Source organism: Solenopsis invicta, chromosome 5 (genome assembly GCF_016802725.1).
Source record: "Solenopsis invicta isolate M01_SB chromosome 5, UNIL_Sinv_3.0, whole genome shotgun sequence".
Taxonomy (NCBI): Eukaryota; Metazoa; Arthropoda; class Insecta; order Hymenoptera; family Formicidae; genus Solenopsis; species Solenopsis invicta.
This window is the reverse complement of record NC_052668.1, coordinates 631,883-703,971: the sequence shown is the minus strand read 5'-3', so window position 1 is coordinate 703,971 and position 72,089 is coordinate 631,883. Positions and strand designations below refer to the sequence as shown.

At 39.0% G+C, this 72,089-nt stretch overlaps 7 protein-coding genes and 1 pseudogene across 7 annotated transcripts; 1 reads left to right on the top strand and 7 right to left on the bottom strand.

Moving 5' to 3' along the window:
- Positions 1-6,574: 6,574 nt before the first annotated feature.
- On the bottom strand, positions 6,575-9,200 carry LOC120357975 (annotated as a pseudogene).
- A 7,621-nt stretch (positions 9,201-16,821) lies between these two features.
- On the bottom strand, positions 16,822-18,009 carry LOC113005541. The gene is made up of 3 exons (XM_039450132.1): positions 17,814-18,009; positions 17,138-17,386; positions 16,822-17,057 (listed from the first exon to the last, which is right to left on the bottom strand). The coding sequence occupies exons 1-3, from the start codon at positions 18,007-18,009 to the stop codon at positions 16,822-16,824; spliced, it is 681 nt and encodes a 226-aa protein (XP_039306066.1).
- Positions 18,010-30,304: 12,295 nt separating this feature from the next.
- LOC120357974 lies at positions 30,305-31,408 on the bottom strand. The gene has a single exon (XM_039450131.1). The coding sequence runs from the start codon at positions 31,406-31,408 to the stop codon at positions 30,305-30,307; it is 1,104 nt and encodes a 367-aa protein (XP_039306065.1).
- A 187-nt stretch (positions 31,409-31,595) lies between these two features.
- Positions 31,596-35,506, bottom strand: LOC105205107. The gene is made up of 4 exons (XM_039450130.1): positions 34,901-35,506; positions 34,455-34,627; positions 31,824-34,355; positions 31,596-31,746 (listed from the first exon to the last, which is right to left on the bottom strand). Exons 1-4 carry the CDS (start codon positions 35,504-35,506, stop codon positions 31,596-31,598), a joined length of 3,462 nt encoding a protein of 1,153 aa, XP_039306064.1.
- Positions 35,507-39,960: 4,454 nt separating this feature from the next.
- On the bottom strand, positions 39,961-43,823 carry LOC120357969 (uncharacterized protein K02A2.6-like). The gene is made up of 2 exons (XM_039450120.1): positions 40,539-43,823; positions 39,961-40,459 (listed from the first exon to the last, which is right to left on the bottom strand). The coding sequence occupies exons 1-2, from the start codon at positions 43,787-43,789 to the stop codon at positions 39,961-39,963; spliced, it is 3,750 nt and encodes a 1,249-aa protein (XP_039306054.1). The 5' UTR covers positions 43,790-43,823.
- Positions 43,824-45,286: 1,463 nt separating this feature from the next.
- On the top strand, positions 45,287-48,454 carry LOC120357968. Its single transcript, XM_039450119.1, has 5 exons — positions 45,287-45,381; positions 45,946-46,223; positions 46,557-47,243; positions 47,508-47,899; positions 48,074-48,454. The coding sequence occupies exons 1-5, from the start codon at positions 45,287-45,289 to the stop codon at positions 48,452-48,454; spliced, it is 1,833 nt and encodes a 610-aa protein (XP_039306053.1).
- A 3,512-nt stretch (positions 48,455-51,966) lies between these two features.
- Positions 51,967-54,660, bottom strand: LOC105205577. The gene is made up of 6 exons (XM_039449839.1): positions 54,123-54,660; positions 53,777-53,969; positions 53,518-53,689; positions 53,181-53,413; positions 52,821-53,049; positions 51,967-52,668 (listed from the first exon to the last, which is right to left on the bottom strand). The coding sequence occupies exons 3-6, from the start codon at positions 53,555-53,557 to the stop codon at positions 52,550-52,552; spliced, it is 621 nt and encodes a 206-aa protein (XP_039305773.1). The 5' UTR covers positions 53,558-53,689; positions 53,777-53,969; positions 54,123-54,660; the 3' UTR covers positions 51,967-52,549.
- Positions 54,661-67,138: 12,478 nt separating this feature from the next.
- On the bottom strand, positions 67,139-68,190 carry LOC120357967. The gene is made up of 2 exons (XM_039450118.1): positions 67,828-68,190; positions 67,139-67,750 (listed from the first exon to the last, which is right to left on the bottom strand). The coding sequence occupies exons 1-2, from the start codon at positions 68,188-68,190 to the stop codon at positions 67,139-67,141; spliced, it is 975 nt and encodes a 324-aa protein (XP_039306052.1).
- Positions 68,191-72,089: the final 3,899 nt, after the last annotated feature.

Below are 72,089 nucleotides of genomic sequence, written 5' to 3'. Positions count from 1 at the left end.
TTTGTACAGTTAGAAACAGGGATCCACAGATGAAATAAAAATATGAATGTATGAATATTGTTTATCTGGGTATATGTTTTAATCTCGATATGTGAGTAATATAATGTTAAAAATATATATCCACATATATCTTACGTAGAATTAATAAATTTCGGAATTTAATCGACGTAACGGCATCTACTGACAATGAGTACGGTTTGGTATTCTCTCGTTACATCGAAAAAATTGGACCCTATATTTGTGATTACATTGATAAAATTTTGAAATTAATCGCTTGCTTCTGTATTAATGAGGTATTTTGACGTAAATTTTTAGAAACAGTTTGTATCATGACTACGTTCAGGTTGAAACACTTCGAGTTAAATCAACGTTCATATTTTCACATTTTCATTTTATACGTGAATCATAGTTTCCCAGCGAAAACAATCAATAAGACACATGTCTTCGATAATATTTAATTAGCCTTAGAAGAAATGACGATTATTTCAATTCAAATAATAACAATACGTTATCAGAATTTTTATATTTGAAAATAAATATTAAACAATGAAAATAATATCTTCTAAAAATTGTCATCTAAAATTTATAAATATTTGTGACATAGCTTTTTTATTACGTAAATTAGAGTGTTCATTAATTCATAATAGGCTAATTAAATATTACTGAAGATATGGGCATTAACGATTTTATACGCTTGGAAACAAGGATGTACAAATGTAATGAAAAAGTGAACTTACATTGTTCTATCTGGATATGTGTTCCAATTTTAATGTGTGAGTAATACGAATATTACGTTAAAAATATATATTCACATATGTATATCATTAACGCAGAATTAATTAATTTCGGAATTTAATCGACGTAACGGCATCTATTGGGTCCGGTTCTGATTTCTATCGTTACATCGAAGAAATTGGACCCCATATTTAGCGTTACATCGATGGAATTTTGGAATTAATCGCTTGCATCAGTATTAGTGAGATATTTTGACATATATTTTTAGAAACATAGGTCGTATCATGGTTATGTGTCCAAACTGGAAAACATTCGAGATAAACCAGCAAGTTAATGCATACACATTTTCATTTTCATTTACATGTAAATTCTAGTTTCCAAGTAAACGCAATCGATTAAAATGCATGTCTTTGATAATATTTCATTGGTTACGAGGAATTAACATTTATATTAATTCACATAATAAAAACGATGTGCCGAAATTTATAAATTACAAAAGCATTGGACAATAAAACCAATATCTTTAGAATATTTTCATCTAATATTTATAAATATCCTGATATATCCTTTTTATTGACATATCCTTTTTATTACGTAAATCAGAATGTTCATTAATTCATAGTAATGTAATTAAATACTACTGAAGATAAGTGCATTAACGATTTCATACGCTTGGAAACAAGGATTTACAGATGTAATGAAAAAGTGAAAATACATTGTTCTATCTGGATATGTATTCCAATCTCGATGTGTGAGTAATGCGAATATTATGTTTAAAAATATATATCTACATATATCATTAACGCAGAATTATTTTCAAATTTTAATCAACGTAACGGCATCTATTGGGTCCGGTTCTGATTCCTCTTGTTACATCAAAGAAATTGGACCTAATACTTGTCGTTACATCAATGAAATTTTGAAATTATGGCTTAGGTCTGCATCAATGAAGTATTTTGACATATATTTTTATAAACACAGTTATGGCTATATCGAGTTTTAAAAACAATCGTGTGAAACCAATGTTCAAATATTCACATTTTCATTTTATATGTGAATTCTAGTTTGTAAGACAATCAATTAAAACACATGTCTTTCATAATATTAATTGGCTTTCGAGAAATTGACAATTATTTCTAAATTACAAAATCAGCATTGGACAATAAAACCATTATCTTTAGAAAGTTTTCATCTAATATTTATAAATATCGGTGACATCCTTTTTATTACATAAATCAGAGTGTGTTTAATCCTAGTATGCTAATTAAATACTACCGAAGATAAGTACATTAACGATTTTGTACGCTTGTAAACAAGGATTTACAAATATAATGAAAATGTTAACATGCATTTTTCTATCTAGATATCTGTTTCAATCTCGGTACGTGAGTAATATTATGCGTAAGGTTAGATTCCGAAACGTCCTTTTCGAGGAAAACTTTACTTGAAATAAATAGTACACGTAACGTATATACCGTATTATATCGAGTAAAATTTTTCTCCAAGAGAATGTTTTGAAATGCAGTTTGAAATATGTATCAACACACATCGCAGAATCAATTAATTTCGGAATTTTGTCGACGTAACGATATGTATTGGATCCGGTTCTGATTGCTGTCTTTACATCTAAGAATCTGGACCCCATACTTGTCGTTACATTAATAAAATTTTGAATTAATTGCTTGCTTTTTTATTAACAGTGTTTTTTGATACATATTTTTAAACATACCATTCGCATTACGCCTATATCGTGATTGAAACTCATCGAATTAGAATAACGTTTAATAATTTTTTTATAATATACATTTAGCGCTAGAGTGAGGTGACTTATAATTTACATTGGGAGGGTAATATATGTGCTTGTACAATAAGTTGCATACGTATCATAATTTTATTTAATTTTAATGGTTACATCAAGTTTTTCAATATTAATTACAGTTTATATTATATTTCAACCGAAAATGTTTGTTAAGATTTACAACGAATTTAGATTAACATTTACAGAATAAGTGTCAAAATATTTTTCGATCCATATCAGAACAAACGCTCATAAACTAATTTTTTGAAACATAATCTTATTTTCTATTATTTCTTTTTCTTCAATGGATTGTTTACTCATGCTTTAATTGTTGCACAATTTCTATTAAAAATCACGGGGTTTTCATCCTTCAATTTTTGAATTTCTTTAAAAGAAGGTTGAATTCCAGAATCAATGTGATGTTTGAACGATACATATGCAATACTTTTTTCTTCTTCGGTCCATCGTCGACGAACACATTTTCCAAACGGAGATGCTGATATATAATTAAAATATAATACAAATATGGTATAAGTGTAATTTATATTAATTTTCCATAAATTAAACTTACTTGAACGTTTTTTTTTATAATTCTCATGTGAGGGAGAGGATACAGATTTATTTTTACTTGTATCATATATGTTTACTTCTTCAGAATGTAGTGAATTTGTAAAAACAATGTACACAAAGCATTAAAATATGATTTCTTACAATAATAATTATTGTCTACTTATATCTTCACAATATAAATCAAATTCTTTTCATAATTATTTAAAACAATAATACGGATTGATTTTATATGTATAGTCGTGAGCTAAAAGGTAGTAACACATTTTTTTTTATGGTAGATGGTTTGATGCTTAATTGGTTGGATCCACAGGCAAGAACCAATGACGTTCGCCGTTTAATGAGCAAGTCTACATTTCAAAAACAATCGAAGAAAATGTGTTGCAACCTTTTAGCTCACGACTATACATATTAATTTAATTTTAAATTGATATTTATATAAAATTAATCTATATTATTATTTTAAATAGATTTATATTAGATATTTCAAACAAGTAATACAACAAAATTCTAAGGAATAATAAATTTGCATAAATAAAAAGGAATTATAGACAAATCTCGTAAACATTTTCTTTAATACGAATTTGTTCTATAACATAAAGATTTAAATTAAATATTAATATTTTAATACTGGATATAAGGTCGTACTCTAACAAATTACTGTTTGAATTTTTTAATAAAACTGTTATTCTTTATAGAGAAGTAAAGAAAATTGTAAAACTTTAAGACTTATAATAATTTGGAATTCTAAATCAACATTATTTTATTTTAATAAAAGAATTAAGTTATAATGGTAATTTACTAATAAATTAAAAGCTAACAATATTCCGAAATACTAATTAGTCATTATTAAAGCATACAAGAAAAATAAAATAAATTTACGTGATGATATATGGTAAAAATTATTTTCTTCGATATCAATTTCTTCTGTTTCTTCATCGCTGTCTTTTCCATGCACAATTTCTAACAATTTTGAGACTTAGAATATTTCTCTACTTAAAATAGGTTGTCGATAATGCTCTTTGTGTATTTTATCAGCGTGACCCATAAAATTAATTAAGTCGGAAACTTCATGATCTTTGAGGTTTAAATTGACACATGTAGTTGCTAAATGTTTTCTTAACTTAGTTCCTCGCAATCTATCCGGAGGTGATGTTCCACATTCCTTTGAGACATAACATTATTTTATAATATTTGCAATATGAAATAAATATTGCTAGTAGCAATGTGATTTTATACACTCACCTCTTTGTTTCTCTTTGTATATATTTCTATATATGCTTTAATAATAAATAATTAATACTTTATTAATATTATTAGCTTTTAATAATATTAACCGTACTCTGGATGAAAATTTAGTAATAAAAGATTTTCATTTATAATTTTAAAAATGTTTTGACACTTTCTGTAGATATTAATCTAAATAACACAAATTCGTTGTAAACAAAATCTTAACAAACGTTTTCAGTTAAAATATAATATAAACTGTAATTAATATTGGAAAACTTAATGTAACCATTAAAATTAAATAAAATTATGATACATATGCAACTTATTGTACAAGCACATATATTACCTTTCCAATGTAAATTATAAGTCACCTTACTGCAGCGCTAAATAAATATTAAAAGAAAATGATGAAGTTATTTTAATATGATGAATTTCAATCTCGATATAAGTGTATTGTGAATGGTATGTTTAAAAATATGTATCAAAGTACTGTTAATACAAAAGTAAGTAATTAATTCCAAACTTTCATCGATGTAACGACAAGTATTGGGTCCAATTTCTTCGATGTAACGACAGGAGTCAGAACCGGACCAAATAGATATCGTTACGTCGATAAAATTCCGAAATTAATTGATTGTGCATTAACGATGTGTGTTGATACATATTTTAAGCTACATTTCAAAACATCCTCTCGGAGAAAAAGTTTTCTCGATAATACAGTATACGTTAGGCGTACTATCTATTTCAAGTAAAGTTTTCCTCGGAAAGAACATTTCGGAATCTAACCTTAAACATAATATTTGTATTATTCACGTAACGAGATTGAAACACATATCCAGATAAAAAAATGTATGTTAACATTTTCATTATATCTGTAAATCCTAGTTTCCAAGCGTACAAAATCTTTAATTTACTTATCTTCGGTAGTATTTAATTAGCGTATCAGAATTAATAAACACTCTGATTTAAGTAATAAAAAGGATAAGTCATCGATATTTATAAACATTAGATAAAAATTTTTTAAAGACATTGGTTTTATTGTTCAATGCTGATTTTGAATTTATAAATTTCGACGACACATCGTTTTTATTATGTGAATTAATATAAACGTCAATTCCTCGTAGCCAATAAAATATTATCAAAGACATTAGTTTTAATCGATTGCGTTTACTTGGAAACCAGAATTTACATATAAAATGAAAATGTGAATATATTAAAGTGTTGGTTTACCTCGAATGTTTTTCAATTTGGACATAACTATGATACGATCTGCGTTTCTAAAAATATATGTCAAAATACCTCACTAATACAGAAGCAAGTGATTAATTCTAAAATTTCATCAATGTAACGACAAATATGGGGTCCAATTTCTTAGATGTAACGACAGCAATCAGACCGGGCTCAATACATATCGCTACATCGATGAAATTCCGAAATTAATTGATTGTGCGTTAACCATGTTTGCGGATATTTATTTTTAAATATATATAAAGGTCCGTCTACAATGACTTTAGTAATAGTGGATTAAGGAATATTTTCAAAGTAAGCGAAATGGGTGAAAGTCATTTTCTACGATCTATTCTTATTCTCAGTTATTAGAGTTCAGTATTAATATAAAAACTAGTGCGATTAATTCATTATAATCTTTATTACACGCCGTTATGGACACTCGGACATAAGAACGCCTTAATTTTATAACTTACGTCTACTGCTTACTCCTTAATCCTCTACAACTACTGCCATTGAAGAATGATCTTAATATTCGTATTACTCACGTATTAAGATTGAAACACACATCCAGATAAAGCAATGTTCATATGTTCACATTCTCGTTACATTTGTGAATTCTTATTTTCAAATTTAATGTATTGAGAAATGTACACTATTAATAGAAGTTCTCTAATTTGATACAATAAAGCGAATTACATAGGGAGGACTCTTTTTGTTACAATGCGTATATTTAAAATACTAGTACTGGTCCTCTTAATGTGCAATCTATGAACAGAAACTTGGTCCTGGTTTTATACATTACACATCTTTAAATAAGCTAGTACCGGTTCTGGTACATTACTATTCATATAAAAAAATACCGGGTCGGACCCAGTATGTAACAAATGTCCTGATATGTATCACTACATCTCCGAAATGGTACCTATATCTATCAAATCATAAAGATATGTATATATATATATATATATATATATATATAACTATTTTATTGTTTGCTTCAAATATACCATGTCCCTATCTTCTAAACATTGATTTTATGAAAGTTAATGTCAAAAGTATTTTTAACACCTGGAACAAATTATAATCAGATGAGTCTTTGATCACGCCAAAACGATAAGTGTTATCCTGCAGTAGGCCGACCATAGTCGTAAAAGGCATAACGATCGTTTTAACAGCAAGATAACTCATTAAGGCAGCGAAATACGCCGCTACTATCACTGCCAATACATGAATTACCAGCTGCATTATTCTTATAGGATTCAGCGTCGATTGTTTCATACTTGATACCATTTTTTATGAAAGAGATAGCGGTCATACATTAAAAAAGCATTATACAAAATCAAGCCATGTACTCGAGAAAAGAACTGTGCGCAGAAATTAAAATTACCTTGATTACAAAACGTTCCTAAGATAATCAACAAAATTTCTGGAAATCTCAAATGATTATTTCGAATATATGGTAACATGAACGTAAATAGTATTTGAACGAATACGGTCAATCCGCTTAAAAGTACGATGATAAAAACGATAGCACCCCAAATGTTCCCGGAAAATGGTGCCATGTAAGCATTCCATTTTAAATTGGTCTTTGTAGATCTTTTAATATATACACGATAGCTTAAAATAGAAGGAACGTAAATAATGGGTTTTAATTACATTATCCAGATCCTAAACTCGCAAGTATATTAATTTTTCATGAATTCTGACGTGATTAAACAATTAAATTTAGGACCTCTAAAACATTTTAAGAAAAATATATATTTTTCTAGAATTTAATTATTTTGTAAATTTTAATGATTTACACATTTTATTGCTTGCTAGGTATATATAGATTGTTTTTGGTAGATTAAAGATAAAAGATATATCTCAGTTCTGTTGCAAAAATATCATTCGGTTAAACTTTGATACTTCATTGCTTACAATTTTTAAAAAAGAAATATATTACTTGGTTGTAAAGAGAAACTATGTAAGACTGATAACATCTAATCTATCCGAGGTCATCAAGAACTCCACCGCCGCAAAATCAGCATCGTTATTTAGGAGAATATGTCCCGTACCAACAGTGTGGATTCGCTAGTTTATACGATTTTGTAATTAATATTCATGGTGTAGAAATGTACATCGAAAACGGTAAAGTATTCTTTAAAATAAATTGGCACGAAGAGATGCACTGTGATGTTAAAGATTATTTAGAATTTAAGGTATGTAATATGTATTCTTGTAATGTGTATTTTACAACAAACTCTATACGATAATTAGATTAAACAAATCAAGTAATAATTAAGGCTGTTTGACATTCAAAATAAATTGCCAGCTTTAATAATTATTTTGTTATTATTATTTCAGAATAACTTTACGTACGAAGAAGATAATATGTGGAACACAAATAAACATACGGTAAAAATGATAAAATAATAAACCACACATTAGTATACGTACTTGACGATGCATTAAATAAAATTTTCTTAACATTTTATATATTTTATGTTAATATTTTTAGGTTAAACTGTATGGACCAGTTTTACAAGGTCATCAATTGTTAGGAGACGACATTTTGCTTCAAATAATTTTGGAAAACTCACCACTCCCAACAAGGAAACGTAAAGGTACAAAAAAATTTTTTACTAGCTTTTTTACAAAGTTTGTAACAAGTCCTGTTTGTATTAAAATCTATTGATTTCGTTATAATTCTCAATTTTTTACTACTCGTTAGACAAAATAATTCTGTTTCTAATTTAATGTAAATTATTATTGTTTTACCAAAATAACACGCAATAGAAAAAGCTAAAGGTAGAAAATAAATACGTTTTGAATTAAAAATGAACTTTTTGCTTTCTCATTATTACTGTATTATTGTGATTTACAGATGTTATAACATTACGTTGCGGATTATGCGTGTCTGGTTTGATTATCGAAAATTGTCTTTCGTTTGTCAAAGATAAAAATAGACAAATTTTGGAACAAGTAATAATCCTGCTAGGAATGGCGAATATTTATAACGTAAGTTTATTTGACTTTGGTCTTCGATATGTACGAGTTGCCCGCAATTAAACTAGCAAGAAATAAATTAATTATAAATTAATATTAATTTTAACACTATCACTGATGTCTACTCAAATCTCAGAAAATTCAATAAATTAATAAATTAAATTAAAAATTTTAAAGTGTAGAAATTCTTAATTTTAAGCATTATTTATTTACAAATTAGGTACAGAGTAACCAGCTTTTTATTAAATATTTGATTATTTTCGCAGGATGCCACTTTTGAGAAAATGACTGAGGACATGTTAACGTTACTAGATGTTCTACCAATTTTTTTGTTCCTAAACAATGCATAATCTTGTGCCATACCGCTGTTTGGAATAATAACAACAATTAAAAAAAAAAATTATTAATGCAATTTAATAAGTGGATAATAACGTTAGGATACAAAGTAATAGATTTTGATACGTTTTGCGTCCAAGGAACACCAAACAGCATCTGGTATCATGAGTAAGTATACATCAAATAATTTACTGGTTAACTTATTTTCTTTCATGCTTATTTTTTTTCTTAATTGTGATTAAGTTTCGTATTTCTTATTTAATATGTTACCTATACGATTTTTAGAGATTACCTTCCAGTAAGCGGGACGCATCATCTTTATACACGTTTAAACAAAAAGGGAAAAATGGAAATGCTGAATCTTTTAATCAGAAAAACAAATACTTATATTTAAATTTAAATATGAATTTTCAATTTAAAGATAAATTTTTTTAAATTTAAATAAGAGTAATTTTTGACGATGATTTATATTATAATTAAATTTTAGTTTAGGAATTATTATTAAAATTTATTTTCATTATATATATACCCAGTATGTAACAAATGTCCTGATATGTATCACTACATCTCCGAAATGGTACCGATATCTATCAAACCATAAAGATATATATATATATATATATATATATATATATATATATATATATATTGTCACGTATTTTTATCCCACGCCGGAGAGCAGCGGCGGAATACGCGATCAAACACCGGAATTACGCGCGAGACACGCGTGAGCGACGATATAACCAATAGATACCACCAATCGCGAATTTGGGCGCCAGACGCGATTATACCGGTCGCGTCGCCGGGTACACTATTTAACGCTAAACGCGGATGCACACCACGCGATAGCTTCTCAGAACGAAACACGAAATCGTCGCTCGCACGCGGCCAGCTAGCTCCTCTAACCGGCAGAGGGGCGGGGTAGCGGTGACAGAGACGAAGCGGCTCTCTTGCTGGAGGAGACGGGTAGGCGAGAAATCAAGCAAGATCAGGCCGATATAACAGACAGAAATAACATGTATTGTAGCATATGACAGAGACAGAGTAGAGCCAAACGCGAAGGAATTATCAGTCGAAGCAAGCAAAGAACGGAAAAGATCGAGAGAGTTGACGAAAACGAATAAGCGAAACACGAAAATTTTCTTAAATACTACAATGCTTACGCTAGCGGCGCGAACAACGGCGGTTGGTCCCGCGCGGAACGAGACAGCCAATCACGCGCGCTCGGAACAGCGCGGCGAGAACACACTCGTCGAACTTTCGCTAACGGACAGTAATTAACTCAAAAGCAATACAACCAAAGATACCCGGTGATGGCAATGCCGTCGTCGCGGTCACGATGCACAATTCTCTCGAAGACGCGCGACACGACAACGCACCGATAACGCGGGCGGTCGTGTGATCACGGCCGTAACACGACTCGCGCACGTGCGCGAGGGCTTTGCGGCTTCCCGGGAAGCCGGTCGTCCGCGAGCTTCTACGGCGGGACAGCCAACGTACACGCGGCAGCCGACAGCTGGGTGCCTCGACAAGGTCTCACGCTTGAGGTGGAGAGCCGACCAAACACTAAAAAGGTGCGTTCTATCGCCACGCGGCGGACGCACCTGCACACTAACCCAATGGCTCCACCTCAGAGCGCGAGTCAGCCGGCACCGGCAGTTCGTAGCTTTACACCGTCTCTAGAGGGTCACCTCGACGACGATCCTGTCCTCCGTTGGTCCCGTGGACGTCTCCGCAGGGATCGCCAGGCCGGGCACAGTTCCGATAGCCAAAATCCGGTAGCTCGCTCGCCGATAACCCTCGCTCGGATTCGTCCCGCACGCGCTCAGTTCGCCGGGTCGCACGCAAAAGCCGAGAGGATCGCGCTCGATGCGCGATCGATGAGCGCTACCCCTCCTACAGGGTGCGCGATATCCTTGCGCCTAGCGGCGCGGCCTATCAGCGGCCGCCCTTATCTAGCCGTGACGTCACGGCAGCGCAGTGTCGGGTCTCCGCAGGTGTCGTGCGGTCCCCGTCGGCATCCGATATCCTCGCCACTCTCGTCGTCCTCGCGGATGACAGCAGCAGAGATTTCCCGCGACGATTCTTCGCCGCTACCCTTCTCGACGGACAGCCGACATTCGACGGCCCTTGTCCTGGCCGTTCGTCCGCCCTGGCCTGTCCCTCGGCTGCGCCAATTGCGAGCCTCTTTTGCGTGGCGCATATCTGTCACCACGTCGAGTCTCGTCCTTCTCTTCGCCGTCGGTTTTCCGTGCGCCGACCCTGGACGATCGCCTTCTCCTTGTCCTGCTGCTGCCCATCCTCCTCGCTGCTGCTGGTCCTTAGGCGACGTTTGTCGAGGTGCCCGCGGATACATGAAATAAGCCGCGAATAAATAAATGAAATCAATACGCGCCGCAGTCCCGCCGGAGATTTCGCTCTCTCGCTGAGTGCCCGACCCGGTCTTACGCGCCTCCTTGCGCTATGCTCAGGCGGAGGACGAAGTGGCGAGGCAGATAAAACTGCCACGTCACAATATATATATATATATATATATATATATATATATATATAAAGCAGTAGCACTAAAGTTAGGTAGATACAATATATTTTTCTCTGTTGTGGATTTTGTTAAAATTATTATCCTGCATGCAAAAGTTGGCTGGGTTCACGTAGACTCTTTAGCGGTTATCGCTCATGAACATGACGCGTGCCGCTGGCTGTGGGCGACGCATGGCGCGCAGTGAGGAGAAGGTTTGAATTAAACAACGAGGCATCACTTTTTCCTCACCGCGTGCCGTCGTCACCGAGAGAGACGTGGTGGATCGTGTTACGGCGCAAAGTAACCGCGAACACAATTATATATATAAAGTATGTCTGTATATGATCTACATTACACATTAATCATTAATCATTATATATGTATAATATACGTTGTATATTTTAAAAAATTATTACATAAAGTTACATGTAATTATATATAATATTTTATTAAATATCATATAATATAATTATATATAAAAAGAGTTTTTCCTGGATATTATATCAATGTTGCTGACATAACATATTTTTATAGTAAGAATGTGGTTAAAGTAACGAATTTCTTGGTATATTACTTGGTATATGTATAAATAAATCTCGAGTTGTTTCAATAAAAATCGTAAAATTTTCAATCTAAAAAGCTGTACATGACAAAGTGTGTACAATATACAGAAGAAATAGTATTTTTCTGTGTGTAAGCATGCGTGTGTATGTGTGTGTTCTTTTAACACCGTCCATAAATTATCAAATATTATTAAAACAAACAATATGTAATTAAATTGGGAATCTCGAAAGTTTAACAATAATAAATAGAAAATAGTGCTAATAAGAGTACAGCGTGCGTATAGACGTGCAATCATAATTATTAATATTACTATAAATGTTTATTTATTTTAAATGACATTGCATGCAAACGTTTCGACTGACTTTGAAGTCATCCTTAGCATATTCGATAATAAAATCTTGAAAAAAATGTGTAGCAATCATCAGTCCACAAAGCAAAAAATGCGAGTAATAATGCCATTCCAGATTTGGCAAACTGTTGGTGACTCAACCGTTTCTTGCTTTGTGACTTATGATTGTCAAACATTTTTTCAAGATTTTATTATCGCATGCGCTGAGAGGGTGACTTCAAAGTCAGTCGAAACGTTTGCATGTGTCATTTAATGAATAAATATTTATAAAAATATTAATAATTAATAATTAATAATTGTATTAATAATTAATAATTAATAATTGTGATTGCTCATCTATACTCGTGCTGTACTTTTACCAGCCATATTTTCTATTTTTTTATTGTTTAAAATATTGGTTTTTATAAAAATATAGTTAAAAAGTTTTAAATCTTTTTTTGTATAATGCTCAATAAAATAATTATTGAGTAAAAATAATCAAATCAGTATCGTCCTTTAGACAAAAAGTTCAAAACACTTTTAATGCGTTCGTCTAAGAAAAGCACTGATTTGATGTACTCAATAATTACTTTATTCAGCATTCAAAAAATGGTTTAAAATTGTTCAACTTAATTTTTGTTAAAAACGCTGTATGATGTACGGGCGTTACTTCAAAAACATAAACATATACATATTTGTATGTTTTCGATATAAATATAATTACATATATATTGTATTACATTGTACAAAGCAGAAAATGGGCATGCCAAAAAAGATAAGCAAAAGTAGAGAAAGAAGTAGAGAGAGAAGAAGAAGTGGAGAGAGAAGTAGAGAGAGAAGAAGTGGAGAGAGAAGAAGTGGAGAAAGAAAAAACATGGAAAATAGAAATGTAGAGAGGATGAAAGATGGAAGGAAAGATGGAGGAAAGAAAAATAATCAAAGGTTTGAAGAAAAGGAGAAAAAAAATGAAAAAATAAAAAAGAAAGAGGAAGAAACAGGCAAGAGAAAGAAAAGATTTGTACATACCTTTAATACCTTAAAGTATGAAAAATAGCGTTAGATGTTTTAAATCTACTGTAACAAGATATACCATAACATATAGTACGAATAACTTTATAGATCGCTAAATGCAGACAATATGATAATTAGTGAGGTCGATGATACAGAGAAGTAGAAGGAAAAGGAGGAAGAAAAGGAAGAAGAAATGCTAAAAAAAAGAGGAGGAAGAAATTTAAAAGAAAGAAACCAGAGGTAAGTTCAAATTGTGAATGATAATTATAAAAATCCTACATTATTTTTATCTTATAGACTAATGATTTGTTTTTTTTTGCGTTCTTTGTATAGATATTATTCATCAAGAGCAAGGGCGAGAGGAAAGTGGATGAGACAGAGAGGGTGGAGAGGAGGTACAGGCGGATGGAGAGGAGATGTAGGCGGACGAAGAGCCCCACATAACAGACCCGTATTTAATTTCTTTTATAATTAAAGGACAAAATATAAAAAATAAAAGTTATTTTCTAATATATTGTTTTAAAAAGTAATTATTTAAAAAGATTTATGAGTTTTATTAATTAATTAAAATTATGACTCAACATAAAGTAATAGTCCCATAGTGAATTAAAGCTATGTTGCTGTGATGACATAATGTTAATTTATTACTGAGAATCCTAATTCTATGCAATTAAAAATTAAATCAGCGTGCAACCAAATCCCGTAGTATTCCGTATACCGCTCGTAAAGCGCAGAGCAGAGAACACCGCATTTCTCCACAATATCACGCCGTGTTATGTTTCTCTCTCGACCGCGTGTCAAAAGTGAAGAGAATGCACGATCATAGCGTGCCACACATTGAACTATACTCTAACTGGAATGGGCTAGCCGCCAGAAAACGTGACGAGAGAGAGCCATTTCGAAGGGCCACCTCTCTTTGTCAGTACAGTCACGTTAGAAAGTTTTGCAGTACCGGCACATGAGGATAGATAAACGAGCGACTTGAGTGACATACATAAATAAAATTTTTCCTTTACATTTAACACTTTCTGTAAAAGTTAATTTTTTCCTCGTTTCCACGAATTCCGTTACATGCTGTATCAACATGAAAACAAAGAAGAAATTTAACTTTTGAGTAGGAATGTAAAGTGAATGCTGACGCATGCGCAGAGGATGCTTAGAAAAAGAGAAGTGGCCCCTCGCATCATACTAATTCTATCACGTTTTCCGCTTACGGACGCAATATGGCAGTGCCCATTAATTCCAGTTAGAATATAGTTCAATGGTGCCAAATCACTTTCTGTCTGCTTCCCGATGTCCGCACTACCACGAGACACGTACGTGTGCGGCTTTGCGTGTGTGCGGCAGTCGAGTACTAGCGCCGATTATACACATATAGACGTACGAGAATTGCATGTATCCGTGCGAACACGCACATTCGGCTATGTGAATTGTATCAAGCAAAAGAATATCTCCTTTTTTCACTGATCCTTTGACGTGTAGAACGAGAGACAATCCCTTCTCGCTTTAATCATTTAGATATTCAACTCTCATACTACTGAGACTTATACTAATGTTTTCTCGATGGATCTAATAACATATCGATTGTGTCTATCATTGATTTTGATGAAATTTGCAGCAATGTAAGAAAAGGCTATAAAAATCAGTATTTGTAAAACTATTCGTTCCATGAACTTCATAAAGTTAATTATCAGAAATTAATTATAAATTCCTGACATATTTACTATTATTATGCAGAGACAAGCCAGCATGGTTTAGCAATTAAAGCGCTAAATTGCAGCGCAATGGAATTCGGTTCGACTTTGATCGACTTTCTTTTAATTCCCTCGCTCTCTATTCATTGAGAGTTAAATGTAGGACTTTAAAATTTTCATAAAATGTAGTTTTTATTATAACAAAAAATGTTCCGAATTTTAGCTTAAAATATTTATTAATTTTTACAGAAAATTTTGTTCATTAAGATACTGCGAAAAAATTAATTTTTTTAATATTTTAGCAGTAACACAGTAAGCTACAGGTGTGATTTTTATTCTTTAAGAGTTGCACTATCCCATGCATATATACACTTTGTAATTAAATAAATTTTTACTATTACACTATTACAAAACAGTTTAAAAAGTAGATATCTATTTTACTTTATAAATAAACAAATTACAAAATGTACGTAATAGCACAATTCTTGAAGAAAAAAATTCACTTGTAACTTGATGTGAGATTATTGAAAAATATAAAAAAATAAATTTTTTGGAGATAATTTTTTAGTGAAGAACTTTGTACAAAAAACTATAAAACATTTTGGACTAAAATTTGACTAACTTTTTTTGTTAAAACGAAGACTGCATTTTATAATAATTTTAAAGCCTTGCGTTCAAATTTCGATAAATAAAAAACGTATGAAAACAAGGTTTTTCCTCTGATCTTTATTTTTCTAATTAACGGATCTTGACATTCTATATCTCATTTTGTAGGTATTTCAATTTTTTTCACAAAATTAATATCTTTAGTTTTATATAAGAAAATCTGTCTTTCCCACATCAAACATACACAAACCACCGAATTTTTTTTTTTGCATATTTTCTACGTCTCAAACATATATATTTTCTAATGGTTTTCCAAAGTATTTCATAATTAGAAATATCGTAATAATTTTTTTTCTGAAACAGGTGTTTAAATCTAATTCTATTGGATTAGTTGTATGTCGTACGGTAACATGTGTGTCAGATATTGATCTTACCGACATGTGAACGACATACCGGCAGGAATTCTATTGCAGCTCCTTGCCATCCTCGCCACGGAAAAAGGCTGAACTAATAGGCGTGAAAAACGATGTGTTGATGACAAAATTTTGTTCGACGTGCCATTTTGTTATTAAGTGATTAATTGTGAAAATGTGACTTATCTCGTATTCATGAAATTCGTAAATTTTGGTCAAGACTAAAAATATCTTCAAATTTTGTACATAAAAACATATTTCTCCCTCTTTTCAATAGCTGTCAAACTGCATGTTTTTCTGCCTAAATAAACTTCACTTTACGGGCTTTTCTCGACTATTTATTGACTGTTAGGCAGAAAAGGGATAATCTTGACCGATATTTAGAAATGTTTTAAAGCCATCTGTTTAGTTTGTATTAACGAAATTGGCTTTACTTAGAAATGGCACGTCGGACAAAATTACGTGCCGTTTCACGCAATTTCTCGCTTCTGACGTCACGACTTCAATATGGCCGCGGTGACTACTCAGGAGCCTTAAGTGAGAAAAAAGTTCGAGCAAGAAAAAGATGATTATTTAACAAAACCGTATAGAAGAGAACAACGATTATTAATACATCTGCATTTTACCAATACCGCCACACATGTTTTTCTCTCTTCTCTTGTCACGATTTCCTTAATAGCACAGGGACGTCCTAAGGACATCCTGTCGGGACGAGCGGGATGTCCTGGGGACTACCTGTTATAGTCCCGAAACATCATGTGGACGTCCTGTGAACTGCCGAATTAGCGCCTCATTCTTGCCTATGGACATCCTGTGGACGTCCCATCGGGAGTCCTAAAGGCATCCATTCGTATAATTTGGTTATTAGAACATGAAACTGCAGTGTGTGTGCGTGTGTGTGATATGTGTGTGTGTGATGCATGCGTGCGTATAAATTTCTTACCCGTATTAACTTTTTCAATATTTGAATGTCTTGACACATTTATTGCTTGAGTGTTATTATTTTCACAATCCATCTGCTTTAATATGTTTTTGCCTATAAATTGAAAGTAAAATTGTTACATTAAAAATCTTTCTATTGCACATTATTATACATGTATAAATATCTTCACTTACTTTTATATGTTGTTTTATATGTTTTAGTTTTATTTTCAGAATAAGTAAGATTTTTTCTTTGTGGAAGTTTTGGATAAGACGGTAAACGAACACATTTTTCGTCTTCGTTGAAGCTTTCTTCACTACTCATAATAGTCTTCGCTCTATTCTTTCTCTCTTTCTTGGAAATTTCATAATCTTCGCTTTCTGAATTAACATCCGATATAAATTCTACTTTCTTTAACTTTTTCATACCTTTATGATATGTATCTAAAAGAAAGAAAATATTATAGTAAATAGTACTATAGTAAAAGATAGCATTATAACAATTAACATATTTTAAACTTTTTATATAAAAAATACTTCTTACTTACAATTTAGCCAACAAAAGATATTACAAGTTGATAAATGTTTGTACCAAATTTCTAGAAGTTATATAGCTGAGACATCTTTATTAAATTTTATTTTTATTTGGATTATAAAATGAATATATAAAAATAAAACAGAAGCAATTTTTACTTATATAAAATATATTATTATACATCAACGAATGTGGAAAGTAGCTTATAGTCGCTAGTAATAAAAACGGCAATAGTTTAAAGTCGACAAATTGGCAAATTAATGAACACTAATTTGTCAGTTTGTAAATTTTATTAGAACTATTGTTTTTATTCTACATGTTGATTTTTATGTTAACCTGCAGTTGCCCAAAGTTTTTTTATCTCATGCAGTGGCCAATTTTCCATTTTTGAAATACATTTTTGTATCGATTTTCTAAATTTTTTATTGCTGGAGAATGGTGGCCAATATTCATGCTTCTTATCTTCCGTTATCCAACAAGAAGGTATCATTTGTAGTCCATCACTGAATTCCACAATAGCGTATTGCTCCATGATTGGAAACTTATAAAAGTAAACACATTTATTACAAATATTTTAACAAGTTAAATATGCATTACAAATAATTAATATAATAGTCAAAATAGCACATAAGGATATAGATGTTAGATATGTTAGATACATTACAAGTTGTTGACACATTTAAAACTTCATAAATTGTTCACAGATTGTTCTGTTTTTCGCTGTACTTAGTGAGACCATCAGAGTCACTCGTAAACAATTATATATCTTTTAAAAAGTTTATAAGATTTAAAAAATGTGACCAAATTTTAGTACACATTTTTAACATTTAGAAATACAATTGTATAAATTATAAGACCCAAAACAATTTTTACTTTTTTTTGTAGTGTCCAAATTGAGACAGAATTGACGAAATAAGAAGAATTATCCAAATTAAAACTCAAGTTAATTTGTGGAGAGTCAATTCTACCAGTTTCTTTAAACTTTATTTTGCATCAGAGAGTTATTTGTACTAAACTTTTCTAAGTTACATTCCAAAACATCCTCTCCGAGGAAAAGTTTATTCAAAATAATATATTATATATTACATATATGTACTATATATTTTGAGTAGAACTTTCCTTTAAAAGGACGTTTTGGAATCTAGTCCCACACGATATAGCATATAACATCTTAACCTTAAATCAATGCTTCAACAATTTCCTTAATATAAGTAAATAAACATAAATAATACCTAATCTTTTGATTCGTAGCGTATCAGAAGCATTTATATGTTCACATATTTAAATTTAGTATATTACATATAAATTTAATTTTTGAAATACGTAGCTTACCTAATAGAAAATACGCACAACCACCGGTAGGATAGTTGGGATCGATGCTTTCTTCCTTCCTTCTTTTATGTTTTTTGTTTTTAGACATATACAGTGTGTTTCGAATGAAAACTGAATAGAAAAATCTTGAACCATTTTTTTCCTAGAATGCTTAATAAAAGCAGTAATTATTAAATAAAGCTAATTCAATCAGACATACGTCGGTGAACCGCGCGAAGTTGTAGAGGCAACTAGCAAGTTATTAATGTAAGGCGGGGAAACTAGATTGTCAGGAACCGCCTGGGAATATTTAGGAAGCCGTAACTGAAGGGCAGAAAGGATGACACTTGTAGGTTTCAGAAAGTAGTTTTATATATTAAATGATTGAATACACAAAATGTCCGTCAGCGACGGTTGCCGCACAAGAAGTGTCGTTTTTCTTGCTTCTCTTGCCATGCGGCTTCTTTTAGCCACCAGATTGCAGATCCGCTAACTCAAGCGGCCAATCGCAGGCCATCCTAGAGATCACGAGGCCTGAGGGGCCAATGTGGTCTCGCGCTTAGTTTCACGAGTAACTGCAGCCAATCGGCTGTAACGATACGCGAGCGAAAGTAGAAGTAGAGAGTCTGGACATCTCGGGGTTCCATGTGATTGGATGCACGTGATTGTGCACCTAAAATGGCAGCACCAATACGGATCCCTATTTAATCCTCTTTAGCCAATGCGATAACAGCATACAACACGTCGAGTGCACACAATGATAAACATACACACACATAAAGCTCACGTACATACACTGACATATTCATCACCGACATTTTAGGGGCAGATGTCCAGACTCTCTACTTCTAGGGACTCTAAGTGAAAGTAATTCACAGCGCCATCATGCTCATACCCTAACCTAACGTAGGACTCCGCACGAATCCAAAGGGTGTCGCTTACGCTCGGCCATGCTACAGGATATGTTCGTACCATGGTGGAAGTAGACATGGTGTGCGCGAAATTCGCAAACCACGCCCCTTTTTCGCATCGAGAGCCCGTAAGTCCCAAGGTCTGCCAACTACGAAAAACTAAATGTTTGATGATATCAGGTTACTATAACTGTTTTGATTGCATCTTTGTCATACCCTGCAATATATGCGTTGTGTCCTTTTCTCTGGAATAAGTGGAGTACGCGATTTCGAGAGGAGCGCGTGATTCGAGATCTTTTATATGAAATTTAGTGAAGATGGTGCGTCGGTGTATTGTAAAATCTTGTTTAAACAAGGAAAAATGCAGTAAAACCGAAGTAAGTTTCTTCAGTTTACCGAAGAACGAAATTATGCGTGATGGCTGGCTTCGGAAAATTGGAGAGGTTATATTACCTTCTAACATAAAATATGGTAAGTGGTGTTATAAAAATTATAAATGTTATATAAAACTTTAAATTGGAAATGTCATATTAAATTGTACATATTAATTTTTAGAAGTAAAACATTAATTGTAGTAATTAAACAATTAATCCCTAAAGTATTGAAAATATTTTAAATGTAATGAATAAGTGTGATTGTTGCGCTCCTAATTTGAATCAGTGAATACATTAAATACTCATTAATATCTCAATTTTCAATTGCCATTAAAATCATTTTCAGCAAGGATATGTTCAGACCACTTTACCAAGGAATCATTCCACGTAGGAAAGAGGCAGAAGTCGGGAAAGAGCAAAAATTCAAGACGGCACCTTTTGCCACATGCATTTCCCACCATAAAGTTATCTCCGACAAAGAATAAGTAAATATATTAGTAAATAATGTAAAAGATGCATGGTTTATCTTTCCTTTTATTTATTTTGAAGAAAAAAAGAGAAGTTTGTTACAAATTCAGTCCTGAGATATGGAAAAGAGTAGACTATGTTTCTTTAATGTCTTGTTTTTAATGTCACATTTTCTGGATTGTACGATTAATGATACTTCTATTTTTCAGAACTCCTAGTATGGACTTAAAAGTTATTCATCAAGAATTCTTATTTCCTATCAACATCCATAGAAGCACAGATGAAGGATCGAGCAATAATGAGGAAGCTGCCAGCACTTCTCAAATTTTTCAAACAGATGACTTGCCAGTATTGAGTAAGTTATAAATCCAAGTCACAAGCCGAAGTACACAAATGAATATGACTTAGAATAATATGGAGTTATTGCAGATTTATTACATCCTGAAAATGGTACTCCTGATTCACTCAATGTATCGGACACTGGTGTAAATATTGAAACACCCAAAAGTCATCGAAAGTAAGAATCGCAAAATGATGCGAATGTTTTAAAATAATATCAAATAATACAGATGACAGATAGTAATATCTTTTTATGTTTTTGCAGAAAATCATGGCTGGATAAAAGAAATATTTTCGAAACGCCACAACACACATCTGCTGCATTTGAGAATGTATGCGATAACACCTTTCCAAGAAGGTATGTTTATAATTTGTAAAATTTAAATTCTTTGTTATGTTGCACTGAGTCTAGCTATTACAAATGTTAAATAACTTTTTATTTGTTACAGATCACAAAGAGTAAAATATTCACATCATTATCGCAATGTTGTGAGCTCAATTTATACCCAGAAACAACAGATTACAGCTTCTGTATCAAATGATTCGAAAATGTCAGCAAGAAAAATACCGAGAAAATGCCATAGTGAGGAAGACACTCCTTCATGCACTCGTAAACAACGGTACGCATAAAGACCCTTCACATATATTTTACTATAAACATGTTTGATAATTGTTGAAATATTTTTATTTTTTATGACAGAACTGTTAATTCACTATTTTTGTATTTTTTTTGTAATAGTGTAATATTATTAACAAAAACAAATAGAATGCTTATACGTTTAGTATACAAGTACACTTAGAAAAGATACATTGTCAATGCATGGTTTAGTGCTTTAAACAAATTATGTTCTTTCAGATTCATGATGGAGAATTGCAACAGTATTACTGAGACTACCTATACATGCAGAAAAAATGAGGAGATGTACAATCAGCCAGAGTTTGGTAAGTTAATTTATTTTTTTAACTTAATATAATAAAAGTTGATGACACATACAATTAATTTAGTTAAGTTAACAGTTTTAGGAATAAAAAAATAACTTTGTGACAGTTTCGTTTATATTGAAATAACTAAAGTTAAAAATAAAAGTTAATGTAGAAAATTATTATCTATATACAATTACAATATTGTAATGTTTTAAAATTTAATTTTTCTAAATAACGAAAGTCTTATAGTATAAATTTTCAAATAAATTTTTGGTTTTATTTATAAATATAGTTTATATAAAATAAAAAAGAAATATTGTTTTTTATCAAGGGGTTGATAACGTAGGTAATTTCTGTACAAGAGCTACGTAATTCAGCGGCAATTCTAACGAAATTTAGGGTAATTCAATGTAATTTTTGGCAAATCTCAATAATCTGTAGCATTTTTAAGTACATACATAAATTAATGTTTCATTAATTTTCCATTATATTTACATAAAAGTTTCAAGATATTTGTTTCTAATATTAAATTTTTTATGTAAACTTAATTGTATTAGTCGCCCAATTTTTAATTAAACATTAAGTGATATAGTTTTAGAAAGAGTCTGTATTGTTATAGGTGTTTTGTTTTAATTTTTTTTTTTTAAATACCTATTAATATTTATTAAATATTAACTTTACAAAGGTTAAATATTTATATTTCATTGGATATTGCTGTTAGTATGAAAAAACCTTGTATAGAGTTATCTTCAGTAATGTAAGGTAATTTAAAGGTAATCCGTATCAAGGTAATTTGTGGACACCATAACCGCTCGTTATCAACCTCTCGTTCTTTAAATACGTATGTATCTTCTTTTTAAATTTTTACATTTGATGATGACATTATTATAAATATGATTGTACGTATATAATGTAAAATATAACCTGATATATGATATATCAATAAAATAATCCTATTAAAAAAATGTATTATTATTAAAGTAATTATTTAATTTTAATAAGAGCATATTTCCAAACGATTAATTAACTTTCCTCGTAAGTCCTCAAACAATATTTGTACGTACAGTAACGCACCTGTAATAAGCATTCGTACTACATGTGCCGACGATGTTACCGTTGTATTATACTGTCATTTATACAAATACAAAAAATTAACATAGAAAACAGTTCATAAGAAAATGTTTAAAAATAAGTACTTAAAGTTAAAAATTAACGCATTTGAAATTAACTTTATTAAGTTAAAAGTTGTTAACTTTTTAACTCATTGTTTAACTTGTAACTGTTGTACTAGTTACCACCCAAGCCTGCAATCAGTCAATGAAAGCTATGTTGGAATATCATCGATCTGTCAATGAATTTCATCTACAATCTAGATGTAATCATTTGGATGAAATGGACGACATTAAAAAAGAGTGCCAAGCCTTACGATTGCAATTAATTAAAAAAAATGAACATATTCAAAAGGTAGTAGAAGAGAAAAACCAAATGGAGGTTATCATTAACGATCTTCAGGCGAAATTGGTGACAACTGATCTCGAAAAACATAACTTAGAAGAGACATTTGATAACAAAATGAAACAAATATTACAGCGGTATTTCACAGAAGGACAAATTAGATGCATCCTAGAAAATCGAAAATGGGTTCAGTGGTCCATAGATGATTATGCTTCGGCAATTGCATTTCGAAGTGTCAGTCCAAAAGCATACAGATATTTCCAGCTTACACTCAATTACCCATTACCGTCGCTTTCTTCATTGAGAAAATGGGCTTTAAAGACATTTGATGTCCGAGAAGGATTTTTATCTGATGTTCTTGCAGTAATGCGAGAAAAAGGAAAAACATTTTCATCGTTCCAGAAAATAACAGTAATCACTTTTGATGAAATGGCTCTAAGTTCCGAAGGCCAGTTCGATTCAAAACTAGAAAAATTGGTTGGTCCTTGTGGAAAAGTTCAAGTGATTATGGCTCGTGGTTTATTCGAGAACTGGAAGCAGCCTATTTATTACAAATACGATCAACAAATGACGAAAGATATTTTAATGGAAGCTGTATGTCGTTTGTATGATGCTGGATATGAAGTGGTAGCAAGTACCTGTGACATGGCAAATAGACGAGTGTGGACAGAGTTACAAATTACTCCAGACACTCATTTTTTCGAACATCCATTATTGAAAAATGGCAAAATATTTGTCTTTGCTGATGTTCCACATCTGTTGAAACTAATGCGAAATTGGTATATCGACGACGGTTTTTTATTGGAGCATGGCAGTAAACCATTCAAAGCAGAAGTTTTGCAAGCCATTATCAACATCGGCAATTCTGGTGATCTTCGTGTTGCGCCCCGTTTAACACAGCGGATATTGGATGCTCGCCATACATTGAGACAGGCTGTTAAGCCAGCAGCGCAAATTTGGTCTCATACGGTCGCAAAGGCGATTAAATAGGCCGGTGATAATGGACTTATTAATGTACCTAATTACGATAAATTTTCTGATTTTGTTGCTACTGTAAATAAGTGGTTTGATGTGCATAATTCGCACAACAAATATGGTGCACATGCAGGAGTAAACGGCTATGGAGTGAACCTGGATAATCAAGAAATGGTTCTAATATTAATGAATTTATATATAGAAAAACTGAGAGTTGGTTCCAGAAAATCGTTGATGCCTTTCCAAAAAGGCATTCTAATTAGTAATGCTTCGCTTCGAAAGTTGTACGATTACCTCAAGAGTAAATTTCAACAAGATTTCCAATGTATTCTGACAAGACGTCTTCAGCAGGATGTGCTGGAAAACTTTTTTGCCTACATAAGAGCTATGGGCTCTTGCAAAGATCATCCATCAGCATACGAATTCAGGTATCGCCTAAGATGGTATATTCTAGGCAAACACAGTCATGCTGTGTTTTCCGTTAATCGCAATGCTGAGGAAGATGCTAATACAAGCTGTATGTCTTCATCCACTCACGAAACACCTTCAAGTAAAGATATTCCATCAACAGCAGTGACGTCCACCCCATTACCATCATCTCCAGTTGCATCAACGTCATCAGGGAAATCACTTCAAATATCAACATTTCAAAATATTTCAGAAGTTGATTACTCACAGAACGAAATAATTCTAACAAAAGAATTATTTTCTAATATTATAAATATTTCACCAGAAGAGCTACAAGAGGATTCTGCACATAATGTAGAAGAAAACATGGATGACATGAATTATCATGATAATGATCTGTTTATATTTAATGAAACGTCAGATAATACGGATTTATGCAGATTATATTCTGAAAGCACGACAAGTGATATTGTGCAAGAAGCCGGATTGGAATATGTCGCTGGATACGTGGCTCATCGATATAGAACGAAATATCCAAATTTACAAAAATGGACCACAAATGATGACAGCAGAAATTGGATTCAAAGTGTATCCAAAGGCTACCTCAGTCATCCGTCGGATGAATTGCTGACTATAAGTAAAATTGCTGAAAAGTGCTTCAACAATTTTCACGGAGAACATTTTAGCAAAGAAGATTATGTTATTCAAAAAGTTATAAATCTTATTAAAAAAGATAAGGAATATTTCGATTGCATCCCAGAAGAAGTATTGCAGTGTTTAGTGCGAACTCGCACTTACATACGAGTTCGCGAAATAAATAAGAAGCAATACTTAAAAATTGATGAAAGGAGGAAAAATAAAAAAATGAAAAAAATTATTTCTGCAACAACAAAATAAGTTTTGCAACAAGAAAAAACATGGACCAACTTTTGGCGATTTAGTCAACGATTTGCGGAAACTTTTTAAGAAACAGACAGATACCGCTATGCTTCTCTTACAGTGTCATTATCTCAACAAGACTGCATCGACTTCCGTCGAAGATTATCAACTCACACTGTCAAACATCCACAAAAATTAATCAGACTCTGATGTATTAATTGTACACTAACTCGCGGCATTTAGTGCGGTTCGAGTATAAAGTTCGCGGCTTTTTGAGCGGAACGATCTTAAAAATTGTATACATTGACTCGCGGCATTTAATGCGGTTCGGGTATAAAGATCGCGGCTTTTTGAGCGGAACGATCTTAAAAATTGTATACATTGACTCGCGGCATTTAGTGCGGTTCGGGTATAAAGATCGCGGCTTTTTGAGCGGAACGATCTTAAAAATTGTATACATTGACTCGCGGCATTTAGTGCGGTTCGGGTATATAGATCGCGGCTTTTTGAGCGGAACGATCTTAAAAATTGTATACATTGACTCGCGGCATTTAGTGCGGTTCGAGTATAAAGATCGCGGCTTTTTAAGCGGAACGATCTAAGAAAAGCACTATATATAGTGCAGTTCGCGGCCTTATGGCGGATCGAACTAATATGGGAGATAATTAACTTGGAATTCTTTAAAATAAAATTATTTTATTTGTCTTTTCTTTTAATATATTTCGTTAGAGCTTCTTACTAAATTTAATATTTTAATACCATCTTTTTTGTAAAAGAATTCCACGTTATGTGTCAATTGGCCTCCACGTGGCATCTCCTGGAAATGCTCTATATGAGCAGCTAACAATTGACACGCACATTTGATATATCTTCTTATTTATAATAAATAAGTAAAGGCCAAAACGAGTTCAAATTGTTTTTATAAAAATAACAATAATTTATCGTAATATTGAAAAATACTTTTAACGGAACGTTTCGACTTCACTTGGTCTTCTTTAGCCGTCAATTTGAATAACAAAGTTTACATGTCACTTGCAATTTATCAAACGCACACATCACGATCTTGTGAAATTACAAATAAGTTGAATGTTGCTACAGCAATGAAACGGCTACACTCATTCATGGTCACGCGTAAAAATTACAAATTATAAAATATCTGTCAAATTTGTATACAGTTATAAAAAGCTTGTTCGTCATTGGTGTGCGACTGTATATAATTTTGACTTAGATCATCTTTTAATTTGTAATTATTACGCGTGAGCATGAATGATTGTAACTTATCTATAAATTTCTTATTTATAAAATATGGATCTATAATAAAATATGGATATATGAGAAAATATTAAAATTTATTATTTCTTAACAATAATAATAATTGTAATGACAAGTGGTGGGAGCCCTCCCTCTAGAAAGAGGGAACTTTCCATCCTCACTAGGAGGAGGACCTCTCCATCCTCTTTCTCCGCTCCTTCCTCTTCCTCCTCTCCATCCTCTTCCTCCTCTGCGTCCTCTTCCTCCTCTTCCTCCTCTCCATCCTTTTCCTCCTCTCAATCCACCTACTCCTTTTTCCTTTCTTTCTTTTTTTTTTTAAATTATTTTGCGCCTTATGGACCATCTGTATCTGTAACAAATAAAACAAATAATAAACGAACAAATTTGTCTACATTTAGTTCAAATGTACACACACACACACACACACACGCATACAGTTAAAAAAATGTACTGTTAAAAAATATATATTCTTACTTTTCGTCTCGTTCGAGACGTTGCACCCCACCTCTGGTTTTTTGTTTGTCCTCATTTGGATTGCTATTTTCTTTTTCATTTAGTCTAAAAAAGTTATAATGAAGAATTAAAAAATATAGATGAATGTTTTAGAATGTGTGTGAAAAAAGGATTTGAACTTACGAGATTGTAAAGAATTAATAAAGATATAAATAAATAAATATATATATATATATATTTATTTATATCTTTATTATATATATATGTATATATATAAATATTTAAGAAAAAATACAAATATTTATTTATATATAAATATATATTTATTTAGTCTTTACTGTCTTACTTGTATGTTCAAATCATGACTTTTACAAAAAAAATTTATTGCTTGCTTAACACTACACAACGTAAGATATCAGTACAAAATAAGTTAAAAAAAAAATGAGTTGTACATACTTCTACTGCTGCGTGTTCTTTCTGGTTTCAGAAATTTTTAACTGGATTAATTAGTAAGTAAGGTAAGATTACATTTTGAATCCTATTAATTATAGTTAATACAGTTATGTGTAACTTTTACAATGTATATACAGTTCGCTGAACTAGTTATAAAATAATACATGATATTAAAGATGCTCGCTGTGTTAAAAAATGAATTATTAATCTTAAGAGAGAATACCTTTTACATTATTCAATATCAGGCAACGCAGCGAGATGAACACACATTTTATTAAATTACAATTAACATAAATTTTATAACACAGCGAGCATATTTAATACCATGTATTATTTTAACTAGTTCAGCGCACTCTATATATATTGCAAAAGTTACACTTAACAATATTAACTTTAATAAATAAGATTCAAAATGTATTTACCTTACTTATTAATTAATCCAGTTACAAATTTCGAAAACCAAAGAAAACATGCAGCATACAGGTCTCTAAAACCTAACTTGTAAAATGAAACGTACAACAGGCATTACAATCATTTTTATATCTTCATTCAATCATTTGATACTTGTTGCAAACGTCAATTCATCCAACATATACATTACATTAACGTGAGAGTTAAAAAATAATGACTTGGAGGTAGATATGAGAAAGCGAAGCACATTTTGTCTGAGAGAAGTAAAATGCGCAATGGAGGAAGGTAGGAAGATAAAAATAGATTGAATAATGCGCATTCGATCTAATTAACTTTGTCAAATCTACCTCCAAGTCATAATTTTTTAACTCTTGCGTTAATGTAATGTATATGTTGGATGAATTGACGTTTGAAACAAGTATCAAATGATTTAATGAAGATATAAAAATGATTTTAATGCCTGTTATACGTTTAATTTTACAAGTTGAGTCTTAGAATTAAAATGTGATGTGTGTACATGAGCCTACTTATGTTCATTATAATATACAATATATACAATACCTTTCCTCGGCATCATAATATTTTTCAGTGCTTTCCAGTTGGTCTTTACAGGCCTCCTCCTTGCTAGATTTATTCGAGGTCTCCTCCAGCGCATCTAAGGATTTTTGTTCTGAAAAAATATATGCATAAATTATAAAATATAATTTTAACAATTAAGTTATAGTTACACATAAAAATTTAATTATACATGTACATATATGTGTAATATTACTTAACATGATTTTTACAATAATGATTTATGTTAACATTTTGTTGACATAAAACAAAATTGTAATAAATATATATAATTAAATATATAATAATTATACATACCTTTTGATGACTCCGAACCCATTTCTGCACTCGTTGTTGCACTGCTTTTACATTTTAGAGGTTATAAACCATACGAGCATTCACGTATACGATAAAAAGAGACCGATGATGTGCGTGCAACGAAGACAAACACATTCAGTTGTAACAACTTTACGGAGTTAAACAAGGTTGGTACACATGGGGACTTACGGTCAAAAAATAAGTGAGAGGGCAAAGAATTAGAGAGAGACGCTTGCAAACTGCGCACACCATGTCTACTTCCACCATGGTTCGTACCGAACATTAAAGCTAGCGTAAAATAAAAAAAATGAAAACCAACCGAAAATATTGACTTTCTGCAGAATAGCGTTGCTTCTTCTTAACTTTATAAATTATCACAAGAACTTTGGTATTGATTATAAAACAAGGAATGGTATTGGGTGTGAACCCAATGAATAAGATTAAAGTTGATAAACTTAAACTAACGAATGTGCTTAAACTAGCAGGAACAAAAATTATAATACAAGATTTATGTAAAATTATATAATAACTTAAATGTACTTAAAATTATCGGAAACGAAGAATTAAAAATAATGAAAGAGATCAAGAATAATTGAGGCGGCAATTGCGCCCAGTTTGGTTATATGAATATGACTTTTAAGTTAGGGGTTTAACCCATGGTTTAATTCGGTCTGGTGACAGAATAGTGTGAGAAAAGATCTGGCCGTTAAACCAGGAATGTTTTGGATTACATATCTGTTCTTGTTGAGAAACTTGAGTACTAAGTACCTAACCTTAACCTTTGTAAGATGGTTTCAATTTACGGTCTTCACCAGGTTTGAGAGTGGTATCTCTAATCATGACGAAATCACCCTCTTGATAACGCGAAGGAGTTTTATGGCGTTTGTTAATACCTTGTGCTCGGTATTTAATCTTTTCCCAGTGGATGGGCTGAGAAATACCTATCCGTGTTGTGTTGAACAAATGCTTTATTGTCCCTATATGGAAATTTTGGACCTTTACAGAGAAGAACGCTTACAAACGCTTCCTTTCGCCATGTTCCTTTTTAGAAGAAGGAGATCGAGTCCCCCGAGGTCGAGAGGGGATTCGCCGTTTTTCCCATCGCCTAGTGGCGCCGCTCGATGCTCGCACTGTTGCCACGCGTGAAGGCAGTGACATTTATTTAGCGCGCAAATTTGAATCAAAGCATACACCTGCACTTGCTCACATTAACGACGGTAATAGAACTTAAAACGATTAACGCAAATATAACAGAATCTTGAAATGTGACTTATTGCTAAACAATACCGCCGCCCTTGAAAGCCCCTGCTTTGAAAACAACTTAAACTTCTATTGGTAACATGCAAATCTTAGTCAAAGGTTTTTGGTATATGCCCGTACTTGTTTTCACATCGACGACCCTAATGAGACCGTCCTTGCCCTGATGTATCTTTACTACCCTTCCCAATCGCCAATTCATGGGAGGAATGTTTAGCTCTCGCAAAACTACTATGGTACCCTCCTTTATCGTGTCGTGAACCTTCTTCCACTTGTTCCTCTGTTGCAGCTGAGTTAAATATTCAAGCGACCATCTCTTCCAAAAATTCTGCTTAATTTGCTCTAAGAGTTGATACCGATTTAGACGATTTACATTGACATCTGTGAGATTAATCTCACTAATAGAAACAAGTGGACGACCTATCAGAAAGTGGCCTGGGGTTAGGGCATTAAGATCGCTAGGATCCGCTGATAGAGGCGTTAAAGGTCTGGAATTTAATATTGCCTCAACTTGTGCTGTAACGGTAGTTAGTTCCTTAAAGGTTAGTGAAGTAGAACCAACGACTTTAGTTAAATGATTTTTACAGGCCTTGACCGCCGATTCCCACAAACCTCCCATGTGAGGCGATTGCGGGGGGATAAAGTTCCATTTTATGGATTGTTCTGCTAAGTAGTCGCGAATTTTTACATCACTTGCATTTACTAATTGATACATGTCCTTTAAAGCGTTATTGGCTCCTACAAAGTTCATTCCGTTATCGGAATACAAGCTGTAACATTTGTCGCGCCTCGCTATGAATCGTTTCAACGCGTTTAAAAATGCAGCTGTACTTAAATCTGTGACGATTTCTAAATGAAGAGCCTTAGTGGCGAAACACACAAAGACGCATAAATAGGCCTTACCCGTCTTGTTACGACTGATTTTTATATTAAATGGCCCCGCCAAATCTATTCCAGTTTTGTAAAAGGGGGGTGAAGGTGAAACACGCGAAGCGGGTAGATTTCCCATTAACTGCCTGACGGGAGCTGCGCGAGCCCGACAACAGACAATGCATTTGTGCAGAATTTTTTTCAAGGTGTTCTTTCCAGATATGGGCCAGTAGCGAGTGCGTACAATGGCCAGTAGGGATTGCACTCCCGCGTGCAGGTTTTTCAAGTGCTCCTCCATGATAATTAAATGAGTGAGATGATGTTTCTTTGGTAAAATTATAGGGTGCTTCTGATCATAGTCTACTTAAGATTCCTGTATTCGTCCTCCAACCCGCAATAGCCCGCTAGAATCCAAAAATGGATGAAGAGACAACATTTTACTGCTGGAGGATACCCTTAAATTTTGCGAAAGTTGACAAATTTCGTCAGCGCACTCTTCCTTCTGTGCTATAGCGATAAGGACTCGCATGCTCTTCCACCTGCAAGGATCCTTCGCGTTTACCCTTGGGACCCTTTGCATTTTGTCTAGCGTTGTATATGAAGCGTATACAGTAAGCAACCGTGTGCCTGAGCCTTCTTAAAGATGAGGATCTGTCTATAATATTTAATTTTTCTTCCGCTGTAGCACTTAAAGCGACAATGCGTTTTCTCACCTCGGGAAGTTCTTCAATTTGCGATATCTCGGGAGAGTTATCCAACATTTTGCTGTAGTCTTCGTAAAGAAAGGTCCGTTCCACCATAAGTTGTTATCTCGAATTTCGTCTGGCTCAATTCCTCGCGAGAGTATGTCTGCCGGGTTTAATTCCGAGGGTACGTGGTGCCATTCTCCTCTCGCTGACAACCTTTGGATTTTTACCGTGCGATTTGCGACGAACGTGGACCATCTGCTCGAATTTCCCGCGATCCAGGACAGTGCTATAGTGGAATCGCACCAAAAATGAATGCGGTTAAAGGATAGACTCAGCGACTCGCTTGCCCGCTGATACAGCTGAGACAGCAGCAAGACTCCGCAAAGCTCCAGTCTTGGTATCGTTATGGTTTTTAGTGGTGCTACGCGTGACTTAGCGCAGAGTAACTGGACGTGATGACGTTGCATTGGATCGGTGCTCCTGACGTAGATGCAGGCACCGTATGCTCGCTCGGAAGCGTCACAAAATCCGTGCAGCTCTATTTCCATGGGCTCGTTGCATAGGATGCGCCTAGGTATCTGTAAGTAATTAAGCTGTGAGATTTTGGAATACCATCGGCTCCATTGTGTGTAAAGTTGAGCTGGCAGCGACTCGTCCCAATTCAATTGCAATTGCCATAGTTGCTGCATTATCACCTTGGCCTTGATGATGACAGGGCCCAAGAGGCCAAGAGGATCAAATATTTGAGAGATGCAGGATAATATTTGTCTTTTCGTTGGCCTATGCGGTTCTCTGAATGTTCCTACGGTGTAGCGGAATACATCATGTTGGATATCCCACAACTGACCGAGAATTTTTGTGCCTTCGCCCAATTGTACCGCTGTTTTATTTTGCTCTACGCCCATTAGTGCAACATGGTTCGACTTCCATTTATGGAGCTCAAATTTGGCGGTTTGCAGTACGGTAACTATTTGTTCTTTCGATTGCAATAAGTTGTTAACGTCGTTGTCTCTTGTTAATAGGTCATCCACATAAAAATCACGCAGGATGATTTCTGAGGCCCTTGGAAATTTATGCTGCATGTCTAGGGCCGTCTGATGAAGAGCGCGAATGGCCAAAAAAGCAGAACAAGCCTCTCCATAAGTGACTGTTTGGAGCTCATATGTTTGTATTTCCTCTTCTGGCTTGAATCGCCATAAGATGCGTTGCAATCTGCACTGGTCTTGCTGTACTCTGACCTGGCGATACATTTTAGACACGTCAGCGACGAGTGCGTATACGTATTGACGAAATCGCATTAGTATGCTAAACAGATCTTGTTGTATTGTAGGACCTGTCATTTGTACATCGTTAAGGGAAAGCCCTGAGCTCGTCTTCGCCGATGCGTCGAAGACTATTCGTAGACGTGTAGTTTCACTGTCGACCTTGATGACCGCATGATGCGGTAGGCAGTATGTTACACCGCTGCCTTTAGTCTCCAAAACGTTGTCCGTTGAGCTCGAGATAGGTCTCATGTGATCAAGTTCTAAATATTCTTTCATGAATGCGTCGTACTGTAATTTTAATTCAGGTTGCCTTGCTAGCTTTCTTTCCATAGTACCTAGTCGATGTTTGGCATTGTCATAGGAACTGCCTAGTTGCGTGTAATTATCCTTCAAGGAGAGTTGAACTATGAATCTTCCGTCACTCAAGCGAGAGTGTGTTCTGCTGAATTGCTCCTCGCATTTCTGTTCTTCGGAGGTTAAGTGTTTCTTCGTGTGTAGCTCTTCAAGACGCCAAAATTTTTCCAGTTGCTTTTGTACCTCTTGTTGTGCCAAATGACATTGTAGCTGGGACTGCGGCTGAGAAACGACGCTGGCCGTACCCGATATTATCCACCCGAGCTTCGTTTTTTGAAATATGGGCCTCGACCTATCTAATCGTATCTGGCCCACGCATAGCAAACTCCAGAATACCTCTGAGCTCAGGAGTAAATCGATTTTTCCAGGTAGGTAAAAAGCAGGATCTGTCAATTTGATATTTGATGGAATTTGAAAATAGTTGACATCTATCTGCGTTGCTGGCATGGCGTTAGTGACCTTGTCCAGAATTAAGAATGATAATGTCTCTTGATATTTGTTGAACCTGGAATATATCGTAGCGGTAGTTTTATGCTGAGAAGCGGATGTAGCATCGTTAAGTCCTTCAATTTTGATGACTGTGCTCTGTAAAGGCAAGCCCAGACGCCCGCACAACTCCCGTGACATAAAGTTAGGTTGTGATCCTGAGTCTAATAAGGCTCTACATTCATGTAATTTTCCAGATTGATCGCGCATGTGAACTACGGCTGTCGACAACAAGACGCGTAAAAGTGAGCCTCTCATATGATACGCAGATAAAGAGTTGCTCGCGCTTTGAACTATATTCTTGTCAGCTACATCGCAGTTACTATTCGATTCCGTTGAATTTGGAACGCTATGCTTGCTTATACTATCCTTTTCATTTTTTGATGAGGTGACATTCGAATCAGCAGCTTGCTCTATGTGTAGCAACGCGTTGTGGCGTTTGCCACACTTTCTGCAAGAACCGTGAGTACAATTTCTTCCGTGAAATTGTTTTTAACAATTGTAACATAGTTTGTTGCTCTTGACCCTTTCAAGGCGAGCTTGTGCTGACATATTGCGAAATATCAAGCATTCAAATATTTTGTGGCTGTTTTGACATACTGGACACGTTGTTGTTTCTGTACCAGCATGAGCTTGTACCGGACTAATGTGCTTAGCTGCCTGCTGTTTTGAATGTCCTTGTACATTTTTTGATATACTTAACGAATTAGTACGCGTTAATGCCTCCAAGAAAGAACATTTGGTTTCCAAAAATGTAATAAATTCCTTCAGGTGGGGAGCGCTTCCTTGTCCGCTCTCTCTGATTCCCACTCCCTTCTTGTATTGTTATCTACTTTCGGAATAAGGAGCTGTATAAGGAGAGTGTCCCAGGTTTCTGTTAGTTGTTCCAAACGTTTTAAAGTGCGTATATGCTGTTGTATGGCATCAACTAATTGCCTAAGCGAAGAATGTGACTCCTTTGTGAGAGATGGAAAATTAATTATGTATGTGATGTACCTGATGTTGAATGATTGTTTTATTGCCCTTGTATCTTTTGTTGATAATATCCCATGCTATTTGGTAGTTATTACCTGATACTTCTAATGACTCTACGAGTTTATATGCATCCCCAATTAATGACCATCTCAGATAATGCAATTTATCAATTGCAGAAAGCATTGCATTCTCATGCACCATAGAGATAAACGTATCGCGAAATGGCAGCCATTTTTCCCATCCGCCATCGAATTTGGGGATGTCGATGGTAGGCAAGCGCATTTTAATTGGTTGTATTATGTTAATAGGCTGATTTGCAATTCTTTGTTCCGGTTGCGCAATATCTATCCGTGACGCGGAGATTATATTTTTTGCTCTAGTAACGGCTTGATAAAATTTGTTTTCAAAAGAGTCACGTTCTCCACTCTGAAGCTCCGTCTCTTTATTATCCTCTAATTCTGTTTGCACAGCGTCAAATTCCCTCCATAATGTTTCAATATTTCCTAATCGCGTTGCTGTTTCTTGCTTTTTTTCTTCATTGTTGCTACATTCATTTAGAAAGTTAATGAACCTGGTTAATTCGGCCTTTATATGGCTTCTCTTCTTAATTAGAATTTGCTCTTCCATTTTGCAAAAATGAGAATATGTGTACTAGCAACTTGAGACGATCGTTGAATTTATAGGTTAATAAGAAATACGACCTCGCAACTACCAAGTTGAGCGCGCGGGATATGGGCGTGACGCAGTGCAAAGGGAAGAGAGAGAGAGAGACAAAAAACGAAAGATATATTTTTATGCTTTACGAGATTATGCACTGTTACCTTAAGCAGATGTTTCTTACCGCAAGGAACGTATGGACACACTTGTCTGTAAGCTTTGGCCGCTTATATCTTTAAATTATTCCGTGTAATCTATCCCGATACGTTCTGCCCTTTATAACGAAAAACACGTGCCGTACCTTTTCTAGCTGCGTGCCGTGTATATGTAATCCGGCTCGAAGGACCATTTGTTAATACCTTGTACTCGGTATTTAATCTTTTCCCAGTGGATGGGCTGACAAGGGCACCACACACAACGGGTCACCGATTTTGATGAAACTTTACAGTTATGTAGTATTAGTATAGAAGTACTAAATGCTAAACGGAGACGATGCACTACTCAACCGTTGACGTGAAATCGTTGTTTGAATTTCACCATATAGCTTTAATACCGTAACATTGAAGGAGTTTGGCAAGTAGCAGCGTGGTGTGGCGGACAGCGCGAGCGCCTATAGTTTTGCAGGTCGCGGCCGTCGCGGGTTCGAGTCCACAAGTTTTTTTTTTTTTCTTTTACCCAGTACTCTTATTGTTACAATATATATATATATATATATATATATATATATATATATATATATATATAATAAAATATATAATAAATAATACACAGATATAGATATAATAATACGCAAAAAATCTTCTCTGCATTCGAACTTTTGTTAGTTTACTTTATATACATTTATATATATATATATATATATATATATATATACACACACATAGATTTATATGGATGGCGAGATATTTATATGATATATTTGATTGTGAGAGTTAATATGCATATTTATTTATGTGTAAGTACAAAAACAATTACAAATGAATTTATTCGTCGTCTTGCTCTGTAATTTTGCACACTTTCGGGTGATAATAATCATAAAAACAAGTAAAACATAAAACTGATTTACACCACGAACATTTTATAAATCCAATTTTTTCGCAAGCACATTTTTTTTTCAATAATGCATAAAAGACATAAAAGACATAAAAGACATAAAAGACATTCTTAAAACTAGCTGTGAATTTTATTACTTGTTTTTGTAATTATTATGACCCGAAAGTGTGCAAAATTACAGAGCAAGACGACGAATAAATTCATTTGTAATTGTTTTTGTACTTACACATAAATAAATATGCATATTAACTCTCACAATCAAATATATCATATAAATATCTCGCCATCTATATAAATCTATGTGTGTGTATATATGTATATATATATATATATATATATATATATATATATGTAAGGAAAATGTATTTCCTTCAATTCGAATGAGCCGCGCTCCTCATACTCGGCGCACCGTGTGAACCGACCCCGCTAGATGGAACAAGTACTACAAGAACTACATTGATTGATTACCGATAGAGAGGAAGAGAGTGATAGGAGATAAAAGGATCAAAAGGATCGAGCACATGTACACAAGGAAGAATCAGGAAGGAAAGATTAAACTTTGCTGTACAGAAAAGATAGAGTGTATAAGACTGAGGATCAAGCCAGTAAATAAAGAAGGGATAATAATAGGCTTTAATTGTCGTTTCTTTGTTTACAGGTAAGCGTGTAAATATTGTAAATAACTCTAAATCGTGAATAAATTTCAAACTTTGTTTACAGAGAAACACATTGTGTCAATTATTATCAGGGAACAACCTATAAGATAGTTAACTTATAAAACGACAATTTCAGTCGAGATGGAAAAACTACAATTCGAATTTGCAGTAACCGCATCATCCAAGGATGAGAAAACAAATATAATTGCCATAACCTCAATTAGTACAGAAGAAGGGAAAAGGTACGTTCTACCGGCAGAGTTTAGACATATAGGCTATCATAAGGAATTAATGAAAACAGAAAATTACAATAAACTAAAGAACACTCTGAAAACAAGACATCAAAAAAGAAAAGTGTGGATAAGAATGACAGAAGACTTAAAAAAGATCTATATAGATGAAGATCAGAATCTACAGTTTGAGAACCAATATTTAGAAGAAATAGACGAGGATAAATCAGAAGATAAAACTCAAAAGGATAATTTAACAAAAATATTAGAAAAACTTGTAGAGTCATCACAAAGAAAGGAAGAAAAAAAAAACTTAAAACAAATTTCAGAAAAGTTTATGATTGAAAAATTCACCAGCAAGCACTCGAATACGAAACAATGGCTAGAAACATTTGAGAAAGAGTGTACAAGATTTGATATTATAGAGGATGAAACAAAAATCGAAATACTAAGATTGTTTTTAGATAAATCTTGTTCAGACTGGCACTCTGCAACATTAACAAAGTTAACTGTCCAGGCAGGATGGGATGAATGGAAAGATAGATTTTTAGAAACTTTTGCGGATAAAGGATGGAGCACGGTGAAGTATGCTTTATCATTTAGATATAAAGAAGGATCACTTACGGATTATGCAATAAAGAAAGAAAAACTATTGTTGGACATGAATAAAAATATAGATTCACAAACATTGACAACCCTAATAGCAATTGGATTGCCAGAATTTATCATAAACAAAATAGATAGAGAACAATGCCAAGATTCAACCTCCTTATTTAATGAAATTAGGAAATATGAAAATCTAATATATAAAAAATCTTATCTACACAAAAATGAGGTTGGATACAAAAAGAAAAGTGAAGAAAAAAGACCGTGCAAAACATGCGAAAATTTAAACAAAGGCACTAGATACCACCCCGCAGAAAAATGCTGGTTCAAAACAAGAGAAGAAGGAAAACACACCAACACAACAAGTTTAGTAGGTAACAGCTCAGTCATTGATGTAGAGTTGAACACCGAGAAAAAAAACGAATAAACACACCATTAATCAAGGTCAAGCTATTATTAGAAGATAAGCTAGAAATTCAAGGAACATATGATCCAGGATCTCAGGTATCACTTATAAATTCAAGACTAATTAAAATAAAAGAAAAAAAAATGATGTAAATAAAATATACTTGAAATCGGTTAATGGTGTGGGAACAACAAAAGGATTAATTACAATTAAAATAAAGATATTTGATATTGAAAAAGAAACGGACGTGTACATAGTTGAAGAAGAAAACTTTCAGGATTTCATCATTGGGCTAGATATAATAAAAAACTTTAAATTAATACAGAATGAGGAATTACAAATTTCACAGAAGAAAGAAATAGATTGTAACGACCCGTCTTTTTCCGCGCACGGGGCGGTGCGTGACTGCGGACGGACCAGGACGCGGAGGGAGGTCGCCAAGAGAACTAGACGTGTATTGCTTTAGGTGGTAAATACAATAGTGCGTTTATTACGTACTGACTATATACAGGTGGAGTGGCTTGGCCACGACGCGCGGACGGACGGATGACGGTGACGCTCGGACGGACCCAACAAAACTTAAGGGCTACGCGCGGACGGACGGACGAGAAAACGGAGCGCGCGGACGTAACGAACGGTATTTACAATTGTCCGGATCGCGCTATTGTCGCGGCTGAGTTCGCGGAATTCCGGCCTCGAGTTTTCCGGGAACTCGGAGCCGGTGTTGACGCGCGCAGACCGTGGCCTTGCTGAAGGCCGGGGCCACGGCCGTAAGTGACGCGCGCTCGGTGCGAGTGTACGCGGAGCGGGGATTCCCGTCGCGAGCGGTTAATACCGCGATGTTCGGCGGTGGTGATCGACTCACGCCAAGAGCCCTTGGTAGAGGCGCGGAACTCCACACCCCAGGCCGTGAGTCGATACCGTAGTAAGGACGGCGGATCGGGAATCGCCGACCAGGATCTCCTGGTGGAGCCCAAGATGTACTTGAGCCCGTTTTTATCGGCGGTATCGGGATTATCGGAATCGCTCTTTGCCAAGACTGCTTGGCGGAAGCTAAGGCTCTTAACTCCCAAGTGAGCGCTAGGTTGGGCTTCTTCTGGATCGGAGAGTGGACGGAGAAGAAGACCGCTCGACTCTCGGAGCGGCGGCGCTTATATACCCGAATCTCGAGAGCAGGGACGGTGCGGGGGTACGGAACGGTACGGAATCGGTGGGGGTCTCCCTGCCGCTCGAGATCGGTCCGGCGGTCGCCACTCCGGTCGAGCGCGTGCGCGCGGAGATCTGCCACGCAGATCGCACGTGCGGATGCGTCAACGCGCGCTACGCCGGTGTTAGAGTATATTTTCGGCGCTATGCGCCGTGTTTCTGCTGTCCGGCGGTTGTTCGGCCGGACAGCCTGGAACGATGGACGGTCCGAGGGGGGAGCGGAAAGGCGGTTTGTTACACCACCCCCCCCTTTGAGTAGGCCTGAATTCAGAGGCCAAATTCATCTTTCGGGTCCTTTGGTGGCGGCCGTATTTCTTTGCTGGAGCGGAGGCGTCCTGTTCGGTCGAACCGCAACCTCCAGCGGCGGTCCCTTACCCGCGCGGTATAGGCGCGGCTGACGTGGACCGCAAAGTACGGTACGTCCACGACGGTGCCGGGAGTGACCTCTACGGTGATCGGTGGCGGCGGCTCGGGTCCCATGACCCGGTCGGGTTCGAGCGTCGGTTGCGGTCGGTGTCCCCGCGGCACGATGACCTGGGGGACCGGCGGTGGAGGCCCTCTGAGCCACGGTATCGGGGCCGATCTGCCTGCACTGCTCGGTGGTGTCGACTGGCTCGGACGAGTAGCGGCGGTATCGCCTCGGTCCGGGGGTGGTCTCGGTTTCGGCGGCCGTTCTATTTCGGGCCGGGCCGGGTCGTACGGCTCCGGCGCTTCGCCTAGCAGCTCGGCGATCTCGGCGAGGATACCGTCGTGCGCCATATCTCTTCTGAGAATGAGCCGATCGGTTCCTGGTATCCGCGCTCGAATTCCGGCTACCGGTGCGCGCGCTGGTCGTAGGAATTTGCCCACGTGCCGTGGCCGTGCTCTCGTGTTGCTTCTGCTGGAGCGTTGCTCGGCTCGCCGGCCGAGTCACGAGCGCGCCGCATGCCGCGTCGTCGTCGTCGTCGTCGGTGTCCGACCCGGTTTCTTCGGTCGGAGCGGGGGCCGGCTTGAGGTCCTGGACATGGACGTGCCGGTACCACTTGCCCCCCGCGCTTCGGAGGTCGTATATTACCGGCGAGATGATGCGGCGTACCTCGAGTGGCCCTACGTACTTCGGCGCGAGTTTCGCGTTGAACGCATCCGCACGACGGGAGAGGGGGTGGTCCCGCTTCCACACCCAATCTCCCCGCTTCGGTCGCCATTCCCGCCGACGCAGATTATAATATTGTTGCTGCCGTTGGAACGCACGGGCCAGCTGGATGCGGACGAGCGCGTATGTCTCACGTAGTCGGCGCTGCAACGCGTGCGGTCGTTGCGGAGGGCCGGCTGGTGCGCGTTCCTCCGGCCGTCGTAACTCGCGGCCGTGGTTCAGGAACGCCGGCGTATGCCCCGTTGCGTCGTGAGTCGCGGTGTTGTACGCGAACTGCAATTCGGCGAGGCGTTCGTCCCACTTGCGGTGGTCGCGATGTAGGTACTGACGGATCATAGTTTTGACGGTTCGGTTGGTGCGCTCGACCGGATTGCAGTGCGGGGCGTACGCCGGCGTGAGACGGTGGCGGATTTGAAGCGCACGCAGCAAGTCGGTCAGGGTCGCGGAGCGGAGCTGGGTCCCGTTATCTGACCAAATTTCCTCGGGGCAGCCGTGCCGCAGGATGACGGCTTTGGTCAGTGCGGTAGCGACATTCGCGGCGGTAGCGCGTCGAAGCGCTCGCATTTCCAGCCACTTCGTGAACCGGTCCTGCATTGTCAACAGCCATGTATGCCCCTGGCTTGACCGCGGAAGCGGCCCTACCAGGTCGATCGTTACCTGTTGCCATGGCTGTGACACGTCGGTCGGGTGGAGCAATCCGGCCGGTCGCCGTTGCTCTGGTTTATGCGCTAGGCAGGTTCGGCACTGCCGTACGTAGCGCGAGATCTCGCGGAACATTCCCGGCCAGTAGAAGTGGCGGGCAATGCGAGCGATCGTTTTCGCGGTGCCGAGATGTCCGGCGGTCGGTGCGTCGTGGTACCGCTGGAGGAGTTCGGCTCGGTTTTCGCGCGGCACGCACTCCTTCCACTGCGCGTCGTTCGGCGCGTCCGCGAAGTCCAGCGTGTGGAGCACGTGCCGGTAGAGGCGACCGTCCGCGATGCGGAAGTCGGGGGCGGCGTCGGGAGTGGTGGAAGTGATGTCCCACCACTTTCGGTACCACGCGCAAGCTGTGTTCGCGGCGGCGTTAACGGCCGTTCGCCGTGAGAGCGCGTCCGCAACCTTATTCAGCGACCCCTTCCGGTATTGCACCTCGAAGTCGAATTGTCGTAGTTCGAAGGCCCATCGGCCCAAACGTCCGGTCGGTGAGTCTAGTTTTTGCAGCCACCGGAGTGACTGATGGTCGGTGACTACCTTGAAGCGGTAACCCTCAAGGTAGTCTCGCATTCGGCGGATCCCCCAGAGTACGGCGAGACATTCGAGCTCGGTCGCGCTATAGTTGCGCTCTGCGTTGTTGAGCGTTCGGCTCGCGTACGCGATGACGCGCTCGCCCTCAGGGAAGTACTGGGTGAGCACGGCACCCAGTCCGGTCGTGCTTGCGTCCGTTTGCAGCACGAACTGTCGCTCGAAATCCGGGCAGGCTAGCACGGGTGCGGACGTGAGGGTCGTTTTCAAGGCCTCGAAGGCCGCCTGCTCGTGGTTCCCCCATGACCAGCGGGCATTTTTTCGTGTGAGCGCGGTGAGCGGGGCGGCGACGGTCGCGAAGTCTCGGATAAAACGGCGGTACCAGGACGCGAGGCCTAGGAACTGTCGTATCTGCCGCACGCTCTGCGGCTCGGGCCAGTTCGCGATAGCCTCCGTCTTCTCCGGATCGGTCCGGATTCCGTCGCGGTCGACCACGTGGCCGAGATACTTCAGCCGCTCCGTGCAAAAACGGCACTTCTCGGTGTTCGGTCGGAGTCGCGCCTCGCGTAGCCGGCGGAAAACCTCTCGCAGCGTGGCGAGGTGCTCGTCGAACGTTCGGGTGACGACGATGATGTCGTCCAAGTAGACGAAAACCCGCGGTTCTAGTTCGGGCCCGAGGACATCGTCGAGCAGACGCTGGAAGGTAGCCGGCGCGGAGTGAAGCCCAAACGGCATCACTTTAAATTGCATTAACCCCCGACCCGGCACGGTAAAAGCGGTAACGGGTCGGCTTGCCGGGGCCAGGGGTATCTGCCAGTAGCCGCTCATTAAGTCGATCGTCGAGAGGTACCGCGCGCCTCTCAATTTGTCGAGCGTGGCGGGTATCTGAGGTAACGGGTAGGCGTCGCGTTCCGTCACCTCGTTTACGCGGCGGAAATCTATACAGAACCGCGGTTTTCCGTCTTTCTTGCGCACGATGACGATCGGCGAGCTCCACGCGCTGCGAGACGGCTCTATGACTCCGGCGCGTATCATCTCGTCGACCTCGTGGTCGATGATCGCCTGCATTGCCGGATTTCGGGGACGGTAGCGCTGCTTGATCGGCGGATGGTTCTTAACGCGGATCACGTGTTCCGCGCGGTCGGTCGGTCCACGCACTCGGTCGAACTTTGGCAGTTCCTCGGCGAGGAAAGCCTGCAAGCGTGCGTCTTCCGCGGGTTCGGTGCTGGCGACGGTTGTCGGACGGACGGCGGCTCGCGGCGGGCGGTCTTCCTCCCGGTGCAGTGGCGGCGGAGGAATCGTGATCCGGGCTCGTGCCATGACATCGACGCCGATCAACATGTCGACGTCGAGTCCGGGTAGCACGCGGAATTCGTGGCGGAACGAGCGCGCCGGGAATACAACCGGCAGCACGAGGCACGTCTCGACCGGCGTGCTGGAGCCGTCCGCGAGGTAGATCCGGCCTGTGACGGGTATCGTCGTGTACCCCTTCCCGTGGAGGCGTTCGGCGGCGTCGGTGCTCACAAATGAGCCTTCGGAGCCTGAGTCGAGCAAGGCCGTGAGCGTGGTATCCCCGACGGGGACGTCGATGTGCGGTCGCGGATTGTACCTTATTCGGAGGACCGGGGAGCGGTCTCGGTGCCCCCGGCCCTGGCGGCGTTTCCCGGCGGCGGATGGCAATCGCGGGTATAGACGTCGTCTTTCCCGCACTGGGAACAAAACTTGCGGGCCGCGCGGCGGCATTCAAACCGCGTGTGACCGCGCTGCTTACACCGCCAGCAGCACGTGTCCTTGTCGTAGGCGGTGGCAGCCGAATTCGCGGGCGGTTTCGACGCGGGTTGCCGTTCGCGGCATTGCGAGCTAATGTGCTCGAATTCTTCGGCTCGCCGTAGCAACTCGGTGTTCCGGTGAATGTCGTCGCGGCGGACGTATAGCTTATACCGGGGGTGCATATTGTCGTAGAGGAGGTCGAGCTGATCCTCCTCTCCGAAACCCCCGGCGCGACGCATCATTGTGAGTACGTCGGTTGCGTATTTGCGGTAGGGCTCCTCCGGAGCCTGCGTTCGGGCTTGAATGTCCCGCCGGAGTTGAGCAAAGTAACGGCGCGGCAGGTAGTACTCTCGGAATTCTCCGAGGAACTCCTGCCATGTCCCCCACGCGGTGCGGTTGTTGCGATACCAGAGGAGTGCGTCTCCCCGTAGCATCTCCGGCAGTCCGCGGAGGAGCAACGCGTCGTCGTAGCCGTATTCGGCTCGTAGCTCGTCGACGCGTTCCAGGAAGGACACCGGGTCCTTCCCGTCGAAGTGACATCCCCACTTACGGATCTGGTTCATCACTTTCGCGGGGGAGTCTCTTTCGGTCGCGGCGGTCGGTTCCGGTACGGTAACGTTAAGTGCGGGTGGATCGGCCATGACTCCGGCCGGCGCGTGTTCGGGGTGCAATACTAGAAATTCGCTGAGTCGGCGGCGAAGCTCGTTGACGTTTCCGTCAGTGGCGAGATCGGCGTGCTGTAATTGTCGGAGCAGTTCGGCGCGGTCGATACGGTATATCCAGCTCCGCGGCATCGGATCGGTACGGGTCTAGTTCTCCGCGGTCGGAAACGTAAACGGTCCCTGTTCGGGCGCCATGTAACGACCCGTCTTTTTCCGCGCACGGGGCGGTGCGTGACTGCGGACGGACCAGGACGCGGAGGGAGGTCGCCAAGAGAACTAGACGTGTATTGCTTTAGGTGGTAAATACAATAGTGCGTTTATTACGTACTGACTATATACAGGTGGAGTGGCTTGGCCACGACGCGCGGACGGACGGATGACGGTGACGCTCGGACGGACCCAACAAAACTTAAGGGCTACGCGCGGACGGACGGACGAGAAAACGGAGCGCGCGGACGTAACGAACGGTATTTACAATTGTCCGGATCGCGCTATTGTCGCGGCTGAGTTCGCGGAATTCCGGCCTCGAGTTTTCCGGGAACTCGGAGCCGGTGTTGACGCGCGCAGACCGTGGCCTTGCTGAAGGCCGGGGCCACGGCCGTAAGTGACGCGCGCTCGGTGCGAGTGTACGCGGAGCGGGGATTCCCGTCGCGAGCGGTTAATACCGCGATGTTCGGCGGTGGTGATCGACTCACGCCAAGAGCCCTTGGTAGAGGCGCGGAACTCCACACCCCAGGCCGTGAGTCGATACCGTAGTAAGGACGGCGGATCGGGAATCGCCGACCAGGATCTCCTGGTGGAGCCCAAGATGTACTTGAGCCCGTTTTTATCGGCGGTATCGGGATTATCGGAATCGCTCTTTGCCAAGACTGCTTGGCGGAAGCTAAGGCTCTTAACTCCCAAGTGAGCGCTAGGTTGGGCTTCTTCTGGATCGGAGAGTGGACGGAGAAGAAGACCGCTCGACTCTCGGAGCGGCGGCGCTTATATACCCGAATCTCGAGAGCAGGGACGGTGCGGGGGTACGGAACGGTACGGAATCGGTGGGGGTCTCCCTGCCGCTCGAGATCGGTCCGGCGGTCGCCACTCCGGTCGAGCGCGTGCGCGCGGAGATCTGCCACGCAGATCGCACGTGCGGATGCGTCAACGCGCGCTACGCCGGTGTTAGAGTATATTTTCGGCGCTATGCGCCGTGTTTCTGCTGTCCGGCGGTTGTTCGGCCGGACAGCCTGGAACGATGGACGGTCCGAGGGGGGAGCGGAAAGGCGGTTTGTTACAAGATAATTACAATGAAAATAAACAATACTCCGTAAATTTTAATGAACACATCAAAGAGGATGAATTTAAAGTTATTCTAGACCATTTAGATAGTACAAAGAAGACTAACATAAAAAAACTAATAGAAGAATATAATTCCATATTTGCAAAAGACAAATATGACATTGGGACAGTAACAGATTATGAGGCTAGGATAGATCTAATCGTGGATAAATACTGTGGTAAAAGACCGTACAGATGTACATTAGAAGATAAAAAAGAAATTGAAGAGCAAATAGGGAAATTGCTAGAGAAAGGATTAATTGAAGAATCCTACAGCCCTTTCGCTGCACCAGTGACACTAGCATATAAAAGAGACGAAGGGAAGAGATCTAGATTGTGTATAGACTTTAGAGACCTAAATAAGATTATCATACCACAAGCCCAACCATTTCCAATAATAGACGACCTGATAATAAAAACGAGAAACTGCAAGTACTTTACTACACTAGATATAAATTCTGCTTTTTGGTCGATCCCACTACGCATTGAAGATAGAAAGAAAACAGGATTCGTAACACAGGATGGACACTTTCAGTGGACATGCCTACCATTCGGACTAAAGACATCACCGGCAATCTTTCAAAGAATTTTATCCAATATATTAAGAAAATATAATCTTAAAGAATTCACAGAAAACTATATAGAGGACATATTGATTTTTTCGGAATCATTTCAAGAACATGTAGAACATATAAAAAAAGTATTGAACGCGATAATAAATGAAGGTTTCAGGTTAAAATTAAAAAAATGTACATTTGCAGCAAAATCAGTGATATATCTCGGACACATAATAGAAAACAATACAGTGAGACCAGTAAAAGACAATTTAACCTCAATTCAAAATTTTCCAACTCCTAAAACACAAAAGAACATCCGACAATTCTTAGGGAAAGTCAATTTCTATCATGAGTACATACCGAAAAGCTCGATATTGTTAGACCCACTACATAGATTATTGAGGAAAAATGAAAAATTTATATGGGCAGAAGACTGTGAAAGGTCTTTTACAGAAATAAAGAAATTGCTATGCTCTCAACCAGTGCTAGAAATATTCGACAAAGATTTGCTTACACGGATTTACACAGACGCATCACTTGAAGGCATAGGTGCAATATTCAAACAGGTACAGCATAACGGAATAGAGAAGCCAGTAGCATACTTCTCAAAGAAACTAAATGAATCGCAAAAAAGAAAAAAAGCGATATACTTGGAATGCCTGGCTATCAAAGAGGCGGTAAAATATTGGCAACACTGGTTGATCGGAAGAAGATTTGAAGTGTACTCAGATCATAAACCGCTGGAGAGCATGAACATCAAGGCCAGAACGGACGAAGAGTTAGGCGACTTAATGTATTATTTGTCACAGTATGATTTCCAAATAAAATATGTTCCAGGAAAGGATAACGCCGAAGCAGATTGCCTAAGCCGAAATCCAGTATTAGAACCAAGTGACAATACAGAAGAAGTATTAAAATTAGTAAATTTAATGAAAATAGAAGAAATAAAGATAGACCAAAGCAGAAATAAATGGATACAGAAAATGGAAGCAAAATTAATGAAGAAAAACGGAATATTTTACAGAAAAATCAGAAATAGAGAGAAGATAATTTTATCCGAAGAATCAAGTATAGAGATGATAAAAAAAATACATACTGAATGGTGCCACATAGGGATTAAATAAACAAGAAATAGGATATGTCCGTATTATACAGCCAGAAATCTAACAGAAAATATAAAAAAGATATGCAAGACATGTGAAGTATGTATCAAAAATAAATCTAGAGGTCAAGAAAAATATGGCCGGATGTCACAGTTAGGACCAGCAACCAGACCGTTCGAAATAATGTCAATGGACACTATTGGAGGCTTTGGAGGACTAAGATCAACAAAAAAATACCTTCATCTACTGGTTGACCATTTTACCAGATACGCATTTATTGCAACTTCGAAGACACAAAATGCTACGGATTTTATCAAGCTAGTGAAAAACGTTCTAGAAACAGACAAGATTGAAACGATACTCACAGACCAATACCCAGGCATCAACTCAAGAGAATTTAAAGAATACCTAGAAGAAAACGATGTTAGATTGATTTTCACTGCTGTAAATGCACCATTCTCAAACGGCTTAAACGAAAGATTAAACCAGACACTAATCAATAAAATAAGATGTAGAATAAAAGAAGGAGAAAAGAAAAAAGCTTGGGCAACGGTTGCTAGAGAATGTGTAGAAAGATACAACGAGACAGAACATACGGTCACTGGTTTTGCACCAAAGTATCTGCTGGATGGCACGGACACAAGTATTTTACCTGAAGAACTGAGAAGAGAAAAACATCAAGAGGACTGGATGAAAGATAAAGAATTAGCCCTAGAGAGAACTATTAAGTCACATGATTATAAAAAAAAACTATTTGATAAAAATAGAAAACATCATGAGTTTAATACAGGTGACATGGTATATATAGAAAATGGTAATAGATTGAATAGGAAAAAGCTAGACGATTTGAGAATTGGACCACTTGAGATAATAGAAAAAATATCGAACTCGATATACAGAATTAAGACTAATAGGAAAAAATCAGGAACAAGCTTGTTCCACATAACAAAACTAATTCCAATATCAGATATAGATAAGGACGCAGACGAAGAGGATTGAGCCGAGAAATCCAAGGTGAGAATGCGCTGCGACGATTCTCATCCGGGGAGGGGGAGATGTAAGGAAAATGTATTTCCTTCAATTCGAATGAGCCGCGCTCCTCATACTCGGCGCACCGTGTGAACCGACCCCGCTAGATGGAACAAGTACTACAAGAACTACATTAATTGATTACCGATAGAGAGGAAGAGAGTGATAGGAGATAAAAGGAAGATCAAAAGGATCGAGCACATGTACACAAGGAAGAATCAGGAAGGAAAGATTAAACTTTGCTGTACAGAAAAGATAGAGTGTATAAGACTGAGGATCAAGCCAGTAAATAAAGAAGGGATAATAATAGGCTTTAATTGTCGTTTCTTTGTTTACAGGTAAGCGTGTAAATATTGTAAATAACTCTAAATCGTGAATAAATTTCAAACTTTGTTTACAGAGAAACACATTGTGTCAATTATTATCAGGGAACAACCTATAAGATAGTTAACTTATATATATATATATATATATATAAATATATATATATATATATATATAAATGTATATAAAGTAAGCTAACAAAAGTTCGAATGCAGAGAAGATTTTTTGCGTATTATTATATCTATATCTGTGTATTATTTATTATATATTTTATTATATATATATATTGTAACAATAAGAGTACTGGGTAAAAGAAAAAAAAAAAAAACTTGTGGACTCGAACCCGCGACGGCTGCGACCTGCAAAACTATAGGCGCTCGCGCTGTCCGCCACACCACGCTGCTACTTGCCAAACTCCTTCAATGTTACGGTATTAAAGCTATATGGTGAAATTCAAACAACGATTTCACGTCAACGGTTGAGTAGTGCATCGTCTCCGTTTAGCATTTAGTACTTCTATACTAATACTACATAACTGTAAAGTTTCATCAAAATCGGTGACCCGGGTTGTGTGTGGTGCCCTTGTGAGAAATACCTATCCGTGTTGTGTTGAACAAATGCTTTATTGTCCCTATATGGAAATTTTGGACCTTTACAGAGAAGAACGCTTACAAACGCTTCCTTTCGCCGCCATGTTCCTTTTTAGAAGAAGGAGATCGAGTCCCCCAAGGTCGAGAGGGGACTCGCCGTTTTTCCCATCGCCTAGTGGCGCCGCTCGATGCTCGCACTGTTGCCACGCGTGAAGGCAGTGACATTTATTTAGCGCGCAAATTTGAATCAAAGCATACACCTGCGCTTGCTCACATTAACGACGGTAATAGAACTTAAAACGATTAACGCAAATATAACAGAATCTTGAAATGTGACTTATTGCTAAACAGCGTTTGTCATAACATTCCTTATTATACTGCTTGATTTTGTTGGAAGCATCTACAGTAATCTCTCGGTTTTCAGTTCTATTGTCCTCGAGATTGATAGATGATTTAGCCAGGTTGTTAAGGAATTGAACTAACTGAGAGTCGGACTTATTCCGCCCGTCGTACCTTAATAAGAATTTTGAGGGAGTATTCTTAACAGACGAGTGAAAAGTATTATTAATAACATATTGAACGGTAGACAGATGGTCTGACCAATTCAATGGGTCTTCAACCAATTTTTTTAAGGAAGATTTTAAGAAACGGTTAACCCTTTCAACAAGGCCATTAGATCAAGGCTCCGCTACGGCAATCAAACGGTGTTTTATATTTTTTTGAACCATAAAATCAGCAAAATCCCTGGAGGAAAAAGCCGTACTGCAATCAGTAACCACCTCATTCGGATTTCTAAACGCGTTAAATGTTGGAGTCAAATGATTAATAACTTCTAACGTACCCATCGATTTGCATGGAAACAAACAAGTAAAGCGCGTACACGCATCGACCAACATTAAAATGTGTTTAATTTTATTCTGAGACTCTATCATCGGACCAAAATGATCTAGGTGAACAATTTCGAATGGTAACTGAGGCGTTTCTACATATTAAATTTCACCTTCCTTGGTGTTATTCAAAGTGTTTATGAGTAAACACGTCAAACAATTTTCTATATGATTCTTGACCTTTTTCCGTATCGCTGGAAACCAATAGTTTGCCAGAATACCTTGTACGGTTTTGTCAAAACCGCAATGGGCTGACTCGTCATGGTAACGACGAATAATGTTGAGAACCATACAATCTGGTACATAAAACCGGGGTTTATCATCAAATTTTTTATAAACTAAACCTTCAAACAAAATAAAGTGTTCATGCTCCTCAGTTTTAAGGTGAGAAGCTATTGCATGGATATGCGGGTCAGCCAATTGCCTGATTTGCAATTCACGTTCAAGCGGCAACGTCGACTGCCACTACTACCCGACTAAGAGCATCCACATGCGCCATTCGCTCCCTTTTTCGATGAAAGACTTTAAACCTATAGTTTTGTAACCTTACTGTCCATCGCTCGATACGCGAATTGACGTGAGCTTTGTTCAACGCGTAAATGAGCGCGTGACAATCCGTGATGACGGTGAATTTGATACCGTAGAGATAAATGTGGAAACGTTCCACCGCTTTCACAACCGCGAGCATCTCGAGTTCAAAAGAATGATAGCGGCTTTCCGCGTCATTGGTTGCCTGACTACCTGGGAAAAAAAGTTTATATCTGATTGTATACAATCATATATAATTTGGTAGATATAATTATGTATGGATTTTGACCTGATCTAATTGCATATAAATAGATAAAATTGTTTCTGATTGTATCTAAATAGATCACATTATATATATTTTTATACGTGTACGTAATTAGATACAATTATATATTTTTATACATAAGAAGATAAGATTTTTAATGAGTTTATTTTGGTAATAAATATAGAAAATCATATATTTTTATAAATGAAAGATTATGTATTTAATATTTTATTAGATTACATAAATATTATATTACATAGTTACACTGCTAATATATAAAATTTCTTACAACAATATTTGGTTGGGGGTGTATATCTATGTACCGAATGCCCACCACGCGACCAACTATACACCGCTCGATATTGAATCGCAAAGACACTTGCTTGGTGTCTCAAAACAATTTCTTGACCAACGTAATTTAATAAAAATGTTGAACAATATATGTGATTTGAGATAAGAATTTATGTGTCAAAAAGTTTAAGAAGCCCAATAAAATAATAAAATTTAATTCTTCATTTAATGTCGCATATATATTGTTTATATTAGTAGCGTATGTAACTCGAAAAATGTAAAATAAATGAATATGTATTTTAAAGTTAATAATAGATGAGAAAGTTTAATTTTTTCACTCAAAACTTGCTAGAGATTTTTCTGAATAAAAATATGTCTCTTATTAAAAAAAAAATAATAATAATTCCAATTACTACAATTGAACTATAATATATAATCATTTTCGGTGCCAACTATGTATTTATAATTATTTAAAATGACAATTATAGCTATTAATTCGATATTTAATAACAATCTTACAAATACAAAAACGAAAAAAAGTTTAAGTCAAGACATTAATAAAAAGTAAATATTTAATAAAGTATTATGTCATTAATATACTGATTTTGTTTGAATAAAAGTTATTAATATTTTAACTAAAAAGTTATTAATATTGAATATACATATGGTGTTTTGAAATTCACGAATTAAAAAATCTCGGAAAATTAAATAAAATAGACATTTGAAGATTTTTTTTCAAGCAGTATATAACTTTAGAGATATAAGGACTTTAGAGTTACATGAGTCAAATTTGTGAGATTAAATTGAATCGAGTTTCTTATAACATATTCGAAATCAAATTGAATCTAATCTAAAATCTTTTTGTCTAATCGAATCAAATTGAATCTTTGATTCGAATACAATTAGAATTTGAAACAAATTTTCTTCTGAAATGATTCACGAATTTCAAGACAGTCTAATGTAATTTATACTTAATATACAGTTTTAGTTAGTAATCTAAAAAAAAGGACTGTGAATTGTATTTATAATAAATTCAAGTATTACCAGAAATTTAATATTACACTATTACTAAATTATATTACTAATTGGGATTATTTAATTCATGGAAAAACAAACGTAAATGTCTTGACTTACGTTAAACAAGAAAAATAAAAAAAGAAGCAAGAAGAAATGAGTTACTTTACAGCTCATTTTTTAACTCTCTTTTTATCTCTACAATTCTTTGTGTTATAGCTCGATGTAACTCTTTCTTTGTTTGCTGGATCCAACCATGCTTTATCCCATGCTCAATAGAAAAATCTGAAAATGCAATATATATATTATATATATGTTATGAAAATTTTTTGTAATTTTATTAACTAATAAAAATATCTATTACAAATATTTTTTATAACACAAACATGTCTATTTATCGTGATTAAAATTAATATAATATAAATATTATTACTCACCAACTATTGCATTAATGGCAAAGGGATGTAGACATGTCATTTTTACACATTGCCGGTCTCTTCCCTGTGCTCTAGCAGTTTGTCCAGTCAGAGTACCGTTTATTAGTGCTTCTTTTTTAAATACTCCTGTTAACAGTCTCCTTACAAGTTGCGATGGTCTGTGTGCATTTCCTATGGCTGAATAAAACATTGCATTTCTGCAATAAAAGTTGTTCTTCAAGTGTATCATCTGTAATCAAATTTTTTTGTTTAATAATTTGCAGTGTAACTTTGAATTTACCAATCTTTGGATTTATATTAATAATATGAAATTAAAATGTTTATAAAATAATGAAATGCTATTTAGAATGTAGTATTTACCTTAGACTCGAAGTCTTTTCCGTACAATTGAATGTCTGCATTTTCTAATTCTTCTATTTCATTTTCGTCCTCAAAATTTTCTAAATTATTTTCAATATTTGTTACAGAATTTTTGATGGAGTTTTTATCTGGATTTTCTACATTTATTTCAAGATTATTTTCATCTGATGAATTTAAATCGCAGAAATCTTTTTCAATCTTTCTCTCTTTCTTTTCAATCCTTTCTTCAAATACTGAAATATGAAATAGATATTATCATTCACATATTCTGTTTTCTATAGAAAAAATATTGATGCAAGTTATATCATTTACATTATAGAAATTTTAACAAACTTACTCGATCTTTCTTCTAACTTTTTTCTAGTTTGATACAGCATTTCTTTTAATTCTTCCTTTGTTGGACTACTTTTTTGGCTATTACTAGCGTTATCAGATAACTCTGAAGTTGGATATTTATCCAATAAATCAAAAACTGCAGCATTTGATGTCCTCTGTATTTTTTTTAAAACCTAAGATTTTAATTGACAATTTATAAATTATAATATAAATATTATAAGAAATATATTTACATATATTTAATTGAAATTATAATTTACCTTTTTCGTATCATTTTTCTTTTTAGTAATATCTTTAGCAGAACTTTTTATTATTTTAGATGGTCCTAATTCATTTCTTTTTCGAAGAGATACTTCTGTTTTATTAAATGATTCACTTTTCTTTACTTTTTTTCTTTTTTAGCTTTTTCTAATCTAAGCATATGTAATTGTTTTTCCATGTAACATTTATTATCTGCAATAATTTTTCGTAATTATTAGAAATTGCACAGAACAATAAAATCACTTTCTAACCTATAAAATTTATTTATTTACAAAAGCGTTATGGAACATGCAATTAAGTCATAGCAATTTCTACATAACGTACATAACAATAATTTATCTTTACCTGAATGCTCCATCACTTTTCCAGTGTATTCTTTATTCTTATACGTAAATATCACTTCATCATCTTTCTTGATATTGTCCTCGTCATAGACAACGTTCTCATTTTCCACTAAACAGTAGGAATTATCACTATCACAATACAAGAGAAACATTTTCAACAGATTGCACGGAATATGTTTGAAAAGTCGAAATAGTTTCGTACGCCGTTATTGCTAAATGCTAAGGCTCGCAAATTCTGTGTCCACGTGCACGATTATGCACGATCTGTATCCATGCACTGTGTCGCGCATGCGAGTTATGCGACGATCGTCAATTCTCGTCTGACGAGCAGTGGCTAAATGTAACACGCGCACACGCACCCAACAATAGTTTTCTGATAGAAAAAATGACGAATGAAAATATTTCACGAAAAAAATCATATAAACTGTGGGAAGAAAATATAAATGTCCCGGTGTGTATAAAAATTATTTTTATATCTTTTATATATGCTACATATAAAATATAATTAATTTGTTTTTACGCAAATAGATTCCTGTTAGAAATCGTCAACGATGGAACAAAAAAGTTGCACTTACAATTACTGAAATAGATGAAGCAAAAAATTTTACACAATCTCCAAATATAAGCTATGAGGATGATCATTTAAGTTGTAAAAGTGATAGTAATATTTATATAGATGAGATATCTAATTATGAAAACAATCATTCTGATAATTTAATAAATGCAGATTACGAAGACAATATTGCGGTGTTAAATAATAACAATTTGTTAAATTATAATGCAATTAACCTACGGGAATCTTTATATATAAATCATAATAGGCATTCTCTCTCTACAAACTTAAATGAAAGTATATTTTGTAATTTTAACAGTAATAATAATATTTTATTTAATGGCAGTTCCCAAACTATTGATGAAACCGTTTATAATTTAATTAATCTTTATGTAAAACATAGAATGACAAAATCTAATTTGAAAGATGTGTTAATAGTCATAAATAATATGCTTCCCCAGCCAAATTTTATGCCAAATACTTTACATTCATTATTTTCTTATGTTAAAAATAGTGTTCCTCATTGTATTGCTATTAAACATTTTTATTGTAAAAAATGTATATTATATAAAGGCGTAGATACCGTAGAAGTGCAGTGTAAATCATGTTCAACAAGTGAAAAATCTTATTTTTTTGAGATTGATATAATGGAACAAATTAAATGTCTTTTTGAATATAGAAACTTAGCTAGTTTGTTAAAACCATTTGAAAAAAGTCACTTAAATGGCGAATCTGAAATTTTTTCTGATATAACAGATGGATCCGAATATAAAAGAATTAATGTCCGTCAAAATAGAGGAGAATATGATCTCACACTAATGTTAAATACGGATGGCTTATCTTTAACCAAGAGTTCAAAAAGTAATTGTTGGCCTCTAATGTTTCAAATTATGGAATTACCTCCACATCTGAGAGAACAGTTTATCATTATAAGTGGATTATGGTACGATAATAAAAAACCAGTAATGAATACCTTTTTGCATCCTTTTTGTTTGAAATTACTCAAATGTTTTAAAGATGGAATAAATTGGCTTCATCCTCAGACAAAAGTTGTTTATAATACAAAAATTGTTGTACCATTAATAATAGCTGACGCGCCTGCAAGGGCACAAATATTAAATACATGTAATTTCAACGGAGAGTATGGTTGTAATATCTGTGAAATTAAAACACAGAAATGCTTAAGAATTGAAGGCAAAAAAACTGTTCGTATCTATCCTTTTATTGAACATGGATGTACATTGAGAACTAATAAAAGAATGATTAAACATAGTCAAATAGCATTTAAACAAAATATTGATAATATTAAAGGTATAAAAGGACCAACTATTATTTCTACACTTCCGTTTTTAGATCTTGGAACTTGTGTAATTCCGGAATATATGCATTCTGTATTACTTGGTATTGTGAAACAATTTTTAAATATATGGTTACATAAAGATGGATCTTGGAATATAAAGAAATATTTAAATGAAATGGATAATTATTTACTACAAATTAAACCTCCAGATACATTTAGTCGATTACCAAGAAGTCTTTGTTTAATTCATTTTTATAAAGCTTCGGAATATTATAATTGGCTTCTATATTATTCCATCCCGACCTTAAAAAATTATTTGCCTACACAATATTTTCAACATTGGCTTTTGCTTGTTATGTCTATATTTCTTTTACTAAAACGCGAAATAAAATTATTAGATATTGAGGAGGCAGAATACATGTTAAAAATATTTGTAAAGCAAATTCTAGATCTTTATAATGATAGAGAACTTAGATATAATGTGCATCAGTTATTGCATCTTGGTATTTGTGTTAAACGTTGGGGTCCTTTATGGGCTACTTCTGCCTTTCCATTCGAAGATTATAATGGAAAAATAGCAAGTTTATCACATGCAACCAAGAATATCGGTCAAGAAATTATTAATAATTTATCTATACTTGACGGATTGACAATTTTAAAAAATAAAATTACTTTTCATAAAAAGCAAACAGTATTCGTTGAATGTTTGAATAAAAATATTTCAGATTCGCTACTGACAGAGCAAGATAAAAGGTTCTTACAACAAAATTTGGTTGGAAATTATTTAATTTATGGAAGAGCAAACGTAAAAGACGAAACATTTACTTCCGAAATTTATTATAGACATAATAAAACTAATAGTTATACGGTACAAATAATAAGCAATTCTTCTGATTCTGCAATGTATGGCACGATAAGATTTTTTATAAAAGCTAATGATACAATGTATATTGTTTTTCGGCGGTTTAAAATTATTCATACTAAAATATTTTATCATCAAGAATTACGGAAACAAGTGAAGCATATATTGCCTGTAGAAACAGATAATCAATATATTATGTTAAATTTAATGAACATTAAGTTAATGAGTAAAGTTATAAGAATACATGATTATATTTGTAACACGCCAAATTTATTAAATAAAGTTATGTGAACGATTAAATTAATATGAAAAATAAAAAAATGTGTATAAATTATAATAGAAATATTATTAAATATGTTACATTGAAATATATATGTGTTCGCAAATGTATGTGAAGGTACGCGTAATCATGGCATTCAATTTATTAAACCTTTAATATCTCGAAAAAACCATTTTATTATCTATACCTAAATTATTTATATAGAATTTGGCAGTTTTATACATATAATTTTTTGTATAACTCCGAAAAGGATTTTAACATAATTTTGTATATTTTGATATGAAATACAATTTTGCATAATTTGATATGGAGTTATAAATATTTTGATACAATTACATCTAATAAAATATAATTTTTTTCTCCTGTAAGATTCTCAAAATATTTTTATATAATTTGATATGGAGGTATATATATTTTGATATCACTGTATATAATTAACAATATGCAAAGATCTTATTATATATAATTATATGTAATATGATATAATTGTATACAATCAGATATCAACTTTTTTTCCCGGGTATAGTACGCTACAGGCGTCCATTTACCTCGATCCTGTTTTTGAAGGAGAATCGCTGCCAAGGCAATCGAACTTGCATCTGTGTGCAACTCAGTTTCGAGACTAGGATTGTAAATGCGTAAAATCGGATATAAAATTAGAACCGATTTCAGAGAGTTAAACGCGAGGGTACAGCCATCATCAAAATTAAACGGAATTTCCTTTTGTAGAAGGTTATACAAGGGTTTAGCTTTAGCAGCAAACTCGGGGATGAACCTTCGAAAAAAGCTTACAAGACCGAGGAAACGCTGAAGCTGTTGAACGTTCCGAGAAGACGGAAAATTGCGCACTGCACTCACGTGTCTCTTACTCAAAGTTATACCTTCTTTAGAAATTTGGTATCCGAGGTATTCGATATTTTTCTTTAAAAATTTGCATTTGTTATAATTGACTTCAAAATTATACTTCTTGAGGAGAATAAGAACATCTTTTAAAACCGCTAAATTCTCTTCGACGGAATGTGAAGGAATTAATATATCGTCTATATACACCAGCACCTTGTCTTGGCGTATAAGCGGTTGCAAAATATGTAAGAGTCTCTTTTGAAACTCGGCCGGGGCCTCGCAATACCCGAAAGAAAGTTTCAAGTATTCGTATTGACCGTCCGGAGTCGCAAAAGCAAAATATTTAGTCGAACCGTGATGTATATCTACTTGATGAAATCCATCACGTATGTCTAGCAGAGTCATAACTTCAATTCTATCGCCGATTCCGGCGATATAGTCTTCTATCACTGGAAAGGGATAATGTTGTTTGACCGTTCGGTCATTGAGTGGCCTAAAATCTACGCACAATCGCAAGCTTCCATCTCGCTTCCGCACCGGAACGACGCAAGAACAGTAGGTACAGCTACTTTCTTTAATTATGCCCCCCACGAGCAGGTCATCAATTATTTTTCTTAGTTGAAGGCGCTCTATCCAAGCAAATCTTCTTGGCGCAAATGCGAAAGGAGAATGATTTTTCAAAGTGATGGAGACGCAATAACCGTCTTCCACTTTAATTACCTTGGTGTTAATTACCTCGTTAATGATTTGAATCACGCTCTGATCGGCCTGATAATCGAAGTCCGTTTGTATTTCGATAGCGGGCGATGACAGAAGGTTATCTTCAATAATGTCCGCGGAAGCGACTTCGTTAAAAAGTTGAATTCGATTTGAGGCAACAGGATCAGAAGGATCGTATAACAATTTGAGATTGTTAGCAGTTATGAAATCTTGACCTAAAACTGCATGGGTTGACCATCCCAAATTTTTAATCAATTTAAAATTGACTTTGGAAAGTAAGTTGGGCAACGGTTCTAACTCGATATCCAGACTTACTTCCTCATGAGTTGAGATAATTGAATTATTAAGAGCTTTAAAAGAAACCGTATTGTGAGTATCCACGCTCGAGTTCTGACTTTGAATATTTTCAAAAGCTGAAATTTGCAAGAATGAAACCGGGCTACCGGTGTCAACCAACGCGAGTAAATTTGACTTAACGCCGTTAACCGCGATAATTTTGACAATTGTATCGCTTATCTTAAGCTCGTGCTGCAGATTGGTCTCGACGCATCCCACAGTCTCAGGCTCCCCTAGTGATGAGGCAGCGAGCACCGTTGACGTGACTGGATCCTCAGCAACGCAGCCGACCTGCGACGAAGCAGCCTTGAAGCTGGCAGATGAGAGCAGGGTTGTTACGTTTTAAACATTTATGTTTAAAACAAATGTTTAAAACACGTTTTAAACATCACACCAAATTAAACATGTTTTTGTTTTAAACGTGTTTAAAATAAACGTTTAAAACATGATTCTTTTAAATGTGTTTTTAATAATATATTTATAAATTTTCGAAGTATTTAAATAATTTTTGATTTGCATATATAATAAAATTTATTTTAAATATATAAAACGCTTGCGTATGTGTGTGTGTGTGTGTGTGTGTGTGTGTGTGTGTGTGTGTGTGTGTGTGTGTGTGTTATACAAATAAAAAGTATACAAATAATATATATTATGTTTAATAATACATATGTTAATAATATATGTAATAATATATTTGTTAATAATATGTATATATACAGGGTGTTTCAGACCACCCGTACACCCCTTTTCTCTTCACAGGATTAGGACCAATCAAAAATATGTTCAGACAAAAGTTGTAGGGTTTCAAAAGATCTATTCAATGATCTTATCAGTTTGACCTTGGATGGCGTCGCCAAGGTCAGATCGAAATCACATTAAGTTTTTTAAATGGAACACCCTATTTTTGATTCCAGAATCTAATAGCTGGTGTCAAGACCTTTCCAAAACACTATAAGAATGTTTATTTTCGTTGATTACTTTCCGAGTTGTGCGGCTTGAAAGTTACACTACCGCCAGCATCAGCATTACTCAAGATGTACCATGTGGTGGTTACTTAGTCGGATTTAGTCTTATGTGTGGGTGTGTGCATACGTGCATGCGTATGTGTATGGGGGAGGAAAAGGGGAGTCAAAGTTTTATGTACTCTGCTTTTGTTTATTAACTGGATTGATTATGTTTGATGATCAATCATGTCCAGATTGACTGTATGCATTTTCCCGTGCTTAGCATTATCCAGAATGAACGACGTGGACGTGACGAGAATTTTATCCCATTGGGGTGCTTGATTCACGTGAGTCCCCTTGCCTCTCACGTTTGGGGTGCTTGATTCACGTGAGTCCCCTTGCCTCTCACGTTTGGGGTGCTTGATTCACGTGAGTCCCCTTGCCTCTCACGTTTGGGGTGCTTGATTCACGTGAGTCCCCTTGCCTCTCACGTTCGGGAATGAATGAGTGTATGTTTTGTTAAGCGACTAAATGTTCAAAGTGAGCACCATTCTCTGCGATGCAAGCATCAACTCTATTTTGAAAATCATTGGTTGCTCGAAGAATTTCCTCGGCACGTAAGGATCGAATTGCTTCACTTATTCTACGAATCATATTATCCCTCGTAGTCGGACGTTCATGATAGACCAAGTTTTTTATCCTTCCCCAGAAATAATAATCAAGGACGGTGAGATCTGGTGATCGGGGTGGATAATTGATTGGACCGAATTTGCCTATCCACTTGTCGGGGAACATAGTATTTAATGCCGCACGAGCAACTCTCGATGTATGAGACGGACATGCATCTTGTTGGAACCACATGTTCAGGCGCAATTGCAGAGGAATATTTTCTAGTAAGACAGGAAGATCTGTCATTATCAAGGCGGAATATCTATCACCGTTTAGATTTTCGTCAAAGAAAACAGGACCTATGATTTGACTTCCAATAATTCCACACCAAACATTGACTTTCCAAATGGTTTGATGATCTACTTCTCTCAACCAGTGAGGATTATTTTGTGCCCAATAACGAGAGTTCCAAGTATTAACAGATCCATCACTTTTAAGTGTACATTCGTCAGAAAATAAAATTTTCAAGTGGAAATCAAGTGGTTGCTGTCTTATGAAGTTGCAAAATACAAGTCTCTGTCTAATATCGTTATAATTCAACGCTTGATGAACAGACATTCTGTAAGGGTGAAATTTGTTATTTTTTAGAATGCGCCAAACACTGATTTTACTAACACCAGAATCTTGTTCTCGTCGTCTTAAAGAATCATAAGGGTTCAATTCTGTCGATGCAAGAATTTCCACTGTTCTTTCATCCATAATCGGACGACGAATTTGTGTACCTTTGTTATGTTGAGGCTGAACGACACCTTTAATTTTGATTCGTTTAGCCAAACGTGAAAAAACATTTCGCGAGTCAGGAGTCCGATCAGGATAACGTTCCCGCCACAATCTTTCCGCTGCAATGAATGTACCTCGACACTCACCTAAAATTAGCAGCATATCATATGCTTCTTCATTGGAATAGGACATGGCTAAATAAACCTAGACTAATAAAGAGGATCGGATTTTTGTTGCGCGATTGATACTGATATGACGGTTATTGAAGACGTAGGTGACAAGTTTGAGAGAGTTATTGTCACTCGTGTTGAGTTGAGTCACAATAGCGTTGTGGTGAATACATCTCTACTACATCCTATGCAAATAACAATATGTATAAAATCACGACATCGTTACGCAGAAAGCCGCGCTCGTTATTGCTCGTATGCTACCGTTAAAGTAATAATGTAATTACATAATATTATAACATACATATGTATGTGACTATCTACGGTCGCGACAGCTAACTTTCACGATTTTTCATGATCTGTTTTTGTTGTCCCGGCTCGCGTGTTTACTTTCTTTGTGTCGGCTGCACGGCTTTCTGCGTAACGCGTGATTTTATATTGTTATTTACATGGTGTTGGCGGTAGTGTAACTTTCAAGCCGCACAACTCGGAAAGTAGTCAACGAAAATAAACTTTCTTGTAGTGTTTTGGAAAGGTCTTGACACCAGCTATTAGATTCTGGAATCAAAAATAGGGTGTTTCATTTAAAAAACTTAATGTGATTTCGATCTGACCTTGGCGACGCCATCCAAGGTCAAACTGATAAGATCATTGAATAGATCTTTTGAAACCCTACAACTTTCGTCTGAACATATTTTTGATTGGTCCTAATCCTACGAAGAGAAAAGGGGTGTACGGGTGGTCTGAAACACCCTGTATATATATATATATATATATATATATATATATATATATATATATATATCTATATATATTGTCACGTATTTTTATCCCACGCCGGAGAGCAGCGGCGGAATACGCGATCAAACACCGGAATTACGCGCGAGACACGCGTGAGCGACGATATAACCAATAGATACCACCAATCGCGAATTTGGGCGCCAGACGCGATTATACCGGTTGCGTCGCCGGGTACACTATTTAACGCTAGACGCGGATGCACACCACGCGATAGCTTCTCAGAACGAAACACGAAATCGTCGCTCGCACGCGGCCAGCTAGCTCCTCTAACCGGCAGAGGGGCGGGGTAGCGGAGACAGGGACGAAGCGGCTCTCTTGCTGGAGGAGACGGGTAGGCGAGAAATCAAGCAAGATCAGGCCGATATAACAGACAGAAATAACATGTATTGTAGCATATGACAGAGACAGAGTAGAGCCAAACGCGAAGGAATTATCAGTCGAAGTAAGCAAAGAACGGAAAAGATGAAGAGAGTTGACGAAAACGAATAAGCGGAACGCGAAAATTTTCTTAAATACTACAATGCTTACGCTAGCGGCGCGAACAACGGCGGTTGGTCCCGCGCGGAACGAGACAGCCAATCACGCGCGCTCGGAACAGTGCGGCGAGAACACACTCGTCGAACTTTCGCTAACGGACAGTAATTAACTCAAAAGCAATACAACCAAAGATACTCGGTGACGGCAATGCCGTCGTCGCGGTCACGATGCACAATTCTCTCGAAGACGCGCGACACGACAACGCACCGATAACGCGGGCGGTCGTGTGATCACGGCCGTAACACGACTCGCGCACGTGCGCGAGGGCTTTGCGGCTTCCCGGGAAGCCGGTCGTCCGCGAGCTTCTACGGCGGGACAGCCAATGTACACGCGGCAGCCGACAGCTGGGTGCCTCGACAAGGTCTCACGCTTGAGGTGGAGAGCCGACCAAACACTAAAAAGGTGCGTTCTATCGCCACGCGGCGGACGCACCTGCACACTAACCCAATGGCTCCACCTCAGAGCGCGAGTCAGCCGGCACCGGCAGCTCGTGGCTTTACACCGTCTCTAGAGGGTCACCTCGACGACGATCCTGTCCTCCGTTGGTCCCGTGGACGTCTCCGCAGGGATCGCCAGGCCGGGCACACTCGACGATAGCCGCTCCCGATATCTCCAGCCGATATCTCGCACGCTCGCTCACGCTTCGCACCGCAGGGATCGCCGGGTCGCACGCAAAAGCCGAGAGGATCGCGCTCGATGCGCGATCGATGAGCGCTACCCCTCCCACAGGGTGCGCGATATCCTTGCGCCTAGCGGCGCGGCCTATCAGCGGTCGCCCTTATCTAGCCGTGACGTCACGGCAGCGCAGTGTCGGGTCTCCGCAGGTGTCGTGCGGTCCCCGTCGGCATCCGATATCCTCGCCGCTCTCGTCGTCCTCGCGGATGACAGCAGCAGAGATTTCCCGCGACGATTCTTCGCCGCTACCCTTCTCGACGGACAGCCGACATTCGACGGCCCTTGTCCTGGCCGTTCGTCCGCCCTGGCCTGTCCCTCGGCTGCGCCAATTGCGAACCTCTTTTGCGTGGCGCATCTCTGTCACCACGTCGAGTCTCGTCCTTCTCTCCGCCGTCGGTTTTCCGTGCGCCGGCCCTAGACGATCGTCTTCTCCTTGTCCTGCTGCTGCCCATCCTCCTCGCTGCTGCTGGTCCTTAGGCGACGTTTGTCGAGGTGCCCGCGGATACATGAAATAAGCCGCGAATAAATAAATGAAATCAATACGCGCCGCAGTCCCGCCGGAGATTTCGCTCTCTCGCTGAGTGCCCGACCCGGCCTTACGAGCCTCCTTGCGCTATGCTCAGGCGGAGGACGAAGTGGCGAGGCAGATAAAACTGCCACGTCACAACCCCCCCATGCCAAGCGGGACCGTGCCGGTCCAGATGCCCCTCTGCAGCCACGAGCTACCGAGGAAGGCGCTTCAGAGCGACCGAAACCTCCAGCCTGTCGGCTGCGATATCACCAAAAAAATCAGATGGCACAACACCAAAAAAAAAATCTTACCGATTCGCAAAGAAAAGAAAATTGTTAACCAACCAAAACGGTCCAGATGACCATACCAAACAACAACAAAAAATCGTAATTGTTAGGACGCGGCCAGGGAGACATGATCATCCCCTGGCTATTCGCTCTTTCATCTCGCGGTCCCGCCGCTTCCGGTCCCGGACGATCGGCTCCAACGCGCTCCTAAGTCTAGCGTGCGCTTTCGCGTCGGCGACCGGATGGGATGTGGGGAAGGGAGACGGAGCAGGGCGCATTTACACCAAAACCAAAGACAGTAACGTATACAAAATAGGCGTTTATTAACGAGCCCCTCGCCAATCAACAAAAAAAAACAAAAACAGACAACAAAAAAACGATATCCATTTGGGTCCGGGCGGCCGATAGCCGCGGCAAGAGAAAGGAAGGGGTCCGACTGGCTTTCCCCCAAACAAAAAAAAACAAAAAGGCGAGTCAAGCGCAAACAAAAGAAAAAAAATATGTGTGACTAGGTAAGCCTAAGCTTCCCCCGACAGCAGAAGACGCGAGAAGACAGGGCAGACGCCGGCGCGTCCATCCTCCTAGACATCCAAAGGCTCATGATAAGGCTTGAGGTCTTTCACGTGGACCTTGCCAACAATCCCACCCGTTAGATCAGCCAACTCGTAGACTACTGGTGAGAGAATTCTTCGAATAATGAACGGGCCATGGAACTTCTTGGCCAGCTTCGCTGAGAAGTGTTGTGCCCCCGCCGATAGCACGTGGTACCTCTTGAGTACCTGTTCGCCTACGTTAAAGGTGACTTCGCGCTTGTGCCGATCATAATACTTAGATTGCCGCTCTTGCGCGGCTTCCAAGTTTTCCGCGACCCACTCCCGTAAAGCGCCCATCCTCCCCATATGCTCGCGCCACTCGACGGGGTTCGCTTCCTCTATCTCGACATCGACGTCGTCCTGTTCGCGATGCAAGCCGACCGGTAGCGGTTCTCGGCCGTAATTAAGAAAGGCGGGGGTAGCTTGTAGAGACGTATGGTGTGCGGAATTGTACGCGAATCGAAACTCATTAATGTGGACGTCCCACTCGCGGTGATCCCGCTCTACAAACGCAGTGATCATCGTCTTTAGGACGCGATTTACTCGCTCCACCGGGTTTGCCTGTGGGTGATAAGGTGGCACCGTCGTATGATATATCCCATACTGCTCCGACATCGCGCGCAAGTCTCTATTCAGGAACTCCGTTCCGTTGTCCGTCAGCAATACACACGGCGCGCCCCAACGGAAAATCACCATCTCCTCAATCGCCTCTCTAATCCGTCGACCGGTAGCCTTACGAAGTGGGCAGCACTCTATCCACTTCGTAAACAAGTCCTGCATTACGAGCAAGTATGCGTGACCGGACTTACTCGTCGGCAACGGTCCCATCATGTCCGCGGCAATCACCGTCCACGGCGACTCTATCACGCGCTGCCCCATCAATCCGGCCGGTACGTCTTGCTCCACCTTTACTCTCTGACATACGCCGCAATGTTTAACGTAATTCGAGATATCCCTTAGCATGCGCGGCCAGTGATATCTCGTCGCGATACGCTGATAGGTCTTCTCGACCCCCAAATGACCGGCATGCGGTGGATCGTGATTCTCCCTAATCACCGCACGGCGCGCCTCTCTCGGCAACACGCATTTCCACCGATCGCGATCTTCCACGACCTCCGCCATCAAGCGCGACTTTCTAAAATACATCTCGCCGTTGAACATTCGCCATTCTGGGTAACGTCGCGGGTGACGTGCTATCTCCTCGACCTTCGAGTTGTACCACGCGTCATTCGTCACGACCGCAGCGCAAAAATCCGTTTCTTCGTCCTCGTATAATCTCGAAAGTGCATCCGGCACGTGGTGCATCGCACCCTTTCTATGTTCGATCACGTAATCATATTCGAGGAGCTCGAGTGCCCACCGCGCCAGACGACCAGTCGGGTTTTTTAAATTATGTAGCCACCGGAGACTACTATGGTCCGTTATAATTGTAAACCGATATCCTTCTAAATAGGGACGAAACTTTTTGACAGCCCACACAATAGCCAGACATTCCAATTCCGTGGTGGAATATTTTCTTTCCGCGTCCGATAACGCGCGGCTTGCGTAGGCAATTACATGTTCCGCGTCCCCGTTTTTCTGCGCCAATACCGCGCCTAATCCTACTGAACTTGCATCTGTTTGCAGCAAAAATGGTAAATCGAAATCCGGACACGATAGCGTGGGTGGAGTGGTCAAACAGAATTTAATTGACTCAAAAGCTTGCTTTTGAGTCTCCCCCCACACCCAAGAGCGATTCTTCCTCAAAAGACTCGTAAGCGGTTCCATCCGCGTCGCGCACTGCGGTATAAAGCGCCTATACCAGGACGCCATTCCTATGAAACGACGTAATTGTTTAACGTTTCGCGGCGGAGGATACTGAACAATAGCGGCGGTCTTCTCTGGATCGACCGTTAACCCTTCGCTTTGCACGAGAAAACCCAGATACTTTACTTGAGATCGACAGAATTTACTTTTCTCCGGGTTAATCGTGAGCCCCGCGTCTCTAATACGCGCAAATACTTTGCCCAACCACGTAAGATGTTCTTCAAAAGTCCGCGTCACAACAACGATATCGTCGAGATACGCAAAGGCGTGCGGTTCCATCTCCGGACCTATTAAACGATCTAAAAGCCTCTGAAACGTTGCGGGCGCTCCCGTTAGGCCATACGGCATCCGCGTAAATTGAAAAAGTCCCTTACCCGGTACCGTAAACGCGGTGTACTCTTTACTATCTTTCTCTACGGAATCTGTAAGTAAGCTTGGCTAAGGTCGATGGTCGAAATGTAACCGGCCGGTCGAAGTTTATCCAAAATCGCGTTCATGTATGGTAAGGGGTACGCGTCTTTCTTCGATACTTCGTTTAACCGGCGAAAATCTAAACAAAAGCGATACGTGTTGTTCGGTTTCTTAATCATGACGATGGGCGTAGACCATGCGCTATTCGAGGACTCGATAATACCGGACTCAAGCATCGAATCGACCTCCGCATAGATCGCTTCTTGTACCCTAGGCGACACGGGATAACAATGCTGTTTAATGGGCGCGTGCCCGCCGACATCTATACGGTGTTCCGCCAGCGACGTCGCTCCGAGTTTCGCGGGCACCCCCGGTATCTCCGACGCTAAAAATTCCGATAACCGCGCGCTCTCCTCGGCCGATAGCTCCTTCAAGCCGCCTGGCTGCGCTGTCTCGGCGCGGACGGTTGGCGCCTCCCCCTCGCTTGAAGAGTGTCCAACGATATCGGTCGCTTCTTCAGGCGCCGAATCTCGCGAGCTCCCCTCTCGATCGGCTCTCCTTCCGTCCCCCGTTCCGGCACAGAGTCCCCGCGCGCGAGTGCGGCCCAGAGCGAACTCGTGGTTTCAATTTCCAGGGGATATTGTCGCGTGATATCATCCGCGAATCCCCAGGTACTTCTCGCAAAATTAACCATAACACCGAAAGCTGTCAAAAAGTCCATACCCAATATACACGGTAACGCTAACGTCTGCAACGCGTACACGCTCAAGGTACGCGTGCGGTTTTCAATTTCGAGAGGTACCTCGACCTCCCCCCTCACTCGCGTCGTCTGGCTGGTCGCAGTCGTCACGCGGCGGTCCCTAGCCCGGCGAAACCGATATCCCAACGATTGCACTAATTCAATAGCGGCCGGACCTAAAAACGTACGACTCGACCCGGAATCCAATAGAGCGCGAATCTCATTACCCGATATCTTAACACGAATAAAGGAGAGGCTTGATTCCCTCGCCCCGAACGAATTACAAACGAAATCTGCGCATACCGGTATCACCATATTATTGGGGGATGCATTGCCAGGAGTCGCGTTTTCCCCCTTCTCCGACTCCCTTAGGCGTTTCCCGCACAATCTGGGCACGTACGCAACGTCACTCCCGCCTTGCCGCACCGATAGCAATGAGTGCGCGGAGCGGATTTGCAGTCACGCGCAAAGTGGCCCGTCTGATCGCAATTCCAGCATTTGCCGGGATTGCTACGGTGCACACTTGTAGACGGGGTGGCGGTCGAAGGACCCGCCACGGCGGTGGTCGACGGCGCGGTTGTCGCAGCGTCGCTGCGAGCCTTCGCCTTTTTCCCCCTCCCCGCGCGCGACGATCCACCACTTTCATCTAGGCCCGATATCTCTAATGCCGCGAGAGTGTCATTCAATTTTCCGCCGCGTCCCCCCTCCTTTGAAGGACGATAGGCTAGATCGGGGAATAGCGATCGCTCCGGCGGTGGAGGTGCTCGATAACTTAAGGCTGCCCGACAACAACTTTCCGCTCGCGCCGCCAATAATTCGAGCGACTCTAAATCGGTGATCGAATCGCGCGGCACCATGATCTGCAAGCGCGGCAACATGTGGCGGTGTGCGTAACCGATCTTCTCCTCCTCACTCCAGGGGGGTGAGAGACGGTCAAAAAGCGCATTCAGACACGTCAGATAATCCACGACCGTTTCGCGCTCGCCCTGAGTGCGTCGCATTATTTCGTCCCGCAAGGCGAACTGGAAGTCGGGATTCCCGAATCGCGCACGCCACGCCGCCTTGAACGTACCCCACGTCGTCAATTTCGCGCGTTTAGCACGGAACCAATGAAGCGCGACACCCGATAGGAAGAACGGTAGGCATCGCAATATGTCCGCATCGTCGACCGGTATCAACTCGCGGCCCTCCTCAATTCGTAATAAAAAGGTTTCCGCGTCCTCCCCCCGCACGCCGGAAAACCTTAAATTCCAACGCCGCATGATGTTGTAAGCGGCGGCCGCGTCATTCGATCCCGATGGTCGACGTCCCCCGCCTCCCCCGGATGCGTGCACGCTCGCCAACGGCCTCATCGCGGCCTCGAAGGGACTGTCCGGTCGCGGTACCTCCCCCTCGGGGAGATTTAAGTGTCCGAAATCCGGTAGCCCCGGTGCGACATCCGCGCCGACGAACGATTCGCCGACGCGCGTAGTCCGCATGTGGCGCAATAATCTTAACGCGAGCGCGGATTGAGAACCCTCGATTGAGAGCCCCTGCTCCTCAAGCGCGGCAATTAATTGTTCGAGGGTGGAGGTAAAAATCCACTCGTTGTCGTACTTAGTCGAACTCATTTTCAAGCGATGTTGTCCCCCCGCACGACCGACTGATTTCCACGCGCGCAATTGTACGGCGATACCTCACGAAAACGATAACGATAGCCGAAGCGAAAATTAACGGTTACTCAAAGCGTATTCTAAGATTCCAAAATATTTGCGACACTCGAACGCGCAAACACGGCACGACACTTCGACAGTACGCCCTCCCCCTAAATTCCTCGGCGTGTTTACTTCTACGCCAAGCACTATAATCGGCACTGAGCAGCAAATTCCACCGTCGCGAAATAATATTCGCAAATATTCACCGATCAAACAAGACGGACTGTTTATGGCCTTGCTCGCCGATATCAAGTCACAAGATCGTAAATAATAATGTCAATCGTGAATTCTCAAAATCGCAACTCACAGCTTGAGAAGCAACACTCACACGCAAGAATCAAGACGATACCAAAAGCGAACAAAAATTAGTTACAAAAGACGGTTAATATGGTCTCGAGAAATTTTGATATTATTCGCCCATGGCTAGCGGTGCCAAACAATTGAAAGCTGAAATTGGCTTGCAATAAGTTATCAAAATTCTAGCGAGAACAGGAAAGTACAAAAAAAACTCAGACAGGACGCACACAACACTTACTCAGGAAAAACAAAAAAAAGTTACTCACACTCAACATAGAATCTCTCGCCGGCCCGAAATTCCTCCGATAACACGCAGAAAAAAAATGTTTAGTTGCTATGCCCGTGTCTCCCGAAGACCGTAGAAAGAAATTTGTACTGGCGGGCCCCACGTTGGGCGCCAATTTTTGTCACGTATTTTTATCCCACGCCGGAGAGCAGCGGCGGAATACGCGATCAAACACCGGAATTACGCGCGAGACACGCGTGAGCGACGATATAACCAATAGATACCACCAATCGCGAATTTGGGCGCCAGACGCGATTATACCGGTCACGTCTCCGGGTACACTATTTAACGCTAGACGCGGATGCACACCACGCGATAGCTTCTCAGAACGAAACACGAAATCGTCGCTCGCACGCGGCCAGCTAGCTCCTCTAACCGGCAGAGGGGCGGGGTAGCGGAGACAGGGACGAAGCGGCTCTCTTGCTGGAGGAGACGGGTAGGCGAGAAATCAAGCAAGATCAGGCCGATATAACAGACAGAAATAACATGTATTGTAGCATATGACAGAGACAGAGTAGAGCCAAACGCGAAGGAATTATCAGTCGAAGCAAGCAAAGAACGGAAAAGATGAAGAGAGTTGACGAAAACGAATAAGCGGAACGCGAAAATTTTCTTAAATACTACAATGCTTACGCTAGCGGCGCGAACAACGGCGGTTGGTCCCGCGCGGAACGAGACAGCCAATCACGCGCGCTCGGAACAGCGCGGCGAGAACACACTCGTCGAACTTTCGCTAACGGACAGTAATTAACTCAAAAGCAATACAACCAAAGATACTCGGTGACGGCAATGCCGTCGTCGCGGTGACGATGCACAATTCTCTCAAAGACGCGCGACACGACAACGCACCGATAACGCGGGCGGTCGTGTGATCACGGCCGTAACACGACTCGCGCACGTGCGCGAGGGCTTTGCGGCTTCCCGGGAAGCCGGTCGTCCGCGAGCTTCTACGGCGGGACAGCCAACGTACACGCGGCAGCCGACAGCTGGGTGCCTCGACAAGGTCTCACGCTTGAGGTGGAGAGCCGACCAAACACTAAAAAGGTGCGTTCTATCGCCACGCGGCGGACGCACCTGCACACTAACCCAATGGCTCCACCTCAGAGCGCGAGTCAGCCGGCACCGGCAGCTCGTGGCTTTACACCGTCTCTAGAGGGTCACCTCGACGACGATCCTGTCCTCCGTTGGTCCCGTGGACGTCTCCGCAGGGATCGCCAGGCCGGGCACACTCGACGATAGCCGCTCCCGATATCTCCAGCCGATATCTCGCACGCTCGCTCACGCTTCGCACCGCAGGGATCGCCGGGTCGCACGCAAAAGCCGAGAGGATCGCGCTCGATGCGCGATCGATGAGCGCTACCCCTCCCACAGGGTGCGCGATATCCTTGCGCCTAGCGGCGCGGCCTATCAGCGGTCGCCCTTATCTAGCCGTGACGTCACGGCAGCGCAGTGTCGGGTCTCCGCAGGTGTCGTGCGGTCCCCGTCGGCATCCGATATCCTCGCCGCTCTCGTCGTCCTCGCGGATGACAGCAGCAGAGATTTCCCGCGACGATTCTTCGCCGCTACCCTTCTCGACGGACAGCCGGCATCCGACGGCCCTTGTCCTGGCCGTTCGTCCGCCCTGGCCTGTCTCTCGGCTGCGCCAATTGCGAGCCTCTTTTGCGTGGCGCATCTCTGTCACCACGTCGAGTCTCGTCCTTCTCTCCGCCGTCGGTTTTCCGTGCGCCGGCCCTGGACGATCGCCTTCTCCTTGTCCTGCTGCTGCCCATCCTCCTCGCTGCTGCTGGTCCTTAGGCGACGTTTGTCGAGGTGCCCGCGGATACATGAAATAAGCCGCGAATAAATAAATGAAATCAATACGCGCCGCAGTCCCGCCGGAGATTTCGCTCTCTCGCTGAGTGCCCGACCCGGCCTTACGCGCCTCCTTGCGCTATGCT

Coding starts and splice junctions, on each gene's coding strand:
- LOC113005541 (XM_039450132.1), bottom strand. CDS start 18,009: ATGGAGCAATACGCTATTGTGGAATTCAGTGATGGACTACAAATGATA. Junction 17,387..17,813: donor AAAACTTTGGGCAACTGCAG/GTTAACATAAAA, acceptor TCTTTCTTTTAG/ATACATATCATAAAGGTATG. Junction 17,058..17,137: donor ATATAAAACAACATATAAAA/GTAAGTGAAGAT, acceptor TTCAATTTATAG/GCAAAAACATATTAAAGCAG.
- LOC120357967 (XM_039450118.1), bottom strand. CDS start 68,190: ATGGTGATACCGGTATGCGCAGATTTCGTTTGTAATTCGTTCGGGGCG. Junction 67,751..67,827: donor TGACAGCTTTCGGTGTTATG/GTTAATTTTGCG, acceptor TGAAACCACGAG/TTCGCTCTGGGCCGCACTCG.
- LOC120357969 (XM_039450120.1), bottom strand. CDS start 43,789: ATGCCGCCGCGCGGCCCGCAAGTTTTGTTCCCAGTGCGGGAAAGACGA. Junction 40,460..40,538: donor AGCACGGCCACGGCACGTGG/GCAAATTCCTAC, acceptor GCTCATTCTCAG/AAGAGATATGGCGCACGACG.
- LOC105205577 (XM_039449839.1), bottom strand. CDS start 53,557: ATGCTGTATCAAACTAGAAAAAAGTTAGAAGAAAGATCGA. Junction 53,414..53,517: donor AAAGTTAGAAGAAAGATCGA/GTAAGTTTGTTA, acceptor TTCATATTTCAG/TATTTGAAGAAAGGATTGAA. Junction 52,669..52,820: donor TGCCATTAATGCAATAGTTG/GTGAGTAATAAT, acceptor TTGCATTTTCAG/ATTTTTCTATTGAGCATGGG.
- LOC120357974 (XM_039450131.1), bottom strand. CDS start 31,408: ATGGAGGAGCACTTGAAAAACCTGCACGCGGGAGTGCAATCCCTACTG.
- LOC105205107 (XM_039450130.1), bottom strand. CDS start 35,506: ATGGAAGAGCAAATTCTAATTAAGAAGAGAAGCCATATAAAGGCCGAA. Junction 34,628..34,900: donor AAACAATCATTCAACATCAG/GTACATCACATA, acceptor TCTTTCTTGGAG/GCATTAACGCGTACTAATTC. Junction 31,747..31,823: donor AAATTGAAGAACTTCCCGAG/GTGAGAAAACGC, acceptor CTCATCTTTAAG/AAGGCTCAGGCACACGGTTG.
- LOC120357968 (XM_039450119.1), top strand. CDS start 45,287: ATGTACTTGAGCCCGTTTTTATCGGCGGTATCGGGATTATCGGAATCG. Junction 45,382..45,945: donor CTAAGGCTCTTAACTCCCAA/GTGAGCGCTAGG, acceptor TTATGAGGCTAG/GATAGATCTAATCGTGGATA. Junction 47,244..47,507: donor AAATCCAGTATTAGAACCAA/GTGACAATACAG, acceptor CGTATTATACAG/CCAGAAATCTAACAGAAAAT.